This window comes from Lissotriton vulgaris, chromosome 3_1 (assembly GCF_964263255.1).
Source record: "Lissotriton vulgaris chromosome 3_1, aLisVul1.2, whole genome shotgun sequence".
Classification (NCBI taxonomy): domain Eukaryota; kingdom Metazoa; phylum Chordata; class Amphibia; order Caudata; family Salamandridae; genus Lissotriton; species Lissotriton vulgaris.
This window is the reverse complement of record NC_141689.1, coordinates 1,701,533,709-1,701,605,797: the sequence shown is the minus strand read 5'-3', so window position 1 is coordinate 1,701,605,797 and position 72,089 is coordinate 1,701,533,709. Positions and strand designations below refer to the sequence as shown.

The following is a 72,089-nucleotide window of genomic DNA, read 5'->3' as shown; positions in this document are numbered from 1 at the left end:
AGGAGCATAGGGAGGCAAACTGCCCCAACTTTGCTATTCGGGAGCCGGATTAATGGAGAGATTTGCACCCTCTACTAACCTGTTGTGCTCTCTGGATGATAGAAAGTCAGGAAGAAGTTCACTCACCTCTTTCACCCCATCATCTGTGACCAGGAGCATGGTTACCTCAGATCTCTCAAAGTGTGTCTTAAGGACATTTATATGAACACCCTTATAGAGTTTCTAGGGGTTTTAAGGTCCACCATGTAGGAGTCCTTCCCCTTCTGCTTCTTCACCATGTAGGCCCTGACCAATGGTCTTCAAGGGCCATGGCCATCATTGGTTCCATTACCCGCACTTTCTGACCGGTCTGAATCTCTATCAGAGTGCCTTTCTGGTTTTACTGCAGCTTCATCATTTCCTGGCTGACCTTCAAGTTCCTCAAAGCCTCAGCCATAATTTTGGGGTTTGGTTTCGGAAGGCTAGCATGTATCTAACTTCATTCTGCAGGGGGGGCTATTGGGAGCTTGCTCCCGCCCCTCCTTGACTAGACCGAGAGGTCCCCTCACAGAGTGAGCACACAGGAGTATAGAGGGGCTAACCCCAACTTCTTTCTATGGTAATCCCCTGTAGACAAACAGTAGGCATGGCAAGAAGTAACCCTGCGCGGAAGACTCCGCTACGCCCACGGAGTGGGCGTAGTGCTGCCTACTCCGCCCTTTGCGAAGTAGGCGTAGCCGGCAGCACTACGCCCACTCCGTGGGCTTAGCGGAGTTGGCCGCCACCCGCCTCCCTCCCGCCTTCCCCTACTACTTTATTTTTGTCACCAGAGCCATAATAAAGTATATAAAACACACTTACCTTGTCCGCAGGTCCGGGGCTCCCTCTTCTAATCGCGGCCACCCGTGCATGCGCATTGAGATCCAAGACGGCGGTGCGCTATTAGGAGAGGGAGCCCCAGACCCGCGGACAAGGTAAGTGCGTTTTATTTACTTTATTATGGCTCTGTAACAAAAATAAAGTAGTAGGGGAAGGCGGGAGGGAGGCACGTAGTGGGGCTACGCGTAGTGCGGAGGTGGGCATAGTTTCTCGCCCACTTCGCGTAGCTCCGCGAAGCCCCACTACGCCTGCTACGCCCAGGCTTAGCAAGAAGATGTCCCACTTCTTCCTCATGGGCTCAGGTAGGCCCACAATCGTGCATTTAAATGTCTTGTTGAATCTTGCAAAAAGTCTGTGGGCCCGATTCACAGAATGAACTTAAGACTCAATCCTAAACTTACTACTGTTTTGGTATTCACAGATTGCACTTACTACTTTTGGTATTCACAGAATGAACTTACTACTTTTGGCATTCACAGAATGCACTGAAAACTTTTGGTATTCACAGAATGAACTTACTCATTTCTGTATTCACAGAAGTTAGGACTCCTAACTTTAGGACTCCTAAATGCCTTCTGTGAATACCGAAAGTCCTAAAATTACGATTTTTCTCAATTTAGTAGTAGTAAAGTTAGGACTACTAACTTTAGGACTCCTAAATGCCTCCTATGATTACCGAAAGACTTAAAATTAGGATTTTTCTCAATTTAGTAGTAGTAAAGTTAGGACTCCTAACTTTAGGACTCCTAAATGCCTTCTGTGAATACCGAAAGTCTTAAAATTACGATTTTTCTCAATTTAGTAGTAGTAAAGTTAGGACTCCTAACTTTACTATTACTAAATTGAGAAAATCCTAATTTTAATACTTTCGTTATTCACAGAAGGCATTTAGGCGTCCTAAAGTTAGTAGTCCTAAGTAGACTTTCGGTATTCACAGAAGGCTTTTAGGAGTCCTAAAGGTAGGAGTCCTAACTTCTGTGAATACCGAAATGAGTAAGTTCATTCTGTTAATACCAAAAGTAGTAAGTGCATTCTGTGAATGCCAAAAGTAGTAAGTTCATTCTCTGAATACCAAAAGTAGTAAGTGCAATCTGTGAATATCAAAACAGTAGTAAGTTTAGGATTGAGTCTTAAGTTCATTCTGTGAATCGGGCCCTATTAGTCTGGGGTGATATGGTGTTGGGAACTTATATGCAGGGCCATTGGAATTATATGAATGTGCGGCTGCAAAGTTTTTCCATAATTATAGATTTACTGCATTTGCCTCATAATCTATCATCTGCTGTATAATCTGCAGATTTGAACAAAAAAAAATATTTCTATCTCAAACAGTTCAAAAGTTACCAAAAATGTAGCAATACTGGTTGTCGTGCAGTGGAAGGCCCTTTGCAAAGCTTGACTTCCCACCCTTCTGTTGCTTATTGTTATATTTTGGTGTTATATTGGTACTAATGAGGTGCAACCAATGCCCAGACAGTGGTAACAAGCGTACAAGAGAAAAAATAATTTAGTAATATTATCACAAAATATGCTGCATTACACTAGATAATTTGCCTTTTCTTGCTGCATAATTTACTCAAACCTGTTGCATAATTTGACCCTCCACTGCACTGCAGTTGTCCTGCTTATAGGTTACCCCACATTCATGCCACATGGACTTCATGTATGCTGACATGAATTTGGTGCCCCTGTCAGATACCACTTCTTTGGGGAGCCCCACTCAGGTAAAAATCCCTATCAGGGCCTGGCCCCTGCAGGTGCAGTCTCTGACCTCAAAGGAAGGCCTCTGAGTACCTAGTGGCATGGCATACTAAAATCAGTTTAAACTAGTTGCCCAGGGCAGTTTTGGAGTCCAGGGGTACAAAAAAATGTGATCCTCACCCGTTCAAATGGGATGCGAAAGATGGGTAAGAGAACCAAGGGCACTTTAGCATTATCCCCATTTCCCTGCTGACCTGGTAGTTGGGACAAGACTTAAAGGATGTATCTAAGGTTGTCTTCATCTGGGGGCAAAAGAAGTAGAGAACAAGCCTGGAAAAGGTCTTGTCCTGCTCCAGATGCTCTGCCAAGGGTATGTCCTTAGTCAGTCCCAGTAGGAATGACCTGTAACACTGGGGGACAACCAACATTCAGGTTGCCCCAGGTCCAGGAACCTTACGCTCACTATACAGGAGGTTAATATATAAGGTGACCTCAAGAGATGTCACCTGATGATTCAGCCTCAGATTGCTGCCTCAAGCCCTCTAGGTTCTGGCACTCCTTTCGTGTCTTACAGAATTCCTCCCTCATGGGCCCACCTTCAACTTGCCATCCAACAAGCTCAGGTCTGTCTTCTGGGGCTGCAAGTTCCTCCATGGCAGGCTCCAATGTGACCTCCTTGGGGGCTCCATCAACGATTACTGTGGGAGTTTCAGGAACAGGCTTCCCATATCCCCTCTTCTTCCCCATCTTGGCAGCTGCCTGGACCATTATTCAAGGTGGTTGGCTCCCTCTTGGTCAGCCATGGAGAGGCTGGTCATACAGACCAACTTAGGCAATTCTAACATCTCAAGTTGTAAACTGAGCTCCACTTCCTTTAAGAAAGTGTGCTTTAAATCGTTGCCCAACATACTAAAATGGAAACTTTAATCTGCATTGATTTTTATACATAAAGAGACTGCTCCCTTTTCCACCCATTGTTTAAGAGCAACCGCAGGGCACATATCCCTTAACCTGTTGAGAGGTATGCACTGGAGTGGATATCCCTTAGTGCCCTTACACACTTATGTAAGGGCACTGAGGGGTATGCACTGCACTACAGTGCACTGCATACCCCTTGGTGCCCTTCCATATGTATGTAAGGGCACCGAGGGGTATACAGAGGAATGGATATCCCTCTGTGCTGTTACATACTTATGTAAGGGTACCGAGGGCTATATGCACTACAAATTACAATGCCCACCCTGCCCCTTGGTGGAATTCTGCTGAATTGTAATGTAGTTCTGTGGTATTGCACCAAATGAAACTCTGCCACTTCTGCCCACTCCAACCTACAATCTACAGACATAGCAGGACTCACACCTACTTTTAGAGAACCTGAGACCCCCTGACTCAGATGGAACCAGAACCATTGAGCTCTCAAAGTTGTCCATGACTATGAACTAGTGTAATGTATTTGCAATGACCCGCTTTGAGGACACCAGCATAAGGCACCCCGCCGAAGTCAAACTGGCGCCTATGTCTCCCAGACCCTGAACCCTTTGCCCATTGATGGTTACCCACTACCTATTCTTGGAAGTATTTATTGGGATGTGGGCTTTTGCCACCATATCTCTATCCACCAAAGACACAAGGATATAACTCTGCTCTTTCCCCAAGCTAACTGGAATCACCTCCTTTCAAAGTGTTACACTGGCCAACCCTGGTGTCGGCTCACCAGTGGTGGGCTGTGCCCACTTGAGGTATTTGGTGTCTCCATTGTAGTACCCATATGTGTAACACTCAGTACACTAGAGGATAAACCTACCTGTTTGTTTGTCATAGAAGCCCTTCTTATTTGGCTCAGATTGGGGCTGGTTACCTTGGGGACCTTTGGAGAACTTCTTAGTTTTAATCTTTTCTACTCCCGCTTTCTTCTGGAGGGACCCCTGACCACCTCCTATTGGTAGACCCCCTATATGCATTTTTGCAGAGCCTGGTGCTGAGCCAGCGGTCCGTTTCCTTTGCAAGTTCCCTGTGGTAAGAGAACTTACTATCAACTAGGTGTGGTTCACCTCTGGAAAATAATTGCTGAACATGTGCTCTCTTGCAAACAAATTGCACAGACACTTGCAATCATTACATCACTGCTCTTTACCCAACCATCCAGTGCCTTGAAAAAGTCATCCACAAAAGCCCTCCCAATACTCCTGGGGCAACTTCTGGCTGCCCCTAAACTTCTGCCAATACTTCTCTGTGGTTCGCCCATATTTTCTGATAACTGTCTCTTTCATGAGAGATATCCTTCTCTTGTCTCCATCTCCTAGGGTCAGCAGGACATTGCTCCCTTCACTAGGTATGTGCCTCCAGAGACTCTTCAGGGACTTTGTGCATCTACAGGATGCTAGAGAGTGAATTGATTTACCAAGCAGGAATCAAAATTGATTGTGTTATCTGAAACTACAAGATACATTCTGAAAAGCAGGAACAAAGTCAAGAGTGGCACTTTATTGAAACAAGTACGTAACCAAAGAGACATGGCAAGGTGACTGTGTGTAAGAGAAAGGGGGACTGGGTGGACAGGAGTGTGACACCCACAGGTCAATCAAACCCAAGACCCAGATAACACACTGTGGCAAAGCACAGAAGAAAATATAAAGCTCTTTGACACACCCGTTTGTGTCTGGTGGCTCAGGCAGGAAGAGACTGCAAGTAGGCGAAAAGAGGACAAATGCATATTTCTCCTAGTTTTTTTGCTATTTGTATGTGTGCTGCACACATGGAAAAAGCGAAATGCCTTAGATTGTTTGTGTTCAGGAAGGTCCCCCATCCGGGACATAAATAATCGTTTAATATTTGTTTGACTTTCATGTGTGTTTCATTGAGCAGTACTCATAGAAGTGACACATTTGCATTGAAAGATTGTTTATGTACAGGAAGGTGCCTGTGTTGGCGCTACACTGCTAAGTGTAGCACCCGTGCAGAGGGAAATGCAAGGCTATACCATATCCTTGTAAATATGGTGCAGCCTTGCGTTTCTGAAGTGGAGGAGTGAGGCATTAAGCCATGATGGCTAACACCTCACTCCGCCACTTCCTCGTACATGTGCCCCTAGATGCAAAGGTGTGGTTAGCTCCCACCTCTACTCTTAGCCCATCTTGTTCTTCCTGGTGGCAGATGCATTCTGTTTACCTCTTCATGGTCTAAATTTACAGTCAGATGTGAGCACAGAGGGCTGGGGCTCAGGGACCTGTTTTTCAGTATGGCAGTGGCCTGGGGTTATTGACCTTCACAGGAGAGATTCATCTGAGGTTACAAAAGAGCAGACACTTAGGGCTGTGTGAACAATGTTAGCATAAACCTGACTTTGGCTTGGCGGGGGTATTCAGGACTTTCAGGCATCAGGTGTGGACAGATTGGGTCCGGGGTACTATATGGTAAAACTAGACCCTGCTTAAAGGGCAACCTCATACGTTCCAAAGCATTTATCTATGTCATCCCCCACAGCAGTTAGGCACCAGATCCTTGACTATGTGGCCTCTCTTATCTCCAGTCAGCACTGTAGGTATGCTGCCGCCATTGTAGCTGGACTCTGCCTGTTTAGATTTGATGTCCAGCTCTCTCAGACTTAGCTCATGGGCCATTTTTCTCATCCGTGACCAATTTCCTTTCCTCCTGAGCCCTCTTGGCTGCTGCCTCTCTCTCCTTTTTTAGTAGTTTGGTCATCTGCACCTAAAATCCCTTCCAGCCTTCCTGTCTGCCAGTTCCTCTGGGAATAGACAATGGGAAGATACCCTGCTCTCTATTCTGACAATGGGCTCCACTCCTGGGGTTCAGTGGCCTCCTCTTCCAAGTGCTGCAGCTCGTGATCTGTGCCCAGGTGCTCCTCTTGCCCTCCCATATCCTCCTCCTCTTCCTCCTAGTCCTTTGTTGTTGCGAGGAACTGCAGGTACCTCCATCTAGCTCCTCAACACCTTCTGGAGCTCCAGAATCTTGATGCACTTCATGTCTGAAAGCCCCTTCCTTATTTAACTCAGCAACAGTGTAGGTCTCCAGATTGATGAGCACTAATCCCATTCTTTCTTTAAAGTATAGTCACAAGCACAGACAGTCAGGTAGAATGGAAGACCAAATTATTAAATTAAGGAGAATTTATAAATAGTTCATATATGTATCCAATTAATTATCCTAGGATGTTTCTGTGTTATACAAATCATTCAATGGTTCACCCAAACACAAGCACTAAATCTGACCACTGAACATAAATGCGAGATATTGGGTTGTTGGTTGGGGGGGGGGGGGGTTAAACCCTGCTCAAGCAATTACCACAATCCTTGTCTGTGTGAGCCACACAAGAAGAGGATATAGCCTAACAGCTAAAGCTGTTGATCACAAAGCTGGGTAACCAGGTTTGAGTCTCAGCAGGGACACTCACCAGCCTGTGATTCTGGGAAAATCAGTTCATCTCCCTCTGCCTAACTAAATGAATGTGTCCATATGTAACACAACTAGTGCTCATATAAAGCACTCTGATACCTTTGGGTCGAGTTTGCGCTATATAAAACTCCCCCCTCCAATAAAAGTCACTACATTAACCTGTGCTTAACCCTCTGGTAGCCTGGCAGAAAAGCAGTCAGTCTTACCTTAGAGGCAATGTGTAAAGTATTTATACAGCTCATGAATAGTAATGTAGTGGAATCAGAACACAATAGATATCCCACAAAAATTTAGAAAAATAGAGTAAAATGTATTAGGTTTTTTGACACCAAAATGACAAACATCCAATCAGTAGAACAGAAATATGGAAGTTGAAAGAATTAGGTAAAACTAATTCCTAAATGCACACCAACTATGGTTATTTGGCGATGGTGGACTGGGTCCAAGTCACAAAGTCAGGCTGACTGCGATGGAGTGTCGGCCGTACACAGGACTGAGTTCAGTCCACTGTTAAAAGCACCTTGTGCCCCTATCAAGTCAGTCAGAGATGGCCCATTCTGTCAATACCCAGACTATCCTTTGAGATACTGACTAGGAGGGATACACAAAGGCCGATTGCGTATGAACCTAGTCATGTGACCCAGGAATTGGCTGCAGGCACCAAATGGCAAAAAAAAAAAAAACTTCTTAAAAGTGCCATTTACAGAATTGTGACTTGAAATCTGACTTTATCATTAATGAGGGTTTTAAATTACAATTCCTCATGAGAAATATTGTGCAAATTCTTTACACACTGCCTCTAAGTTAAGCCTGACTGCTCCTGCCAAGCTACCGAAGGGGTGAGCAGGGTTTTTTCCAGTTGTGTATCCCCCTTATACTGAATAGAAGGAAGGGACCCTTTTTGAACAAAGGTACAGACCATTGGCAACTAGAGACCCCCATTTATAACACTTAGGGGCCGATTCCGATACTGTAAAAAAAACATCTGTACGATTTTCATCAGAAGCCATCGCCGTACGAATCGTATCCGCTTGTCCGAGTCGCGTAGTACGATCCGTATTCCGTCAATCCGTCCGAATCGTCGCGATCCGTACGTATTGCAAGGCTGAAACAGTGAACCGTACGAATCGTACACATGCAGTACGACCCGATGAGTACGATCCGGACCGGGGTATGAGGACGCAATTCGTACGGTCCACGTCAGGTAAAGGCGATTCATACGGTAAAGCACACAATCACTTATACACCGTACGGTGCGTACACCCCATGATCGCAGTGGTACGCACCGTACCCCTGTGATCATGGGGTGCACGCACCGTACCCCGCGATCGCAGGGTGTACGCACCGTACACCCAGCGAACATGGGGTACGTTGCGTACACCCCAAGATCGCGGGGTACTGTGCGTACACCCCATGATCGCAATGGTACGGTGCATACCCCTGCGATCATGGGGTGTTCGCACCGTACCCGGGGGGCCGTTCCGTACCTGTTTTGGAGCAAACTCTGCTTTTACGGCTGTTTTCAGCTCCCGTAGAAAAAGGGTCGTATGGTGCGTACCCAACACAAATCGTACTTGCTGAGTCGGAAAAAGCAGCCTCGAACCGTGCAGATGTCGCGTACAGCGGGTTCCGAGGGAGATTTGTGCGGTCTCTGTACGATTCGTACGGAGTCCAGCTCCTGGTACGAATCGCACTTCGTCGTAAGTACGGGGGACACTGCAGGGTACGATTCGTACGGGAAAAACGCTCCGAACGCCTAATCAAAGCGGTTTTTCCCGAATCGGAATCAACCCCTTTGTAAATGTAATAAGGTATCCCAATGTTATCCTATAGGCAAAATAGGCCTTGAAATAGTGAAAAATTTATTTAAGAATTTTATTACTACCCGGACAAAATCTAAAAGTACATGTTCAACCTTGTAAATACAAAGCACCCTGCTCTATGGGCTATTTAGAGCACACCCTAGGGTTGACTTATATGTTTTCTTTTACCTGGCTGAAATAGAAGTTTAAAGCTGCATACAGGCTGTTGAGTTGTTCCTGAACCCAGACAAACCATGCAAACTCTCAGAGGCCCCGACCACACTGAATGGGTGTTGCAGGTGCATAGCTTGCAAGTACATCACGCAGGCAAGCCTGCATTGCCTTGAGAAGTTAAGCTCTTTTTGACAGATGTGTCCCATTGGAGTGTCTGTCATTACAAAAAGGATGCGGCCCTCAGGCTAGTCCAACAATACACACAAAGAAAAATGTGGTACACACTAAATATTAACACCCTTTTTGTGAGGACTGTGCGCAAGCACCAACCCCAGAGGCAGCCGTATTCAACTTTTCTAACTACTGATTGGGTTAGTCCCCGTTATCCTGAGGCAGGATACATGCTAGGCCCTGCATGAAATTAGGATTCTTAAAAGTCCCACAATGACTAGCTAGTTAACGTTTCCTAGCATCCTTGGCAGTGCTGTCAGAGTAGTTGCACCCACACCCACAGGCTCTATGAGGCAAGGTTCAGTCTCATCCACTCCAGCAGGAGACAAGACAGAAATTCTGTGGTGTTCAGCAATTAGGGCTTGGGGTCCATGGTGGCGAGAGTCGGCGAGGAGCAGCAGTCATCATCATCATAAAATCTTTATTCGGATAACCACAACACCATAAAAGAGCAAACTAAATATAACGTAATAACATACTTATACAACGCCTATACAATAAATACAGAATAAAGAGTCTGGGTTGCAATAAAACAGGTTGAAAGAGTCACCTAGTACAACAGTACAAAAATCAGTCCGGCTCCGAATGCCTAGATATCAATTAATCAATCAGGTTTGTGTAGCTTGGCCACTCACCCATGAGGGTCTCAAGGTGCTGGGCTGATGATCCATCTGGGGGTGGAGGTCCTTCATAAACTGTGTCACTGATGTGGATTGCCTGAGGTGGAGGGGCAGGGTGTTCCGGGTATTGACGGCAAGGTAGGAGAAGGATCTTCCTCCATTTCTGGTCTTGTGGGGATCCGTGGGATGGAGGCCAGGGTGGGTTAAGTGGAGTAGAGTTGTCTGGGGGGTATGTGGATGGTGAGGTGGTGGGTCAGAAATTCTGGTCCTGCGTCGTGGAGAGCTTTGTAGGTATGTATGAGGAGCTTCAAGGTGATTCTCTTGTTGATAAGGTGCCAGTGGAGGTGGCATGTGGCTGAGGCGGGGATGGTGAGGAAAAGTCTGGCTGCAGCATTTTGGATGTTGTATAGTTTCCAGAGCTGCTTCTGGTTGAAGCCAGTGTAGAGTGAATTGCTGCATTCCAGCCTACTGTTGAAGAGTGCATGGGTGACTGTCGTTCTGGATTTACTGGAGAGCCATCTGAAAGTATTTCAAAGCAGACTGAGCATGTGGAAACAGAATGAGACATCAAGGCGGCTCATTAAAAAAACTAACCTCAGCAAATAAAACATGTTCATTAGAGAGTATCTGCAGGTACACAAGGGCAGGGCTTACTTGGATAAAATTCAGGGTTTTCAACAGTGGGACTGTGAGCTGCTTTCTGGGCCTACTGTAATAATTACAAAACATGACAAAAAGCAGAGTGACCTGTGGAGACCTATTTTTGCAGCTGCAGGAAAACCTACATTCAAAATGAACCAAACCACTGGGTGAGGCCAGGAGATCGTGCAATAAATTAACTTGAAACCAAGCCTGTAAAAATCTGTCTTGCCTATTGGATACCTGGACTAAGTAATGCTCCATGCCCTGACCAGTCTTTAAAAGCATATGTCCCCTCACTGAGGGCTTCAACAGTTCAGCCTGTTCTCTGGTTACCAGGGCCCACTCAAGAATAAAACTTATACTCTGTTTGATTCTGTAGACGGCAGTAAGTGGGGATTTGAATATATATGTGCGCGCCATAAGGAGGCGAAAGCTGCGTTTGCATAGGCTAACCGGGGATACTGGGCATAGCATCAAGGGACAAACGATCCAAGAGAATCAATCTGTTAAGCTTTAGGTCCTCACTGATCCAGATCTTTATCAGCACAGCAGAGGATTAAGAGTGACTATATCAGCTAGATAACAAATCCCTAGTTCTGCATGACCTGAGAAAGCTGGGGTCAAGTGTAAAACTGAACAAGTCACAGCAGAAATTGATTTTCCGCTGCCTGGATTATGTCAGTCTTCACATACCCCCAAATCTCACAGCTGTATCGAATCTGAGACACACTTTTGGCTTGATAGATCACCACCAAATCTAACCTACTTATAAGGGCAACACATTTGTCCAAGAGAAGCTTAGGCGAGGCCCCCTGGCTGTACGGGGACCACATCATTGTCATATAGCAATACCAGAAGCTATTTCTCACCTACCCTTGGGCAGTCTGCCTGGACCAAAAGAAGGGCTTGCTCAAGTCCATTATTATGTTAGGTTTGAAACTCCCCTTCCCGTTGTGCAATTACACATGCTATGTTAGGTTAGCATTATGTGGTTAAATAGACGCTATTTGTATTCACATTATGCTACTCACTGAGTTATCCTTGCTGCAAATAAGCTTAGTTAGCTTGTGGGACTCCATTTTGTATTTCGCAATCACTAGAAGACTGCTTGAGTCGTGCTCTTACTAGGCCTCACTTCTCTTTTTGGTTGCCTTAGCAAAACACTGTACTCCGTTACTTTTCTCTCTCCTGTTCAAGGTTGTAACCCAACTTGCTAATGAACTAATATTTTTTCTCTGCATTCCAAGCTCGATGTGTAGCTGTGCTCCCATGTTAGTAGACGCTGAGATTTGGCACAGTGGCCTTGGAGTACTGATAGTGCACCCATCTGGCAGGTGTTAACTCATCTCTCTGTACCTCCTTTGTTCATGCCCGGCTCAAGCCAATAACTTTCCATTGGAAGCATGGACGAAGTCTCCAGAAGGGTTTATTATGTATAAGAGTACCCTGGGGCATCAGTCCCCCTCAGTAGACATCTTAGTGTGAATAAAGTAAGTTTGTATTCTATACTGCCTGACTGACTCTTCATTCTTGGGAAGGCATAGCTGGTGGTTGTAAATAACCTGCGTGGACCTAGAGGGCCCCTTACTTCATTTTGCGCTTGAACAGGGACGCCGCAAAAGGATCTCTTCACGTGTAATCAGGTTGTAGGGGCCGGGGTGGTGTCTGGTCAGTCGGGCAGATCGGGCACCATATGCAGAAGACTGAGCTTGGCTGTTGCAGCTGCCCTGCCCTTCTGATCAGGCGGATCCTCGGCTAGTGATCACCGGCTGGGGTCCTGAGAAGGCAAAACCTTCGAGCTGACCGTTTGGCCTGAAGAATCAGCAGTGGAGAATAACTTGATTTAACCTGAGTGCAGCAGGTGAGTGATTTGGTTCTCGAGAAATGGCTCCATTCTTGGTTGGCACGAGCCTTTGAGCTGTGTTGATGCTTTCCTTGGACTTTCTTGTTTACAGTTTTTGAATAGCTTTGCTTGAATGACATGAGTTGACGGGCTGTGTCTTTGTACGGTTTAATGCCGTCTTGGTTTATACTTGGTGGGTTTGTGGACCCTTGTAAAGGACACAGAGTGTTTGCAAGCAGTCTGATGGACCAATCGGTAATTCGGCTTGTGTTTTGAAAAACGGTCTGGTGATCAAGCCTGTCCTCCTGAACTTGGTTTGGTCTTTAGACTGTTGTCTTGAACGTGATGCTGCCTCTGAGCTGATGTGTGATTTGTTTGCATGTTTGGATGGAAGCAGACACAAACTATTATGCAAAAGGCGGTAGCTTATGAACGAGAAGAGAAAGAGAAAGTCATAGAGTACGCAGATAGGAAATTCTGACTTCAGACTGATAAGTGTTATGTTACTAAGGAGGAGGATGAGATAGTTGAGGAACTTTTGGATTCTTGCCCCGACAACCCTGTGCTCCACGGTGGCTATACCCCACAGTCCCCACGTCCCAGCCCTCGAACCTTGGGGTTGCCCCCTTGATGTGGCCGTTCCTAGTACTACTGCCTCAGCTTCAGCCCCAGCCCCACTTGACTCCCTTGTATTTCCACTAGTTACAGGAGCGGACATGGTTACTTCCCCTGTTCTGTCTCTTCACTCTCCTGCCCTGTCTTGTGGCTCTGTCTCGTCCACTACGCCCCCTTACACCACAACAACTCTGTCTCCTTATATGATGGTACCTGTCTCTGCAACAGTTGGAGATCGCATGGAAAAAGTGTGCTCTGCTGTCGGTACTGAGGAGAAACAGATGGTGGCGAATCAGGTAGCTCAATGGGCTCAGCACCCAAGTCGACGCTCAGTTTCAAGCGCAATTGATCTACACTCCTTGGAAAAGGAGTAAGGTCCTTTCCTAAAAGAGCCAGTTGCCAGATTCAAGAAAAAAAACCGCTGCATATTACAAGGAGTTGACAGAGGTGGCCTCCTCCACAGTGATGACGCTAGTTGATATAGAGCTGTTTTTCGGTTTGTTGGTAACGGTGGCTATGTGGAGACAGGTCCGCATGCAGGACCATGCGTTGGAGCTGGGTGGCACTTGGCACGAGATCAAAGCATGGGATAAGGAGCGCAAGCCCGGTGAAAAGCCAAAGGCAAAGCTATTGGCTTAACCAGGTGTATTACCTACGTGCACTCCCTTATCCCACCGAAGAGAGTGGATTGGGATAAATTGACTGCGTGTCATCAGAAGAAGCACAAGAGTGTGTCAGATTTCTTTACCAGATTTTAAGGGGCGTTTCTAGATTTTAGTGGTCAGGATTCGTCACAAGAGGGTGGTGTCCTTTTGTTTGTGAACAGATTTGTCACCAATTTACTCCCTGAGGTTGCAACTAGGTTGCAGGCCTCGGAAAGTACCTGGACAAAATCCTCCCTGTCAGTCATATTGAGTATGGTGCACTATTAGGAGCAGAGAGAGAATGAGAATAAGGAAAAGGTAGAGAAGAAGTCAAAAGATTTGAAGACGAGGGTGTGGATGCAGCAAGTTGCAAGAGGAGGGGGAAGAGCACATGGTTCGGGTACAGGTCAACGGCCACTTCCATTTAACAGAGGTGGTGCTTCAGGTCCACCTGTGGGACCCAACCAATGTGTGTACTGTAGGAAAGAGGGACATTGGTGGAATGAGTGCCTGGAATTGTTGCACAGAGGTGGGGCTCAGAGGGGTGGGGGTTTCGGAGGATGAGGACGTGGGGAAGGAGGTAGAGGGGGAATGCAGTCAGAGGACACGTCTTCCAATAGATAGAGCGGGAACTATTTTGATGATCCTCAGGGAAAACAATACTATCAGGATGATTATGATATGGATGACGTGACAGGGTTGTCTCACAGTTAGGACAGCCAGGGGCAGGGCAAGGGACCAGTTCCGGTGCCTGTAGATCAATGTGGATCCTACGTTACTGCAGATTTACAAGGTACTACAGAATTTTTTTTAGTTGATACAGTGGCTATGAATAGCTATGTTTCCCATTCACTGTTCCCGGGGAAGCTCTGTCTGGGAAAAACAATGTTTCAGTGGGTTTCTCAGGCGTACTGGTTGTTATCCCTATTTCCAAGCCTCTTGCCTTGACTAATGGCCCTTTCTCGGTTGATTGTAAGACATTGTTCTGCATTCTGTCCATCAACTGTGTTTTTTGCAATTTTCACCCCGAGTGGGCTGGGTATGCTCAGATGTGAGTCCCAGGCACTCCACATCACTGGAGTCAAGCTATCCAGGCTAAAGAAGGCTGATAGCCAGAAACCGGTCCTTGGATGCTCGATTCCGGTCTAGGAAAGACATGGCTTGGTAGTTCGGGCTGGACTGTTCCCATGAGGCACAGGGTCAAGGCTGATTTGCATATAGCCGTTGTCTGACCTAGGGTGGTGTGGAGTGCAAAAAAACGATGGATTTAGGCCCAGATCTTTGTACTGGGGTGAATGTAAGACATTGTTCTGCATTCTGTCCATCAACTGTGTTTTTTGCAATTTTCACCCCGAGTGGGCTGGGTATTCTCAGACGTGAGTCCCAGGCACTCCACCAAAGAAGGACAAGGGGAACCCATTAAATGGCTCGGGACCATGGGTATCAAGTATTTATCAAAACAACAAGCGGTCCTGAGCATACAAGCATAAGGGAGAGCACAAATAATGTATATAGATCACAGTGGACTTCTATATAGTTCAGAGTTCCTTGACCAGCCGGTCAGGGAATATTTAATAGTTTGATAGATTATTTAATCTCAAAATGCAACACATAACCCGAAACAATCGGGTTATAGTAGGGCACAGTCCTGTGCCATACAAAAGGGGGGAAGTGAGAAAGTAAAGGTGAGTGAAAGGAAATATCAGGCAAACAGAGTGAGCTTGCAGGTCACTGATACTCATTTACATTGACAGTGTATCCTGGAGTTACTCATACAAACAATAGTATAGTGGAGTTACATGTATGAATTACTCTAAAAGGAGTCGACGTTTCGATCCCAAGCTCGGTTATAAGGGGATCATCTTCAGGACAAGAGAATAATTTTGCCTGAACAAAGTTTTTAACAACACCGGGTTGGTAAATTGAAGTAGAGTTCTCTTCAAGTGGGATGGTCCGATTGGTGTCAATAATGCATGTCGCTCTTCATTGAGAAATCGTTCCTTTTGGGTGAGGATGGTTGAAAATTCTGTACAGGCGCCGGGATTGGTATACAGTCACGGCTGGTCGTCTGAGTTGCGTGGAGTTTATATCTGATATATCGGAGTCAAAGCCTTGCATGCGCTCAGCCAGGGTTTCTTATACGCATATATTGCGTAGCATGCCTTGTGGGTATGCTTCCTCGGGGGAGGGGTGGGTGGTATTGTGAATCAGCACTTTACCGGGAGGTTGTAGTATCTATGTGCACCGGAAGGTTTCGATCTGCCTGATTGGCGAACAGGTATATGGCCAACCTCGGTTAGTTCTAGGCGGGATAGCCGTCCTCCGGCGATTTGAATAAAGCCGAATTGGCGGGGCGGCCAGAAAGATGACTGGTCCGCGGGTGGAGTGGTCGATGCTCTACAGGCGCCGGTCACAGGAGCTATCTCTCGATGGATAGGGTGGTGTGGAGTGCAAAAAAACGATGGATTTAGGCCCAGATCTTTGTACTGAGGTGAATGTAAGACATTGTTCTGCATTCTGTCCATCAACTCTGTTTTTTGCAATTTTCACCCCGAGAGGGCTGGGTATGCTCAGACGTGAGTCCCAAGCACTCCACATCACTGGAGTCAAGCTATCCAGGCTGAAGAAGGCTGATAGCCTGAAACCGATCCTTGGATGCTCGATTCCGGTCTAGGAAAGACATGGCTTGGTAGTTCGGGCTGGACTGTTCCCATGAGGCACAGGGTCAAGGCTGATTTGCATATAGCCATTGTCTGACCTAGGGTGATGTGGAGTGCAAAAAAACGATGGATTTAGGCCCAGATTTTTGTACTTGGGTGAATGTAAGACATTGTTCTGCATTCTGTCCATCAACTGTGTTTTTTGCAAATTTCACCCCGAGTGGGCTGGGTATGCTCAGACGTAAGTCCCAGGCACTCCACATCACTGGAGTCAAGCTATCCAGGCTGAAGAAGGCTGATATCCAGAAACCGGTCCTTGGATGCTTGATTCCAGTCTAGGAAAGACATGGCTTGATAGTTCGGGCTGGACTGCTCCCATGAGGCACAGGGTCAAGGCTGATTTGCATATAGCCATTGTCTGACCTAGGGTGGTGTGGAGTGCAAAAAAACGATGGATTTAGGCCCAGATCTTTGTACTGGGGTGAATGTAAGACATTGTTCTACATTCTGTCCATCAACTGTGTTTTTTGCGCCTTTCTCGGTTGACTCACCATTCCTATTGACAGCAAATTGTGGAGAGAACTTACTAGGAATGGATTTGTTAAAACGGTTGCATGCAACAATGTATTGTTCCCCAGACGGTGTTTACATGACTCTTTGCCCACACGTGGCCTGTGCTAAAAAATGTCTGGCCAAAGATGTTCCCCTTCCTCCTGAGTTTCGAGATGTGCCACATACACTCTGGACTAAGTGTGATACTGACATATGGGTTTCTTCAGATCTCGTCAGTCTCTATACAGGTGAGGGATAATGCCAGATTGCTTCGAATTCCCCAATACAAGACATCCCAGGCAGGAGAGAGGGCCTTGTTGCAAATAATACAGGAATTGATTAAATCTGGTGTGGTTGAAGAGACTGCAGCAGATGTCTGCAATTGCCCTATTCTCCCTATCCTAAAGAAGGCACCCTTGGACTCTTCTGATGCCCACCCTGGCATTTATCATTTCATTATTGACCTTAGAGAGGTTGATAAAATTGTGGTTCCCCAGTATCTTTGGTCCTGACATTACCACAATCCTGACCATGATTCCCTTGTCAGCCAAATTCTTCTCAGTGATCGATTTGAAAAATGCTTTCTTTGGCATTCCATTCCATCTAGATAGCAGATATCTGTTTGGATTTGCAATAGCCGGTCGGAGATTTAGATTCTGTCGTGCTCCAGAAGGCTCTACAGAAAGCCCAAGCATTTACAGCCAGGCTTTGAAAATGCAATTGGGTTTTTGGCTCTTCCCCCTGGTTTCCGATCTTCTTGTGGCCTCAGACACTGAAGAAGGATGTAAAGAGGCCACAGTTAATCTACTGCTAAATTTGGCACATCATGGACACAATGTTTCCTTATCTAAATTCCAATATTGTCGACAGGAGGTCACCTACTTAGGTCACCTACTGTCAAAGGAGGGTCGCAAACTAACACCTAAGCGCATAGCTGCTATTACTAATATGCCTGTTCTTAAAACCCAACGCAAGGTAGGCGCGTTCCTGAGAATAACTTCGTATTGTCGGCACTGATCCCGAACTTCTCCTTACTAACAAAATCTCTCCTTTACCTCATTACTTAGGATGTGCATGAACCCCTACCTTGGACATCTGCATGCCAGTAAGCTTTTGCACAATTAAAGGTTGCGCTTTGTTCTGCTCCTGTGCTTGGTATTCCTGACTACCAGAAGCCTTTTGTTCTTTATGTACATGAGGCAAATGGTTGCGCCCTTTCTGTCCTAACACATGGTTTCGGTGGTAAGCAGAGACCCTGCACTTACTTCCCCACTATGCCCCTGAGAGGGGCCGCGGTGGCGGCAGTATCTATCAGGCAATCGGCAGGCCTCGTCCTTGATACTGACCTCACATTTATGGTACCCAATGCTGTGGACACGCTTTTGAACAAGACAAAAACGCAGCACCTCACCAGTGTGCATCTCACTGGATATGAGCTACATTATTTGTTCCACACATTACATCAAAAGATGTGCTAATTTGAACCCAGCAATGTTACTACTCCACCCTTAAGAAGAATAGGACAATGATGGTTTATTTTGGACCTAGGAGGAAACGAAGGGATGGGTAGACCTGACTGATGTTTCTTTATCTGACCCAGAAGGGGAACTATATGTCGATGGCTCTTGTTTCAAATTGCGGATGGCACTACTACTGCAGCCTATGCAATCAGCATGTTACATACTGTAGTTGAGACATCTCACATTCCATACCAGTTGGCCCAAGCAGCAGAGCTAGTTGCCCTCCGAAGGGCCTTTGAATTGAGTCTGGCTGTTAATGTCTACACTGACAGCCAGTAGGCATTTGAGGTGGCCCATAATTGTGGGCGCCTTTGGGCAGAGAGAGGGTTCCTGACCTCGCATGAGCAGAGGATACAGCATAGTCCACTCATACTTAGACTGTTAGCATTGACACTTCATGATAAGCTGTAAGCTGGCTATCATAAAATGCAGTGCCCCAAAGTTTATCACGGATGATGTTGGGAAGGGTAATGTGTTTGCGGGCCAAACAGCCAAGGAGACAGCTAGATCAAAGATGAACAAGATGTTTGTGGCAGGTCCTTCTAGATGGGTCCCAGATAATGGGATGTTCGTGGATACAGTGGAGAGTGTGAAGAAAATACAGAGGGAGGTGACCCTGGATGAACTAGAATTGTGTGAGGAGAGGACAGGATGTTTGTACGAGGATGGGTGTTGGACTGACTTGTCAGGAAAGCAGGGATGGTTGTTGCATAATGCTTTTGTTTTCCCTGTGGTTACCATGGCCCCATGTCCAGTGCACATTAGTGCCAAAGGCATATGCAAACTACTAGACCCAGTATGGTAGAATGATAATATCCCTAAGGTGGGCATGCATTTGGTGAAATACTGTATTATCTGTCTAAAGCACAATCCTGGGAAGGGCACCACCCATACCCGCTGGTAATTTTGCACCCCCTTCCTTCCCTTTTGAGGTTCTCCAAAGGTATTTTACTGAAATGGAATGAATAAATAATTTGAAATATGTACTAGTGGTGGTTTGTGCATTCAGTAAATGGATTGAGGTGTACCCTACTAAGGAGAATACAGCCATGGCAATGGCAAAGGCACGTTTAAAGGAGTCCTTCCTACTCTACGGATTGCCACGCATGATCTGGAATGACAATTGGAGCCATTTCAAAGTCATTGATTTGGTGTGCAAGGGCTTACAGATCACACGAAATTCCATGCAGCAAACCACCCCAAATCAGCAGGCCTTGTTGAGAAGTACAACGGTACTCTCAAGCTGATGCTTGCAGAGATTCATGGAAGTACACAATTGTAATGGCCTGATGCGTTACCCTCAGCATTGTTGTCCAGGAGAGTGACAGCACATTCTAGGACAGGGCTTTCACCCTATGAAGTTGTCTTCGGGTGCCCTTCTAATGTCTGAGGCGTCCCGAGACCCAAACATTTCTCTGAGACAGAGTACCCTCTTTTGATAGACTACTTGTACCAATTGTCTAAAGACCTTTCTTTTGTTTACCAACAGATACACACCACTCTGCAACCAGTCCCAGAGGGGCCCAGGAATCGATTACCGCCCGGGTACTATGTGATGGTTCGACATTTCCAGAGCAAGACCTGTCTGGAACCAAGGTGGAAGGGACCTGCCAAGGTGTTGCTGGCCACCTGCACAGGTGTCAAGCTAGAAGGCACGCCTCACATGTTAAAAAGGTGCCCCTAAAGCTACCATACAACGTCTGGGTTCGAGACGGGATTGCCGACCAGGAAGGTGAGCTGATACCTGTATTCGTCCCTTTCTCTGATGCACGGTTGAGAGGGGTGCAGATGGATGAGGAGAGTGACAAGGCCTTATTTGAGGCTATTCCCCCTGAGATAAGGGCCGCACCGGATGCTCCAGCTCCTGGTGCACCAACATCTGAGTCCCAAGGCCCAACTGAAAGTGAATTTGTGCCTCTATTTGTGGATGAGGAAATGTATGGGCATACTAGCATACTAGGTACAAGCTGCGGTCCCAACGGAAGGACAGTGCGCCAGCAGGGCAATCCAGGAGTTAGAGTAGGACTTTAGCTTAGGGTATAGGTGCTGTATCTCTGGTGCTTATTTTAGATTAGAGTGAAGAACAATGGTGCACTGCCCTGGACACTGGACAGGATTGTTGAGGGGATTTGCCCAGGAGGGAGGTTGCCCTATCCTGAAACAAGAAGGATTTGTTACTTAGTAAGGGCCACAGATTGCTTTCTAGCAAGGGCTGCAATTGTGCAGTTCCTCCGTGGGAGTGCTTGATGAACAATAGGAGCCTGCCTCTGAGGCTCATAACCGACACAGGAAAGAAGAACACCCCTCTGGTTGGTTGTATTTGTGGTTCCAATTTTTAAAAGTATTCTCTATGTACCTGTTTGGTCGTGCAAATATATGAGAGTGGAGCAGCCTCTAGTGACTTCTCTGATTCAGCAGAATGGTCCTGGGTGATCTAGCTGGTCTATTGGAAGTAGGGTGGTGGTATTAATTCTCCTGGTGATGTTAACTTTATTTGGAGCAGACTGGAATTTAGAGTTACAACACCCTGTGCATACTTAGATAGGGACTACCCGGGTTCCAGTTGAGCACTTGTTTATTACATTGGCCCCGCATAAAGAAAGACATAGACAAACTTAAACTCAGAATGCATTCATCCAAATGCTTCATCAAGTACATAGTACCACTAATGCCACAAAGTGTTGGGTATATGGAAATCTCCCCTCAGTTATGCCTAAAAATGAACCTACTGATATTGGTGCCCTTGTCCTATTTAGGTAGCTGTGAAGCCTGGTTTCAACTACTATCCATGGTTTCTATGCATTACTATGCGGATGCAATGAAAATGACACAGGGTGACTAAAGGCAGCTTTAGATTATATAGTAGTACATCAAGGATATACACCTGGGCAGATGGAAAGAAGGGTACCCTACACCCTGATTCCTGTATGAATGTCTTCACAGTCCACAAAAATATCACCTGGTCACAAAATTAAATACTAGACTTCCAAGGATTCAATGTCACTGAATATTTCAAATGTTTCCAAGGGCACAAAATCACTGAAGATAAAGCTATGCCTGTTTCTGTGATAATGCAACAGCTAGTTTCTGCGTTCAAGGGTGGGCGAATGTTTCAGTAGGACAAGGTAATTGTAACTATACCTACCAATTGAATACAACCAGTAGCCTACCCTTGCTGAAACCCCTGAATGTAAATTTCATCTTTGGGGAATAAGCGTGTACTTGGCTCCCTAGGGGGTGGTCTGGCCGGTGTTATCACTCCTTCCTTCTGCCTCGTGTTTACCTTCCGCCGCCCACTTACCACAAAGATCATAGGTTGCATTGTAGGAATATTTCTGTGCAATGGGTTAAAAGAGATGCTAATACGGACAATATTGATCAAACGGATACCTCTCTCCAGCAATTCACTGATATAATGAAGGGGATTGTGCCGTTCTGAGGTCCCATGTTTAATAGTCGCAACATACTCTGCGTTGCCAGAGTAGTTGAGGGAGTCAATATACTGACTAATATTGCAGTCGAGCTCCAAGCTACAAGACTTGTTTCACTCCAAAATCGGATGGTTATAGATAATATTCTAGCTGACAGGGGTGGAGCATGTTGTGTCATTGGCAGCAGCTGCTGCGTTTACATACCCGACAGTGCCGCAACTGTATATTCTGCCATTAAAAATTACACAGACTTGCCTCTGAAATCCTTCAGGACAATGGTTCATGGTCCCTCACAGGGTGGCTCCGGGGCCTGATGGCTTCATGGGGTGGGAAGATATTTTTTGTCCTGATAGTCATCGCAAGGGTCATCTGTTGTTTGTGTAACAATTGCCTCCCAGCCTGCTGTATGTATTGTGTGAGTAAACTCACCCCCAGCATTACGCTGCCCAAACAGGATAATAAGTACTCCCCCATGATGATGCAAGAAATTCAGTCAATTATGTTGATAGATGAGGGAATATTTGAGTACTGAATGACATTTCTTTCATGTTTCCATTTGCTCTGAATTTGTTTTGCAACTTGAATGATTATGTAATTTTCCTCTTCCCACTTAGAATTGTAAAGACCCTGCCGGATAGCAAAAAAACTTTTAGCCACATATGCTAAAAGGAGGATCTGTTAGGTTTGAAACTCCCCTTCCAGTTGTGCACTTACACATGCTATTTTAGGTTAGCATTATGTGGCTAAATAGACACAATTTGTATTCACATTATGCTACCCACTGAGTTATCCTTGCAGCATGTAAGCTTAGTTAGATTGCGTAACTCCATTTTGTATTTCGGAATCACCAGAGCACTGCTTGGGTCTTGCTCATACTAGGCCTCATATATCTTTTCACTTGCCTTAGCAAAACACTGTACTCCGTTATTATTTTGTCTCCTGTTCAAGGTTGCAACCCGACTTGCTAATGGACTAATATTCTTTTGCTGCATTCCAATCTCGATGTGTAGCTCTGCTCCCACGTTAGGAGACGCTGAGACTCAGCACAGTGGCCTTGGAGTCCTGCTAGTGCACCCATCTTTCAGGTGTTAGCTCTTTTGTTCATGCCCGGCTCACACCGGTAACTTTCCATTAGAGGTGTGACCGAAGTCTCCAGAAGGTTTTTATTATGTATAAAGTAAGTTTGTATTCTCTACTGTCTTGCCGACTCTTTATTCTTGTGAAGGCATAGAAGGTGGTTGTAAGTAACCTGCGTGGCCCTAGAGGGCCCCGTCCATCAAATATATATGGTGAACAAAAATGGTGTAAGAATGCATCTTTGCTGGATGCACCCGCTCATCGGAAAAGACGGGGTGCGAGCAGCACCTTGTGAAAAGCACAATGAGGCAGATGTATCAAAGTGTAGGCCCGCTTAGAAAACCACTATGTATGCATCAACCACTAGGTCAAGAAGCAGAGCCCACAGTTTGCACAGTTAACCATATCACATGTGAATGTAAGGTCCAAGAATGCCAGGTGGAGGGTTTCAGGCCAGGCTACATTGTATTTATTAATTATTAAGTAAAGATTTAGGCATTGGTCAGATGTAGACTTGCCTGGTCTGATGCCATATTGGATGTAAGATAGGAGGTACGCAGAATCCGACCATGCCATCAGCCTGTTGAATATAATCCTCCAAAGGACTTTCTCTACCATATCAATCAATGAGATGGGGCGGTAGCAGTGGGGATTATCCTTATCACCGTTTTTTAGCACAGTCACACTCACCACCATTGACCACAAGGTCAGCACTCCAACCCACACTGCTGCATTCAGGACCTTGGTCAGAAGGGGGCCCATAACTCAACATCTACCCTGAACAGGTCTGGAGGGATCCCATCATGTCACGGGCCTTGTTGCATGCTAGTGTGAAAGTACCCTTGGTTGCCTCATCCTGTGTAAAAACCATGGGAACCCTCCCCTTCTCTAGGTCTAGCATGACCTTGTTCTCCGCCACCTTTCTAAAATTATAGACCGTTTCACAGTGGTCAACCCGCTGGTGCTCAGAAATATGGGCACATATTGCTGGTCCTGTCCCATCCACCCCATTTACTTCCCTTCAAAACAGAGAGCAATTTCTGCACTCACTTGCCTGAATTAGATCCTCCCAGAATAATTCCTGCAAGGCGTGATTGCTCATGACTGATACCTGCTTATAAGCCTGCCTGCAGACTACAACAAGGCTCCTGTCTGTTGGGGGCCTGCCTAAAGGCCACCTTCACCTGGCGAAGGCTCCTGGAGCAGTCTCTATCAGACCACTTTGGTTCTTGGCCACCCAAGTGTTTTAGTGGTATTGACATTAAATCCACAACTTTGCAGACAGTACCCTGAAACGCTTGCAGAACAGCCTTCTCTGGGACATCTGCATCTAGACAAGTAAAGATCTCCTCAACACTACTGGAAAAAAAGGGAAGCTTTAAAATACATCAGCTCCACCTGTGGCCATTTAAGTCTCCAGCCTTTATCATCAAGGGAAAGCCCTCTAAGAACCCCTGCCCGTGAACTAACCAATCCATAACCCCCTCAAGCTCTAAAGGCAAGGGGTTATAATCACTAAATGGACTGTGACTAATGTTGAAGTTGGCAATATACAAAAATAGGGGCGCAGAAACAATGAATAAATCAGTAATTGCGGTACACCCACCCTGTTAATGTGGGAAAGATATGAGGATTAGGTGAGTTAACCAGTTTAACCAAGCCAAGCACGAGGTTATAGAATTCTCAAATCGCACTAACCTCCGATCTGTCCATAGAAGAACAAAATGAAGCCCTTCATACAACATACACTTCGATTTAGAAACTTCCAGGGCTAAAGAGCTCTCAAATAAGTCAAATAAAAAAATCCCTGCTTTCATTAACCTCTTCGCTGCTGATGACGAGCTCAGCTCGTCATCAGCCACGGTAGTCGTGTGCGGATGACGAGCTGAGCTCGTCATGTAACGCGGCTTTTTGTAAATTGCCGCACACAGCGGGAAAAGCCGCCGCAGCGATGCGGCTAACATCTCCCTCCCCATTTACCCCAGGGTTCATCCTGGAATTTAAAGCCATGTTTAAACATAGGAAGCTTGAAACCCCCATCAAGGCAACTCTGGCATTATAAAAATTAACCAGTATGATAGGGGTACGGCCGGATGCTGACAAATTTAGCCCCTGCAAATCTGCGCCTTCCAATGCAAATCAGCAACATACCCAATCAATTTCACTGCCACAAAAGAAATTAATCCCCTACTAGTCCTCTCTGTGACCTAGGGCACTGTGGGTGAGAATTAAGTCTTGTAGCCTTCCATAGAAAAGATGTTCTTCACCTCCCACATTTCCTAAAGACAGATAATCTGAGAGGATTTACGAAACTCCACCCAATTGGGATTGGCGAACTTGGCTGACAGCCCAGCAACATTCCATGACAATAGGTTCAAACCCTTTGGTTTCTTGGCCAACGTGGCTACTGGGGGAAAAGCGGGATGGGTGAGTGAAGGAGGGTGCTCAGTGGTGGCCACTAATGGGGTAATGGACAAAGGGGGTTGGGAAGGGTCAGTAGTTCCCAGTCAGTCACACAGCTCAAGATTGCTCAGTGGGGTAAATCGATTTAAGAGGTTCACAGACGGGGGCTGTTGACTGCCAGATGATAGATGCCTTGGGATCCCTGTGTATGCCACCCTTGGAGCCTGAGGGCATGGTAGATTTTCTCAGGAATTTTAAAATAAACAAAAGGGGAGAGCTACTATCCACTGCAGACCGAAATGCCCGGTTGAAGATAAGTCAGCCAGGATGTTTGTGTAATTTACCACCACATAATTCCCAGCCCATCTCTTGCTATCCATGCTCCCTCAGATAACTCTATGGACCATAATGATTGACTCAGAAATCCCCACACCTGCATATGTGTGCAGGTTAAACCAGTGCACCACCTTGTTTTTTAACTCCTGCAATGATTTGGGTGCAGTATGTCATAGAGGAGAGACATTCTCCAGAACCACAGTATTTGAGGTCGCCCATAGGGGCATATTGAGCACATCCCGGGTGATCACTGATGGGGGAGGAACAGGGGCCAGGGGTCTGTACGCCTTCAATGAAGCAACTTGGATCCGGGGATCCAGAGAAACCTCCTTGGGGCCCCAGGGGGGCTTAATAGCAATTGAGTCAGCATCAGGTACAGCACAGGTTGGACTGGTGCTATCCACTGAGACAGGGAGGTCTGAATTACCTGACTCAGGAGAAATATTCAGCTCTGACAATAAACTAAGCATGGGCGAATTTTGCGAATCTCGCGTTCGCGAATTTTGCGGATTTGCGAATTCGCAATCCGCAAAATCCGCGAATTCCCGCGAATTTGCGGATTTTTTTTTTTGTGTTCGCCCGTGTTTCTGCCAGTTCGCGAGGGTTTTTACAATTTCGCAATTTGCGAACTTACCTGTCGGGTCGCAAGTTTTGCGAACTTGTTGTTTCTACGTGTCCAGCCTGTTTGAGACACTCTTCTTCATCACTGCCACTCTCTGTCACCACTGCCACTCTCTGACTACTCATGCCACCCTCTGGCCCACCCATGCCACCCTCTGTTTCATCACCACACCCTCTGGTTGTCCAGTGTACATTATTTTCGGCAAAGCAAAGCACCCCTTCCCTGCCTCAAGTGACCTGAATTAATTTGGGGCTGATTAATGTGTCACAGAATATTTTTTTAGCTGGCACCTGCTTCCTTAGTGCGCCCTGATTAGTGATCTTTTGCACTTGCTAAGTGCTTTCATTGTTGCAAAATTAGTTACAACACCTGCCCTGCCCCAACTGACAATAATGAATTAGGGGCTGATTAATGGATTTTAACTTCCAGCCTGGCTCCTGCTTGTCTCCCTTAGCTGTAATTCAGGACCTTTGTGGCATATGTGTAACTATTCTGAGGTTCAGAGCAGGGTCACATAATAGTTGCAACTGGCAACTGAACTCTGGAGGGGCCCCTCAGGAAGCACTACAGGAAATGGCTACTAATGATGAGCCTGAACTTTTGAACCTGGTAAGTAGTTTCAGTTTTGCTAAGATCGTATTTCTGCAATTTAGCACTTATTCGCGGGGCGCAAAGTTGTACTGGGAAGCCGCAAACTCACGCGAACAGTGCGAGCAGTGCGAGCAAAATCCGCTGCTCGCGGATTTGCGGATTTTGCGGGAGATTCGCGAATCTCGCGGATTGCGAATTTCCCCAAAATCCGCAAAATCCGCGAGCGAAACGGATTTTCCGCCCATGCTTACAATAAACCCTCACAGAGTTAATATGAGCTAGGATATCTGAGACTCAGGACTCAATGATATTTAACCTGGACATAATTGGGTCAAGTTTGGCATTTAAAACCTCCTTAAACTAAGAAAGTAAGACTATACTAGGGTGATCACTCCCTGTGGGGCAAGGTACATTAGGTTCAATCTGGGCATCCACGTTGACACTGGGGCTCTTCAGACTCACATTAACCCCCCATCTCCTCCACTTACTGCTGGGCTGATGGGGCTCAGGGAGGTTTGATCCTAATCAGAGACCCCATGTCCTCCCCTGGAGCCAAGCCTCTGTCCTCAGAAAACCTCCCCTGCCCCCCCACTCTTTCAAATCTCCCAGATCACTCAGCCCCTCCATCCTCCTAGGATACTCAGTAGGGAAGAGACGGCAATAAGAATATGGGGGAAGGCTACCCCTGGGCAGTGACAAACTTCTTTCTACCAGCTCAATTTCTTTTGATACTCCAGTCACTGCCCAGGTTATGAAACCCTCAATGATGGCAACGGGGGGAGCAGTGGTCGGAGAAGGTACCTTAACAGCAGGTGCAGTTCTATTCCCATGTTTTCACCTCTCAAGCTACACAGCACACAATAGTGCCAGAAGAGCTAATAATACCCAAGGAAATCAAGAATTTACAGACGAGTGCCAACCAGCTACTCAATCACCCGACCCTCATGCACCATGTCAGTGAGTCTGCCCTATTTAGGCCCAGAATAAAGTCACAACAGGGCGCTGCCATATGCCATCCAGTCCTGGCCACAAAATAATTGCAACCTCATGCTGAACCAAAACCAGTAGGGAATTCAACTTGCCTCAAGAACCCAGGGGTGCTCCAGAATGAAACCAGCATTTGCCACTTAAAGTCAAGTCCAGGAAAAAATGTCACTCCAACATCCATCTAGAAAAATAGTCTAAGGGGGTGGCCCCGCCTACCTCTTCCTGGTGCTGACGGGGGCAGACGGGCTGCCCACTTAGCTTAGGCTTCACCTGGGTGTGGCTCACTCACGTTCCGGCTGCAGGATTGTCAAAGCATTTTTGAGCCGGCAAGGTGAGGTCTAGCCCTCTGGACCAGGGGATTGCACCCTCGCCTCCTGGCACTTTGGAAGATGAGGAAATGAGTCCCTAAGTGCCTTGAGTTCCAGCAGGGTTACACCCACCCCAAAACAGCTTGCAAAATGTCCAGCACTGCTGGATTGTTTAAGAGATGTGAGATGAGGCCCCACCCCAGGAGCAGGTGTTTGCACCCTTGCCACCTGCTGCGGTGGAAGATGGGGTAATGAGAACCCTAGTGCCTTAAGGGTCCAATAGGGCTACACTTCCCAAAACATTGCAAAACATCCCCAGCAGTCTTTTCATGGCCCACGCGGGCTCTAGGCGTTTGTGATGCTCCTCCCTTGTTGCGGTAAGTACTCCAGTGTTCTGATGGCAGACTTGCTTATCTACCTATGTTCTGTTCATGATGTAGCAGCTCCAAGTTCATAGTTTGCACTTGGTTCATGGGTCGTGGCTCACTCCTTCTTTACTGGTCCCCACCTGGTGTACAGGGGTTACTTCCCATGCCCTCAGGGTGACGACCCTCTGTGGGTCACAGCTCTGTTTATGACAATGGCTCTCTCATTAACACAGTGCTGCACAAGAGTGGCAGCCCTCAAGATTCACTGGTGCTCCTATCTGGCACATGGAGGTCACAAAGACAGCCTAGGCTGCATACCACTGCAGGTAACAATGTTGCACAGGGCAACAGCCCTCTTCACCATAATGCTACTCCAGGGAAATGGCCTTTCTCTTCACCCCCCCACCTGGCATATGGGGGTCAGGACCAATGCACGCTTGCAGAGGGACCGATCAGAGCAGAGGTTAGGCAGAAGCTGGTGCTCAACACTTCAGGGTATGTAGTCCTAATTTTCCTGGGTGATGAGGTCCCCACACCCAGCAGGAAGACTGGCAGACCCTTAATCCCCAGTCTAATTAGGCAGAACTAGTACTGAGCTTATCCACACTTTTGTACAGCTTCAGTTTGACAATTTGGGAGTCTCAAGCTCCCCCTTTTATGCACAAAACAGCAGTGGAATAGATACATAGCTGTTAGTTTCCAGACAAGTTAGTGTAGTGCTGTGTACGTGACACTATTAGCCGCATGGACCCGTTTGTTATTTTTAAATTGCGAATAAGAAAGATACAATAATTAACTCTGGAAATTCTGCAGCTCAGATATCCTGTTACCACTGACACTGAGCCTTTGTCCTTGTTTTACTCGACCTAACTGTACATCACTCCTAGATCAAACGCTTTTTGTTTAAATGCTTAAATACTTTTTTCAAATTGCAGGATCTCATGTCAGTCATTTATTCTGTAAGTAAAATTGTAGAGAATAAGAAAGAGATAACCACCAGAGTTAAAAATCAAATTAAACCAAACGTAATAAAGTCAAAAATAAACAAGAAATCAACACATGTACACCACTTACACATGCACAGTAATCCTCCATGCATTCATATCAGTAGTAAGAAGGGATACCTTCCATCAAAAAATCCTGGTCGCAAAAGTGACAGCTCTGGTCGCAAACTGCTGGTCGCAATTTTGACAGCTTTTGACATGTCTGGTTTTAAACTTCTGGCCTTATTTTTGACAGTTTAAAGCCAGGACTGTTTAAGACCAGGGTTTGATCAGCCCTGACCTTAAGCAGTCTGGTCTTAAACATCTAGTCTTAAATTTGACAGCTTTGCTCTGCTGCAAAACATGAGGTAATTGTGTATATGTTAAAAGTGCATAGAAAAAAAATACATGGTTGTAGGCTGGAAATGTCTGTGCATTTTTAGAACTGGGGTTTGCAGCCAGCTGATGTTTGAACAGCTGGTGGGGGCAGTCCTGCGTTCCCAGCCCAGGGCCTGGGAAGAAGAATGCCCCATCAGCTGTTTGAACAGCTGATGGGGCAGTCCTGAGTTCCCCAGCCCAGGGCCTGGGAAGAAGAATGTGTCATGTAGGTGTCAAAGTGGCAAAGGGGCCTCACAAACCTACCAATGGTAATTCTCTCTAAAAAAATAAGTTACTACAAACCCACTATAAAATAATAAACCCCAGCCATCCCTGAGATTTGAGATAAGAAAAAAAGAGAGATGGCCTGTAGAGCAAAGCTTCCCATTGTCTAACCCCACTCTTCCCAGGATAGGCCCACACATCACAAAGCCACTGGTCCCAAGTTTGACAGGCTAGTTCCAACTTGACATGGGTGGCAGGAAATTCATGTGAGTCCCAAGGTAGATCCTGTTCCCGGGCTCCCTACTGCCCTGGAGAATGTGTCACGTAGGTGTGAAGAGTTTTGCGCCGGCCCCCATTGTCTAACCCCACTCTTCCCAGGATAGGCCCACACATCACAAAGCCCCTGGTCCCAAATTTGACAGGTTAGTTCCAACTTGACATGGCTGGCAGGAAATTTAATATGTGAGTCCCAAGGTAGATCCTGTTCCCAGGCTCCCTACTTCCCAGGAGAATGTGTCACGTAGGTGTGAAGAGTTTTGCGCCGGCCCCCATTGTCTAACCCCACTCTTCCCAGGATAGGCCTTGAGTTTGAGTAACAAGGATAGAAAAAAAAAGGCTCCCAACCAAAGGCCAGCAGGGCATTGTTCTAACCCCCTAAAGTCATAAAGGGTGTGGGGGGCTTCTAATTAGCATGCTTGGACAGGTATAAAAGGCCCCTCAAGGAACACTGCCAAACACCCATTCAAAAACCCCCCTTTGAGGAGTGACTGGCGTGGATTGTTCTGCTGTACCTGGAGGACTCCTGCACCAGCAACCAAGTCAAAAACCTTTGTGGATTTCTACACCATCAAGCCCTACAAAACCTTGGGGAGTGACTGGCCTGGATTGTTTTGAAGGCACAGAGCCAACCCTTGGATCCTAAGGCAAGAATGGACCAGAGCAACTTCTCCCAGATTGACGCAGCCTGCCAACATGTAAAGAAGGTAAATAATGGATGGTGCAATGTTGTATTAGGGTGTACATGTAGTTTAAAAAAATAAAAAAGTTGTACTTTTAAAAAAATAGTACTATGTAGTGTGGCTTGTAAACTGTTACTCTTTAAGTCTATGTGCTGTGTTTAATGTGAATAATGGTGACAAAGAAGTTTTTTTTACAAGATGTGAATTGTAATGTAAATGTGCTTAAAGTGAATAAAGGCTTTGCTGATGCATTGAGTTTAAAGCTGTGTGTGTGTGTGTGTATTTAATGTTAATAAGGGTGGTGGCATAAGTTAGAGTTTGCAGGGTTTGTATTTAAGGGGTCATAATGTTATAGGCCTTAGGAGGGTACATGTAGAGGGGAAGCGTATATTTTACAGAGAATAGAAACATTTTTACCAGGCTGCTGTACATTTAATATCAATAAAATGTTAGAGGCTACTACTGTTTCAGGGGTGCCAGAGGTTCTTTAAATAAAATACATGGCATACATATAAAAATAAATAAAATGCATTATTGTACTCACCAAGTTGCTGTTTTGGGGGCTTTTCGAGGATCAGAAGTATGGGGCTGTATCTGTCTAGGAGAGCCTGTAAGGGGTGAGCTGGAGGGGTCCAGGATGTTCAGGGTCCTTGAGTGCATCGTTTTAAAAAATCCTCTGGAGATGCACTGGGGTTCTGGGTGGGGAGGTCTCTGGGCGTCCCTGGGGGGCTCCGGTGCCCTTGTGCCGCTTTTTAAAATAAAAATAAGCCCCCATGAGCCCTCTTGAGGCTGGCGCTGCTCGGGGGGGTGCCACGGGAGGTCTGTGAGGGGTCTTCAGGGCTCTGGGGCCCCGCTTGCCGCTTTTTTTTTTGTTTAAAAATCGCCCCGAGCCCGCTTCTCCGGGGCGCTGTCGGGGGTGAGGGTCAGGGTGTCCCTGGGGGCTCAGTGCCCCGATTGCCGCTTTTTTTGTGTTTAAAATTAATCCCCCGAGCCCGCTTGATGATGGCGCTGCTCGGGGGTGTTGTGGGACCGTGTTCTGGGTGTCTGGTGGGGGCTCCGGGGTCCCGAATGCTGCCTCGATCCCGCTATGTTGTTTTGTAAATGCCCCCGAGCCCGCTTTCACAAGGCGCGGCTCGAGGGTGCGGGGGTGTAGGGTTCCGGTGTCCTTGGGGGGCTGCCTCGGTCCCTCGTTTGTTTTTAAAATTAATCCCCCGAGCCCGCTTGAGGCTGGCGCTGCTCGGGGGGCTCTGAGGGCGGGCTCCGGGTGTCTCTGCAGGGGCTCCGGAGCCCGAGTGCCGAGTTGTCCCGCTACGTTGTTTTGTAAATGCCCCCGAGCCCGCTTTCACAAGGCGCGGCTCGAGGGTGCGGGGGTGTAGGGTTCCGGTGTCCTTGGGGGGCTGCCTCGGTCCCTCGTTTGTTTTTAAAATTAATCCCCCTGAGCCCGCTTGAGGCTGGCGCTGCTCGGGGGCTCTGAGGGCGGGCTCCGGGTGTCTCTGCAGGGGCGCCGGAGCCCGAGTGCCGAGTTGTCCCGCTTTTTTTTGTAAATGCCCCCGAGTCCGCTTTCACAAGGCGCGGCTCGAGGGTGCGGGGGTGTAGGGCTCCGGTGTCCTTGGGTGGCTGTGAGGGTCCTGGGAGGGCATTTTCCCACGGTCCCCACGTGGATACGGCATCATGGCGGATGGACGCTTCATCGGTCCTGCAGGGGCAAGGTCCGCCCCCTCAATGATGTCACCAGTGCATCACTGAAGGGGCGGACCAAGCCCCTGCATGCCCAGTGTGTGTGTTTTTTTTTTTATTTATTGAGATAGCGCGAACCACAGCGCTTTACACAAGAACCATTTGCAGAACATAAGAATTACAGGTATTACATAAAAAAAGCTCCAAGTAGAAAAAATGTAGCGCGAATTTCACCCTTAGGTGTCACAGCGCTTTACATAAGCACCAGTTGCAAAAGATAGGTATTTAGGATTACATGTGTTACATAAAAGATGCAAACAGAAAAAATGTAAATGTAGCGCAAATTACAAGAGCAGGCTTTAAGTTACATGGGCAAAAATTTCAATTGTGAGCAAACAAAATACATGTGCTAGCAAGCAGGGCATTACAGGAGGAAAAAAGTGACATGTGTGCCGGTTACAAAAGCAAGCGTAAAGCTACATGAGTAATAAATAAAGTGATAAGTGTGTAGGTTACCTAGATAAAACAAAGTACAATTAGAGGTATAATACTGTAATATATGGTAGACACTCAAGCACAAGAATAAGCGTCATGTAGGCAATTCTGGCACTGGCGCAACTATCAAAAGCACGCAAAATGTAAGAGGGCGCAAACAAGGTGTTACAAGAGAAAAGTGGCATGTACGTGTTACAAAAGAGTACCATGAACCTAGGGGCAGTGGTTGTAGGTCAGAAGGACTATGTGTACCTACAGTTATTTACCCCATAAGCAAAGGATATGGCGCAGGTTGTTTTTAACATATGTTTTAGCGCCGCACATACAACGCTTTTTTAAAAAATGTCTGTTGTTGCACCCCTCTTAACAGTTTTTTAAAATGTATACATGAATTGTTTGAAGTTGTGATACTTTTATTTATGAAAGGTGCTTTAAATCCTGTTCTTTTATTTAATATTTAATACAGATGCAAGACCCTGCAAAGGCAACCGTCACCAATGTACCCCCTGCGCTGGACACAGCTGTAATAACTAGCAGCGATGGTCACTTGTCAGCCCCGCAGCCAGGTATATATATTTAGAGTTGTGTAGTTCTACGTAGTTTTGTACACCAGCAACGCACAAGTTCTCTTTTTTTCTAATGTGGGTCTCATGTCTGTATGCTTTTACAGCTAATGACCCCGACCTACAAGAAGCTTATGACGATCTTATGTTGTACCTCGAGGCTCAAGACGCTATGAACAATGTGCAAAACACTACAGTTCCTACAGGTAATTAAAAATGCCGTTGTTATTTAAACTGTCTAAGGCGCTAGGGAGTTGGCGGAGTAGGACAGCGTCCTGACCCTGAGGGTGTATAGAGGTAATCCTCAGAAAGATGACTAATGTTGGGTATTATTTTTTTCTTTACAGGTGTCCCTATGTTATGCCAGGACGGTGCTGAGGTCCATGAGGCGGCGCAATGTTCAAAAGAAATTCCTTTGAAGAGGAAAGCTTCAACTTCTAAAGTGGGACCTCTGTCAAAGAAAAGAGCTGCAAAAAGACCTCTTTCAGGTGTGTTTTTTATAAAAGGGTGTGAGAAGTACTAGAGGCGTTACAGACTCTCAAGCAGAAGGGTACAGCTGGTTGTAGGAAGGCCTATATAAAAAAGGTGACTGTGTAGAACTTAGGATGGTGTTGATTGTACGTGTTGTTTTTATGCTTACTCTAATATATATATATATATATATTTTTCTGTTTATATTTTAGAAGCGGCTCAGAAACATGCTGCTGAAGAGAGGTCGGCGCCGCCCTTAACGGACATAACATCCGTCCAGAACAACAGAAGCGGCGCAAAAGTCGTGAGTAGGCGTGTACGCCAGGAAAAACTATCTACGTACTACACACCAAGCAACACGCTCAACAACCATCTACAACAATCTATTCTGCACAGGGGCGGGGCCAACACTGGCGGTATGCTTACAAGCCCTGCCTCCCTTAAGAAGAATCAGGGGGACTCAGAGAACCTCCCCAGCCCTTTAAAAAGGGTGAAGGTCTGTAAGGTGTTCACAGACACCCAAACAGAACCCTTAAACCAAAAGAAGACAACGGCGGTGCTCCACGAGGGCCTTGCAAAGCTCTTAAGCCCTGAGAAGAAAAGCCCTAGCACCCCTGAGCCCCAAGCTAACCCCTTAGATTTATCTATAAAAAAGGATGCTAAGCCCTTGAATGAGGCCTATACAACCTTGAGCCCCAAGGAGGTGGTAGTTGTACCGGTGGTTGTAGAAGAGGCGGCGCCGCCACAACCCCCTAAAACATCGCGCCTCTCAAGAAAACATCTGAAGCTAAAACCGGGGGTCCCTAAGTTCCCGTTACCAGAGTCCCTCAGCAACCCTAATACAAGCCAGGATCCACCAAGCGTCCTGAAACCCCAGACAGTGGCTAATAAAATAACTGTGCATGTAGAGGTGCACGCCCCTGAGCAACCCCCAAAGCCTGTTGTAAGTGTTCAGGCCCAGCCTAGGGTATCAACAGGTGGTAATGCGCAACCCCTAGAAAGTCCTTCTAGCATGAATAGCCACGCTCTTGAGGAGTTGAGGGGGATGGTATACAACATTGGTAGAACCCCAGAAGCGGTGTACCAGGGGTCTTTGAGCACAGATGGCTTACAGAACACAGGTAACCATGCACCACACCCTAACACATAAATTTCAGCTAGGCCCCAGGATTACAATGACAACTCCTCACAATCCTCAGACCCTTTGTCCCCGAGGACCCCTCCAGGAGCATACGACCCTACCAGCCCCACGGTCATCCACATGTACAGCCCCGTGTCCAGCCCCGATGCCAGCCCCGCGTACAGGCCCTTGGACAGTCCAGCTGACAATCCCATGTACAGTCCCGTGTCCAGTCCAGTGGCCAGTCCCGTGGCCATCCCCGCTGCCAATCTCGTGTACAGTCCCGTGTCCAGTCCCGTGGCCAGCCCCTCTGCCAACCCCGTGTACAGTCCCGTGTCCAACCCTGAGGCCAACACCGCTGCCAACCCCTTGTACAGTACAGTGTCCAACCCTGAGGCCAACACCGCTGCCAACCCCTTGTACAGTACAGTGTCCAACCCTGAGGCCAACACCGCTGCCAACCCTTTGTACAGTACAGTGTCCAACCCTGAGGCCAGTACCGCTGCCATCCCTGTGTACAGGGCCATGTCCATCCCCTGGGACATGCCCGTGTACAGACCTGTGTCCAGTACCGCCATAGCTGGTGGCAGTATAGATGTGCCTGAGGGGTTGTCACCATTTATAAGACCTCGCAAGGTGTGCCCCCCTAAGCAGGAACAAGATGGGTCTGTAAACACTGAAGAGGTATTGAAGACACATGTAAAAGAGATCCAGATGGCTGTTCGCAAATTAAAACGACAGGCGAACCGTGCAATCATAAGAATGGATATGGGGTTTTCCAATCTCAGGAACAAGAGGGAGGCCCAACATCTGGTCGTGGCAAGGGTTGGGGTGTGTAAAAAAGAGATCATACAGATGTGTCAGGCGGCTGTGGCCAATATACACGGTACACACTCATGACTATGTCAGTACCAGCCCCTAAAGACCCCCACAGCCATTGTTGCTCCTAAGAGGACCCCAAAATATAACCGTAAGGTCCAGAGGTTAGTGACAAAGGCTGTACGGTTCTTAAAACTACTCAAGCAACGACCATCGGGGGCCCCACAAACCCTCAAACAAGACACCCCTGTTTCCATAGACCCCTTCAAACAAGATACACCTGTTTCCCTAGACCCCTTCAAGCATGGTACCACAGCTTCAAGATCAACGCCTGAAGCATATAATCCAACACTTCACCGCCGACAATACATAGGGGCAGGGTCTAACATACCTAGGGTCGGTCATTTGAAGGGGGTCCGTACAGCCTTTGTCACTAACCTCTGGACCTTACGGTTATATTTTGGGGTCCTCTTAGGAGCAACAATGGCTGTGGGGGTCTTTAGGGGCTGGTACTGACATAGTCATGAGTGTGTACCGTGTATATCGGCCACAGCCGCCTGACATATCTGTATGATCTCTTTTTTACACACCCCAACCCTTGCCACGACCAGATGTTGGGCCTCCCTCTTGTTCCTGAGATTGGAAAACCCCATATCCATTCTTATGATTGCACGGTTCGCCTGTCGTTTTAATTTGCGAACAGCCATCTGGATCTCTTTTACATGTGTCTTCAATACCTCTTCAGTGTTTACAGACCCATCTTGTTCCTGCTTAGGGGGGCACACCTTGCGAGGTCTTATAAATGGTGACAACCCCTCAGGCACATCTATACTGCCACCAGCTATGGCGGTACTGGACACAGGTCTGTACACGGGCATGTCCCAGGGGATGGACATGGCCCTGTACACAGGGATGGCAGCGGTACTGGCCTCAGGGTTGGACACTGTACTGTACAAAGGGTTGGCAGCGGTGTTGGCCTCAGGGTTGGACACTGTACTGTACAAGGGGTTGGCAGCGGTGTTGGCCTCAGGGTTGGACACTGTACTGTACAAGGGGTTGGCAGCGGTGTTGGCCTCAGGGTTGGACACAGGACTGTACACGGGGTTGGCAGAGGGGCTGGCCACGGGACTGGACACGGGACTGTACACGGGATTGGCAGCGGGGATGGCCACGGGACTGGCCACTGGACTGGACACGGGACTGTACATGGGATTGTCAGCTGGACTGTCCAAGGGCCTCTACGCGGGGCTGGCATCGGGGCTGGACACGGGGCTGTACATGTGGATGACCGTGGGGCTGGTAGGGTCGTATGCTCCTGGAGGGGTCCTCGGGGACAAAGGGTCTGAGGATTGTGAGGAGTTGTCATTGTAATCCTGGGGCCTAGCTGAAATGTATGTGTTAGGGTGTGGTGCATGGTTACCTGTGTTCTGTAAGCCATCTGTGCTCAAAGACCCCTGGTACACCGCTTCTGGGGTTCTACCAATGTTGTATACCATCCCCCTCAACTCCTCAAGAGCGTGGCTATTCATGCTAGAAGGACTTTCTAGGGGTTGCGCATTACCACCTGTTGATACCCTAGGCTGGGCCTGAACACTTACAACAGGCTTTGGGGGTTGCTCAGGGGCGTGCACCTCTACATGCACAGTTATTTTATTAGCCACTGTCTGGGGTTTCAGGACGCTTGGTGGATCCTGGCTTGTATTAGGGTTGCTGAGGGACTCTGGTAACGGGAACTTAGGGACCCCCGGTTTTAGCTTCAGATGTTTTCTTGAGAGGCGCGATGTTTTAGGGGGTTGTGGCGGCGCCGCCTCTTCTACAACCACCGGTACAACTACCACCTCCTTGGGGCTCAAGGTTGTATAGGCCTCATTCAAGGGCTTAGCATCCTTTTTTATAGATAAATCTAAGGGGTTAGCTTGGGTCTCAGGGGTGCTAGGGCTTTTCTTCTCAGGGCTTAAGAGCTTTGCAAGGCCCTCGTGGAGCACCGCCGTTGTCTTCTTTTGGTTTAAGGGTTCTGTTTGGGTGTCTGTGAACACCTTACAGACCTTCACCCTTTTTAAAGGGCTGGGGAGATTCTCTGAGTCCCCCTGATTCTTCTTAAGGGAGGCAGGGCTTGTAAGCATACCGCCAGTGTTGGCCCCGCCCCTGTGCAGAATAGATTGTTGTAGATGGTTGTTGAGCGTGTTGCTTGGTGTGTAGTACGTAGATAGTTTTTCCTGGCGTACACGCCTACTCACGACTTTTGCGCCGCTTCTGTTGTTCTGGACGGATGTTATGTCCGTTAAGGGCGGCGCCGACCTCTCTTCAGCAGCATGTTTCTGAGCCGCTTCTAAAATATAAACAGAAAAAAATATATATATATATATTAGAGTAAGCATAAAAACAACACGTACAATCAACACCATCCTAAGTTCTACACAGTCACCTTTTTTATATAGGCCTTCCTACAACCAGCTGTACCCTTCTGCTTGAGAGTCTGTAACGCCTCTAGTACTTCTCACACCCTTTTATAAAAAACACACCTGAAAGAGGTCTTTTTGCAGCTCTTTTCTTTGACAGAGGTCCCACTTTAGAAGTTGAAGCTTTCCTCTTCAAAGGAATTTCTTTTGAACATTGCGCCGCCTCATGGACCTCAGCACCGTCCTGGCATAACATAGGGACACCTGTAAAGAAAAAAATAATACCCAACATTAGTCATCTTTCTGAGGATTACCTCTATACACCCTCAGGGTCAGGACGCTGTCCTACTCCGCCAACTCCCTAGCGCCTTAGACAGTTTAAATAACAACGGCATTTTTAATTACCTGTAGGAACTGTAGTGTTTTGCACATTGTTCATAGCGTCTTGAGCCTCGAGGTACAACATAAGATCGTCATAAGCTTCTTGTAGGTCGGGGTCATTAGCTGTAAAAGCATACAGACATGAGACCCACATTAGAAAAAAAGAGAACTTGTGCGTTGCTGGTGTACAAAACTACGTAGAACTACACAACTCTAAATATATATACCTGGCTGCGGGGCTGACAAGTGACCATCGCTGCTAGTTATTACAGCTGTGTCCAGCGCAGGGGGTACATTCGTGACGGTTGCCTTTGCAGGGTCTTGCATCTGTATTAAATATTAAATAAAAGAACAGGATTTAAAGCACCTTTCATAAATAAAAGTATCACAACTTCAAACAATTCATGTATACATTTTAAAAAACTGTTAAGAGGGGTGCAACAACAGACATTTTTTAAAAAAGCGTTGTATGTGCGGCGCTAAAACATATGTTAAAAACAACCTGCGCCATATCCTTTGCTTATGGGGTAAATAACTGTAGGTACACATAGTCCTTCTGACCTACAACAACTGCCCCTAGGTTCATGGTACTCTTTTGTAACACGTACATGCCACTTTTCTCTTGTAACACCTTGTTTGCGCCCTCTTACATTTTGCGTGCTTTTGATAGTTGCGCCAGTGCCAGAATTGCCTACATGACGCTTATTCTTGTGCTTGAGTGTCTACCATATATTACAGTATTATACCTCTAATTGTACTTTGTTTTCTCTTGTAACCTACACACTTATCACTTTATTTATTACTCATGTAGCTTTACGCTTGCTTTTGTAACCGGCACACATGTCACTTTTTTCCTCCTGTAATGCCCCGCTTGCTAGCACGTGTATTTTGTTTGCTCACAATTGAAATTTTTGCCCATGTAACTTAAAGCCTGCTCTTGTAATTTGCGCTACATTTACATTTTTTCTGTTTGCATCTTTTATGTAACACATGTAATCCTAAATACCTATCTTTTGCAAATGGTGCTTATGTAAAGCGCTGTGATACCTAAGGGTGAAATTCGCGCTACATTTTTTCTACTTGGAGCTTTTTTTATGTAATACCTGTAATTCTTATGTTCTGCAAATGGTTCTTGTGTAAAGCGCTGTGGTTCGCGCTATCTCAATAAATAAAAAAAAAACACACACACTGGGCATGCAGGGGCTTGGTCCGCCCCTTCAGTGATGCACTGGTGACATCATTGAGGGGGCGGACCTTGCCCCTACAGGACCGATGAAGCGTCCATCCGCCATGATGCCGTATCCACGTGGGGACCGTGGGAAAATGCCCTCCCAGGACCCTCACAGCCACCCAAGGACACCGGAGCCCTACACCCCCGCACCCTCGAGCCGCGCCTTGTGAAAGCGGACTCGGGGGCATTTACAAAAAAAAGCGGGACAACTCGGCACTCGGGCTCCGGCGCCCCTGCAGAGACACCCGGAGCCCGCCCTCAGAGCCCCCCGAGCAGCGCCAGCCTCAAGCGGGCTCGGGGGATTAATTTTAAAAACAAACGAGGGACCGAGGCAGCCCCCCAAGGACACCGGAACCCTACACCCCCGCACCCTCGAGCCGCGCCTTGTGAAAGCGGGCTCGGGGGCATTTACAAAACAACATAGCGGGACAACTCGGCACTCGGGCTCCGGAGCCCCTGCAGAGACACCCGGAGCCCGCCCTCAGAGCCCCCCGAGCAGCGCCAGCCTCAAGCGGGCTCGGGGGATTAATTTTAAAAACAAACGAGGGACCGAGGCAGCCCCCCAAGGACACCGGAACCCTACACCCCCGCACCCTCGAGCCGCGCCTTGTGAAAGCGGGCTCGGGGGCATTTACAAAACAACATAGCGGGATCGAGGCAGCATTCGGGACCCCGGAGCCCCCACCAGACACCCAGAACACGGTCCCACAACACCCCCGAGCAGCGCCATCATCAAGCGGGCTCGGGGGATTAATTTTAAACACAAAAAAAGCGGCAATCGGGGCACTGAGCCCCCAGGGACACCCTGACCCTCACCCCCGACAGCGCCCCGGAGAAGCGGGCTCGGGGCGATTTTTAAACAAAAAAAAAAGCGGCAAGCGGGGCCCCAGAGCCCTGAAGACCCCTCACAGACCTCCCGTGGCACCCCCCCGAGCAGCGCCAGCCTCAAGAGGGCTCATGGGGGCTTATTTTTATTTTAAAAAGCGGCACAAGGGCACCGGAGCCCCCCAGGGACGCCCAGAGACCTCCCCACCCAGAACCCCAGTGCATCTCCAGAGGATTTTTTAAAACGATACACTCAAGGACCCTGAACATCCTGGACCCCTCCAGCTCACCCCTTACAGGCTCTCCTAGACAGATACAGCCCCATACTTCTGATCCTCGAAAAGCCCCCAAAACAGCAACTTGGTGAGTACAATAATGCATTTTATTTATTTTTATATGTATGCCATGTATTTTATTTAAAGAACCTCTGGCACCCCTGAAACAGTAGTAGCCTCTAACATTTTATTGATATTAAATGTACAGCAGCCTGGTAAAAATGTTTCTATTCTCTGTAAAATATACGCTTCCTCTCTACATGTACCCTCCTAAGGCCTATAACATTATGACCCCTTAAATACAAACCCTGCAAACTCTAACTTATGCCACCACCCTTATTAACATTAAATACACACACACACACACAGCTTTAAACTCAATGCATCAGCAAAGCCTTTATTCACTTTAAGCACATTTACATTACAATTCACATCTTGTAAAAAAAACTTCTTTGTCACCATTATTCACATTAAACACAGCACATAGACTTAAAGAGTAACAGTTTACAAGCCACACTACATAGTACTATTTTTTTAAAAGTACAACTTTTTTATTTTTTTAAACTACATGTACACCCTAATACAACAGTGCACCATCCATTATTTACCTTCTTTACATGTTGGCAGGCTGCGTCAATCTGGGAGAAGTTGCTCTGGTCCATTCTTGCCTTAGGATCCAAGGGTTGGCTCTGTGCCTTCAAAACAATCCAGGCCAGTCACTCCCCAAGGTTTTGTAGGGCTTGATGGTGTAGAAATCCACAAAGGTTTTTGACTTGGTTGCTGGTGCAGGAGTCCTCCAGGTACAGCAGAACAATCCACGCCAGTCGCTCCTCAAAGGGGGGTTTTTGAATGGGTGTTTGGCAGTGTTCCTTGAGGGGCCTTTTATACCTGTCCAAGCATGCTAATTAGAAGCCCCCCACACCCTTTATGACTTTAGGGGGTTAGAACAATGCCCTGCTGGCCTTTGGTTGGGAGCCTTTTTTTTCTATCCTTGTTACTCAAACTCAAGGCCTCTCCTGGGAAGAGTGGGGTTAGACAATGGGGGCCGGCGCAAAACTCTTCACACCTACGTGACACATTCTCCTGGGAAGTAGGGAGCCTGGGAACAGGATCTACCTTGGGACTCACATATTAAATTTCCTGCCAGCCATGTCAAGTTGGAACTAACCTGTCAAATTTGGGACCAGGGGCTTTGTGATGTGTGGGCCTATCCTGGGAAGAGTGGGGTTAGACAATGGGAGCCGGCGCAAAACTCTTCACACCTACGTGACACATTCTCCAGGGCAGTAGGGAGCCCGGGAACAGGATCTACCTTGGGACTCACATGAATTTCCTGCCACCCATGTCAAGTTGGAACTAGCCTGTCAAACTTGGGACCAGTGGCTTTGTGATGTGTGGGCCTATCCTGGGAAGAGTGGGGTTAGACAATGGGAAGCTTTGCTCTACAGGCCATCTCTCTTTTTTTCTTATCTCAAATCTCAGGGATGGCTGGGGTTTATTATTTTATAAGGGGTTTGTAGTAACTTATTTTTTTAGAGAGAATTACCATTGGTAGGTTTGTGAGGCCCCTTTGCCACTTTGACACCTACATGACACATTCTTCTTCCCAGGCCCTGGGCTGGGGAACTCAGGACTGCCCCATCAGCTGTTCAAACAGCTGATGGGGCATTCTTCTTCCCAGGCCCTGGGCTGGGAACGCAGGACTGCCCCCACCAGCTGTTCAAACATCAGCTGGCTGCAAACCCCAGTTCTAAAAATGCACAGACATTTCCAGCCTACAACCATGTAGTTTTTTTCTATGCACTTTTAACATATACACAATTACCTCATGTTTTGCAGCAGAGCAAAGCTGTCAAATTTAAGACTAGAAGTTTAAGACCAGACTGCTTAAGGTCAGGGCTGATCAAACCCTGGTCTTAAACAGTCCTGGCTTTAAACTGTCAAAAATAAGGCCAGAAGTTTAAAACCAGACATGTCAAAAGCTGTCAAAATTGCGACCAGCAGTTTGCGACCAGAGCTGTCACTTTTGCGACCAGGATTTTTTGATGGAAGGTATCCCTTCTTACTACTCATATCAACTGTTCTTACAGGCATCAGTTACACAGACCATTAAAACATACACAGATACACTAGCGCACCACACACACCCCAAGCATGCATACTCCAACCCAACTACACATATGTGCATAAATCACATACGTATTAATTGACACACTTATGCACAGACTCCACTTCTAGATGTCTTTCTTTACTAATCTCAAAGCATTGAATGCTCTCAGTTGGGTACAATGTTTTGTTTATCTAGACTAACTTTTTTTCATAAAAAAAGAGGGATCAGGATGGAGGGTGTGTGATGGCTAGAGGTATTCAAAATTGTCATATCCTCAGTACACAACTGCCGAATCCATTATTAGCTCTTTCATTTTTCCTATGATCCTCTGGCCAGGCTACAGGAGGTGCTGATCAGGCGGTGCTCACTCAGCCTTGGTATCAAGACCTATTGTCTTTGCCAGTGCTTGTTTTTCTGGTGGGGGGGGGTCATACACGGCTCACGTGTTACCACTGTACAGTGCAACTCGTAATCAGCCACTAAATCCTTTAAGGTTATGCTCATGGAATGAGTGACATTTCATCTCAATATTCATTGAAATAAAGGCAATCTTCAACCAGCCTAAAATAGTCACGAATTATAATGTTTAACTTTTAACATATTACGAGATACATTTCAAAACTGATCTTCTTATTTTCCCTGAATCTTTTCTCAAGATATCGACTAGCTAAAAGTATGAGTTACAGTAAATCAGGAAGTACTGTATTACATTCAAAATGTGCATCAGTTTTTCAAGACCTCGTGAAAATATTGGGGCAGTTTACAACTTCTGGCACATCTCTGCTAATCAGCAGGGATGCGCCAGAAGAGTTGTGACGCATCTGCCCACCCGTGAGCCACCACTGATGCTTCGAGCAGGCGCAGGGTTTTGACGCAGCATGGCCGTAAAAGTGACTGAGGGAATTCTTGTAGATTTCACTCAGCCACTTTTCCGAGGCGTTCCTGCGCCGGAACGCCCACATGTGGTGCAGGGCTTTACAACGTGACGCATCTCCCTAGATGCGTCACGTTGTAAATACCCCTCCGCATGGAGCTGGCTTTGTGCCGCCCTGCGTCACAAAAGTGACACAATGGCGGCGCAAACGTGGTGTAGGGGGCTTGTAAATCTGCCCCATGGAATGTTTCTTAGCATATCTATTAGACCAAGATCCGTTCATTATGACTGGCTGCCAGAGTAGCGTCAGGATTTCTAGCAGTCTAAAATATGAATTAGCCTGAAAAAGTTACTAGCCCTGTAAAAAACTTATGGTTTTTAAAACTTTGAGGAACAACAGGACAAATGAATTCTCTGTTGGGAATAGTTATTATCTTTGCTAACCTAGGGAGCTGGTTTATGTTTTAAGGGGCCATAATGTTCATGCCAGGTGAGCGTTGTAGGGGAAGGGAAATCCTTTAAAGAGAGTCTTTTTTTTTCTCTGGATTTCCCTTCTCCTTTTGAAACTCATGAGCAGCAACATTATCGTGGTGTCACCAGTGCTTTAACCCCTTCCGTGCTTGTGACGGAACCACTCCGTCACGAGCCATGGATGCGCTGTGCTGGTAACGGAGTGGTTCCGTCACGGCGAGGTCGCCCCGGCCTAGCTGCAGGAATTCCGTGCCTGCGCAGCCGTTCTAATGAGTAGGCGGGGCAGTGAAGGAACCACTCTGTCACAAGCACAGCGCGCCCGTGGCTCGTGACAGAGTGGCATAGCGGCGCCGCACGGCTCCCCCTCCCCCCAGGTGCCGTGGCGGCATTACTGCCCCGGCCAAGGGGTTAAGTGGAAGCTTTTTCCACATTATATAGTTGTTGCTTATTTATCTTATGCAACTAACAACCATTGACAAAGACAATGGGGCATATTATCAAGGGGGTTTATCTCCGCTTTTTTGGATTTAAAAGCCAAGAAAGCAGAGATAAAATTATCTCCCTATTACCTAGCTGTCGCTAACACCAGTTAGTGACAGCTAGTAGGAGATAGCGACCATCTTGGGCCCCGCTTTGCATGTCAGTGATATTTATCACTAATGACATGCAAAGTGGGCGTGCCAAGATGTTAGCGACTGAAAACAGTCGCTAACATCGCTATCTCCTATTACCAACTTTTGGAGATATTCGCTCTAAGCGCGAATATCTCCAAAAGCTAACACCTGCCCTGAGCAGTTCTTAGCCATGTTATCCAATGGGAGGTGGATAACATGGCTAAGAGCATTAGCGCGGTAATGCATGAATATCGCTGACTTTTCAGCGATATTCATGCTTTGCGGCGATTTTTATTGCATTTGCGTTAAACCTTGGTAATACCAAGGTTTATTTGCGGTACAAAATCGCCGCAGCTCAGCGGTAAATTTTTGTCTCTAACCAAGCAATAGCGATAATTATCGCTATTGCTTGGTAATATGCCCCAATATTCTTGACTTGTTGTAAGTATGATGTTACTTCTTGTTTCATATATCTGAATGCAATGACAGAAACCGCAAAATACAAGTCGGGCAGCACTCTATGCTAAGCACAAATTTGTAGCCTATGTGTTTTAAGCCACGCCCTTAATTACATCTGCCACGCCTCTTTGAGAGACCCCCCAGTCTTTTCATCCCACTTAGAGCCCTGGTAATGTGTTAATTGAACAGCATGTATGACATGCATTAATTACTCTTTTTATTGAGGCCTCGAAAAATTGAGTTCGCGATTAACTTCAAATCACGACAAGAAAGGACACTGTAGGCGCTACAATTACCCTTTCATGCTCCGTGTACTGTTCCAGGAGCATTCAATCGAGTGAGAGTTGAGTTTTTCTTTAAAGGTAAATGTTTCAGACTAAATCGCCCCACGGGTCGCGGTGCTGCGAGCTCACGTTGCAGGCGGTTAAACAGCTTCCTCGAACTTCCTGGGACCTCAGAAATGCAAATCAGCAGTTCTAGTCTGCCACACATTTATTACACCCTGACATGCTGCAGACAGCCGGTTACAAATAGAACTGCCTGCTGGAAAAATGCAGCTCCGGTGTTTAATAATAAAGTGCACCAATTAGGTGCATTCATTAGGACAAACTGCTTGTCTTTCCCCCGTGTTGGAGCTTTTAAAAGGCATGATGCATTTCATAGCTCGGCTGCGATGTATTATTATTAATTGAACAACACACATTACAAACTTGTAATCCAATAACTGTAAACACATAATGAATAATATTCCCTGGGAGGCTCTCAGGGTTGCTCCTGATCTCCTCCACATCATGCTCAGCGTGTGATATACTCCAGTGCACTCGTGAAGGCCTCCAGTTCTCAGAGCTGCAGTATTTTAGAGATACAGTAAAATCAGACAAGTCCAGAAGCAGACCGTGGAGGGACCATTTTGGAGATCTAATCAATGCAAACATTTGTATCCCTCGCAAAGTTGTATGTTTGGGGGTACAGGTTAGCCTCACTGTGGTCAAATTGTGGCTCTTTATTTTTTCGCTATTTATTATACTTTTCTTCTTCTTCTTCTAGTAGTAGTCGTAGTATTAGTAGTACGAGCGGAAGCAGTAGAAGCAATATGGTTGCCGCATTACTATCATCATTATAGCGCTTATTGTTAAATTAAACACAGAAAACGATTAAATGTATCTCTGCTATAATTCATTAATTCTGCAGTATCCATTTTAATACTTTAACAACTGATTTTATTACAATCTAGTTAAAACATCACTTATTACCTGTAATGAGAAACTTACATAACTACTATAATAATGTGCTATAGTTAAGTTGCGCTGTCATAGTCAGGCCTGGACCAGGATCCCAATGCACTCCTGTAGATGTATTTTTTAGTAGCACCAATTTGCTCCCAGTGAGCAAGCCTCTATCCGGCCCCTTTATATTTGGTCTTGAGAAAGTTCTGGCCTGAACAAGTTTCTAGGATCTTGACACTAACCAGTGTTTTGAATGAATTTCTATATTTTAAAGGTGCAAGCTAAAACTAAAAAGATTTATCTAATATTAACATACCTAAAATTCAGTAGCGGCTGCTACCGGGCTCTGGTGGTAGGGCAGGAGCAAGGGTGAATAAATAAAAAAAACAACACTTACCTGTGACGGTCAGCGGCTGCAACCTCTCGTCTGTCTTTCTGACTCCGGTTCCAGTAGGATACAGAAACCAGCAGGAAACACCTGGCTCCCAGGCTCCTGATACCCAATCACAACGCTGCAAGGCAGCAATGTGACTAGTCAGACCGGCGCGGATCGGCGCTCAGCCAGGGAAAGGAGCCTGCACATGTTCTCCATATAGGCTGCAATGCAGCCTGCATGGAGAATATGGAAAGTGTGCATGACAGTTTTGGGCAGCCCGATAGGGTTGAAGAAACAGTCATGTGCATTTAGGAGTGGACAAACCACTCCTCCCATGCTCCTCTGTCCCCCCCACGCCCAGAAAGCTGCCACAACAGAAAGAAACTTAAAATGATAATAGCGCAAGTTATTATCATTTTATGTTTCCTGCTGCAGAGCAGTGGGGTGGTGCTCCTCCGCCTTAGGAGCCACCACTGATAAAATTAAGGAACAAAATATATCACCATACATAGAATTGTAGATGAGGCACTTGCAATAGTTGGTTTGTTGCCCATGAAAGGCTCCCTATGATTGTCAGTTAATCTTTGATAACCATATGTTGTGTTTGCCTGCATGATAATGCCCCTGTAGACTGATCAGATATATTAGATCCCTATGCACAAGGAGAGATGTCACGAGGGATACGGGCACAAAATGTGCCTCCTAACCCAATACCAAGTCTAGCAACCGGTCTCCCCTTCAACACATATTGCCTCCATCATACATAGCATCCGACCCCACTCCCCGACCTTGGTAGGAATTCTCGCTCTTGAAAAATTCAATACACACTACTGTCATCACCAAAATTAAATCCACCATCCACATACACAAACCAATACATGGACCCTCATTATAAATAGGGAGCACTGTCCCTGTTTGACCTACAGAGAACCTTCATATGGGTGCACTGAGCGCAAACAGGAACAGTGAGCTCTATTACTGATAATGCACTGTCAAGGTCAATGCACTCTCAGTGTAGACACAAACAAGCATCTGTCCTGGGGGCAGCACATTAATGAAAGATGAAGCAACTGTTTGAAGCAGCTTAAAGGAGAAATAGAAATCCCTCTTCAGGCAGCTGTAGTGAGTGACTGCACCTGCCTGCAGAGGAATGTGCCAGAGCGCCTATGTCTCCTTTACCAATTCAGAGGGATGTCCTATGGGGTCACACAGACTGTGTGGCACCTGTTTGCGGAACACAGTAAGTGTGCCCCCTGGTGGCCTCTTAGCCTTTGCGCACCCACACCATTTGCTTCATTTGTATGGCGTCACAACCCCATGCAAATGAGGGGATACCCTTTTGGGATAACACCGGTACTACATGTCCACCGGTGCTAACTGTGCTACAGAAGGGTCCATGCAAGAGTTTGTGGCACCCTCTGCAATGCAGATGGGATTTGGGAGTCCTCCTAGGGGAGACTGTAGTTGTTAGATCAATAGGATCCACGTTCCATCACCTCCTTCAAGTCTGCAGAGAATCAAGAGAGGTGAGACAATGTGCAGAAGATCGCGAATCATCAATGACCATCCCACCACCTCCCTTGGGTCTTGTGAAACCTGATGGACAGGTCAGACTACATACCACCCTTTCACAAGCCTTTCAGAATTTTTAGAGAGGTTGGCAAAGGAGCGTAGGATCAGCCAATAGAAGGCCCCCCAAAAGTATTCTCCCAGTAGTGAAAATAACAGCTTTGGTGTAGCAGAAGAGGATAACGGAATTATGTAGCTTGATGTAACACTAACTACAAAGACAAGATTTTCAATGTCTCTTACTGGGGGCTGTGTATACTTTGATTTTGGGAGTACTGTTTGTTTTTTTTGGCTCGAGCAAACATTTTACGAACTGTAGTCTCATTTGTGTATCTGCTGATCACAGCCGGATCTGTGCATCTTTTTGACTCCAAGACTTGCCTCCCTCTTAGCCCATCCTCCTTTTCAATTGTAGGCTGCATGTGAAGTCATGATGTCACCTTAACCCTGCACAATGGGACTTTCAAATCAAGCCCTCCATGCCTTCGTTAACCAATTTCTAATTTCATCCAGTCCTAGATTCAAGAAAAATGGCAGAAAGTTACAAGTATTTTACTGTGTCATCTTCTCTGTTTGGGCCTTGAGCCAACGCCCCTGTTGTGTCTCTTAGCCATCCGTGAAACCCTTCCCACTTGCTTGTGAGTAGAACCTGTATAGTACTCCTTAGAATATTGACAGTGTCTGCCACAGCAGAATAAAACAGAACAATTTTCCATGTCATTGCAAAATCAATGTAAAATCATATGATCATTAATTTGTGTCAAGGTGTGTGTTTGTGACTTTGCATATATAAGGGATGGGAAATAATACCTTTTTATTTTTTAGTATACAAAAAACTAGTTATTGATCAGCAGAAGGAGACCATAAAATCCAGAAACAACCATTATCACCTGGAAACTGTGCCAAAGCATATTTCCTTAGATATGGAATTATATATATTGTATTTAAGGTTGTGTCTTCAACAACATTAATCTAATACCAGCAGTTTGAACAAAGGTAACTGTTCAGAATTGTTGCCACTTCAAGACCGATCCAGAGCAATTTTAATAGTTCGTGAAAGTACTTACCCTATGATAAATTAATCAAGTTCACGTAAAAGCCACAACATGTCGTATTGTTACCTGTGTAAATATTATTCTAAAGTTGATAGCTATTGCCATGTTTTTGAATGTGAGGCTTATGGGTTGCATGCATCGAAACAAGCTGCTGTGTGGGAGGATAGAGATGACATTAGGCAACAATGCTGTCTGGTGAGATGTTGGTGATAATTGTATGGTTACACGCCATCAGTGCTCAGAAACAGTCGCTGCATGAAGTAATAGGGGTAACACAAATAATAAAAAAATATTTTTACAGGTTCACAGGATTGTCGAACAAGATATTACATGGAAGAATCGCATGGCAAACAGTGGCTTGGGAAAAACATTTACAAGTATAAGCTGAATGAAGCTGATTGTTACTACTAATCTTTATTGCAGGTCTTCCTCATAACAGCTCTTACTCTTTAATGTGAATTACCTTCTCAAAGACTTGGACAACATTTGCAGCCTATATAAAAACCCTCCCTTCCCCAAAATATATGGTTTGTTTCTTTGTTTTAAAGTTGGTATCTTAACTCTCTTTAGTGGTAGTTCGTATGAATAGGCCACATGCTGGGTAAGTGGATTGGAGGGAATTGTAGGACTGTTGAGGGTGACAGCCACATCTATATTTGAGAGGCAAGCTGACACACTGTGGGACCTTCGGAGGAACCCTTTGCACTGACTTAGCTGCAACCCACAGTGTTAGCTGCTTATGTTACATGTTTTTTTTGTCAATAGTGCTTTTGTCACCATGACAGCAGCGATTTTGGTTACATCAAGCAATGGTAGACAGCCCAACATCATCCCATGATGGCATGCTAGAGAAGCTGTTCCCCCACCTCCACAGGAGGTGGTGGAATTGAAAGCTTGGTGGATGAGGCTTGCATACATTTTTGCAGATTCTCCTTAACGCCTAAACTCTCAGGGGCAGATTTACGAGCCCCTTGGGACATGTTTATGACACTGTTGTGTCACTTCTGTGATGCAGCAGCATCGTAAACAATGCACCACCATGCGACAGATTTACAACGTGACACATTTAGTGAAATGTATCACGTTGCAAAGCCCTGCGCTACACTTTACCTGCATCAGGTATAATGAATGCAGGATGGGCGTCCCGTCACAAGGATGCCACGTAAAAGCGACACAGTGAAATCTACAAGATTTCACTTAGTCACTTTTACATTCATGCTGCGTCAAAACCCTGCGCTTGCCTGAAGCAGGTGTAAGGAGTGACACAGCATGTTAGGCATAGGGCGCCCCTGAGCATTGCTGGAGTTGTGTCACGCTTGCGACATGACTCTAGCAATGCAATGCCCTTACACTAGAAGATGCAACACTCATCTGGCTATTCTTTCGCCATGGTGCGTCTCATTCTAAATGCGACACATCTGTGGTGGCGCAAGGGTATTCCTGTGTGTCGCATCTTTACGGGCACATCCCGACGATATGCAGGAATGCGTCAGTCATTGTAAATCTGCCCCTTGATGTCCCCCTATGTATTGAACTGGGTGTGATTATGATAGCATTCAGTCAAATGGATTCTTATTACTTTGCCCTAATCATATTCCTTTAATTTTTCAAAAGGTACAAAATATTTGTTTTGCGAAAAGAACATTCCATATTAAGGCAAAACAACATCAAAACAACAAATGCATTTAATCATGAATGTTGTAAAGTAACTTCAAAAACACCTCTCACGTATTTTCTTTAAATAATATACTGAAACCAAAGGTCTTTATATTTTGAGAAAGCACAAACAGTACGGGTAGAAGACATGTCCAAATAACGACACAACATCCACATCCCTCAATCAGCTACATTTCAATCTTTACACAAGACTTAGGGGCTTATTTATGAGTCCTTGCGTCACTTTTATGCCACTGGTGCGTCACTTTTTGTGACGCACCACCACAGTAAAAAAATGTGCCTTGTTGCACCATATTTACAAAGTGACGCATCTAGGTAGATGCGTCACTTTGTAAACCCCTGCGCCACATTATACCTGCGCGAGGTATAATGTATGCAAGGGGGGCGTTTTGACGCAAGGACGAGTCATAGAAGTGACGCAGTGAAATCTATGAGATTGCACTGCGCCATTTCTTGGACCCTAATGTGTCAAAATCTTATGCCTGCCTCATGGCAGGCATAAGACTGACGCAGGCCCTAACATCATGGGACTTGCCCATGTGAAAGTACACATTGCTGGTGTAGCGTCACTTTTGTGACACACTCCAGCAATGCATCACTTTGCGCCTACAGATACGTCAGAAATGCTGACCTATCTGTAACTCCTTGCGACATGATGCGTCATACTGTAAATGTGACGCATCGTTAGTGTCGCAGGGAGAGCGCAGTAAAAAGTTACGCATTGCTGTTTTCAGGCAGCTATGCGTCACTTTTCATAAATGAGGCCCATAGTGCCTCTACTCTCTCCACACATGAACCAAAAGTGTTGAATTGAGTTAACATCACCCCCAATTTCTAGTGAGATGCAAGTGTGTGTGAATATCCTACGTGGCTTATTTCATATATCGTTCAGGCCGTTTCCCTGAAACCCTAAACAGGAAATGTGCAGGCATACATTCAATAAAGTAGTAACATGGAATATCAATAAGGTTGCGAATTTGGTGTATAATTGACGTAACATCTTTTGTGCCTGGGTAATCATCATTAAAATGTCTTAGAAGGGGAAATATCACTCCCTTCTTATTAGCCCAGTATGGGGGAATGGACAAAAGGGGCTTAGCAGTGGGGAAATGGACAAAAGGGGCTTGGCAGTGGTGACAATGTAAGAATTGTAAGGGGTACTTAAGGTGTTTGACTCAAATCACCACTAGCCGTTAGATCTGAATGTTACTGAGCAACCAATGGCGAACCCACCAGTCACCTTCCCCATTGACAGTGTAAAACATGTCTAGGACTTCTCTCAATACTTACAGCAAAGAGAGGAAAAGGAGACTGGGATATAAGAGAAGGCTCACAAGAGGCATCATTGATTTGTAGTCAGGCAGCTTGTCTTGTCAGAAAGAGCTTCTTGCAGATTTTCTGCAGTTCCTCAAAAGTGACAGCTTTTTAAAACTAAACGGAAAACAAAACTACTGTTATTCTCTACTCTTTATCACCTTAAAATACAGGCAGCTTTTTCTATTTTATTTTCATGGATTTCTCATGGATGGTAGCATTCTACAGGAAAGGAGAAGTGCATGAGATTTACTCTAGTAACTAATACACTATGGTAAATATTGAACATATCAGGGGGGGGGGGAGTAAATTTTTCTTGTTAGAGCCAAAATAATTATTTTAAGACTAGCCATGTTCTAATGTCTGATGGCATGATGGCATTTGAAAATGCTATATAACTTAAGACAGCAATCAAAAACAGAGGTTCTCACAGGATCTTCATATAACACCTTTTTAGGCCCAAGAGACAGAATCCACGTAGGTAGTTGCAGCTGACAATACAAGTGCTGAAAAGGAATCCTACACTCCAAACAAGTAACATTTAGCTTTCCCCTTTAGCCACAGACCTCTGAAAACAGTTTTGAGAGACATTCAATAATTCCAAGGATGCAAGGAATTTCTTTGAGGTGGCTCTGCAGAAGGATTTTCAAGAAGTTGCAAACATTTTGGGAAGATGTTCTCGACGCCAAATAATCTGGCCAGTCAGGAATACGGGTGAAGAGATGAGTCCAAACAGTGGAACACAGCCGAATGAGCGGAGTCCAAGTAGAGGCTTTGTCTCATCAACATGGAGGAAATTCAAGTTCCTTCTAATGCCCTGGTTGTGGCTTTTATAGCTTGCAGGATCCTTCAATCCTGCAGAAGATCTTCGAATCCCATTGCAGCCTATCTCTCATATTGAGCATGGGGTCACTGCTTTTGAGTTGCTCGCAAGCAGACAGAATTGATTGTGTTGTTGACTAGCGCGGAGGGATAACAACTGTGCAGCACAAGTGGCACATTCAGATTCAAATTCAAATCAAATTTAAATGTCACAGTCATAATCCTGGTTGGCATGACTCATAATATAGCACAGATGACTTCTTTAGTATCATGGTACCATGGGCGGCCAATAATGTCTAAGATGAGAGGTCGATGCAAGTGAGAACTTGTGGCAATCCATGGCCCATGGTAGTTCTTGGTGCTCATATGCATATAATATGAACCTGCAATATCCTATGACCTTTTGAGTGAGGAACAGGAAATGTTGGCATTAGGCCACTGTAATAAAGCAGGGAAAGTTTTGGACTTGACTGTGACAACTCTGGAAAGGTGCAGGTAAGTATCTGTCAGGCAGAACACCTAAATGATTGCACAAAACAAAATAAGATACTGTTGTTGAATGTTACAGAATTGTATAACCGTCAAAACTATGTTTTGATTTGGAATATTTTAATGATTTTGAGGTTGTTGTCTACTAAAAACACATCTTATTTTGCCTATTGTTGACAGGATTTCAAAAGTTTTCAGCCCTAATGAAATGTTTTAGAATTCACGTTTGCCCATCTGGTGGGCTATATGTTTATATGATCACATCTTTAAAGGCCTAGGCCATGCATAGCCCATATTCACTGCCTTTACAGCATACATGAGGTTTCCATTGAATATGTATTGGTGCACTTTCCAGAACAAGATTTATAGTGCATGAATTATTTCTGTGCTGAATGCAACACTATTGATTTATTGTCACTGGATCACTATTATCAGCGGGAATTTTAAGTGACACTTAATGGGGATCAGTGCAGAGGAGAGACATTTAGACTGGATCAATCTGCAGAGGAATATCAGTATTTCAAACACCAGATATAGAGGGAGTTAGATTCTGGACCTCGTACATGGGTATAACAAAAGGACCCTGATGGTTAAATGGTCTCAGAAACACCTTGTAATTGCACACGTACTGAGCTGGCAGAGGTTTAAAGTATACCTTTGCCACTGTATGCCTGTTTAGCGTTATTAGCAATTTTGCTACAGATTCAAGGTTGGAAGGTGTTCACTTGCCATATGCCACTTATACTAGTGATAAGTGTGATCTAACAGGTGTGACCGAAATGGAAAGAATAAAATGAATTCAATTAGTAAAGACACATTTAGGAAATGGGAGGGTCTACACATAGACTTATTCATGACCTTTGGTGTTGCCAGTTGCACGCATGTGGTCAAGCAGAACGAGGTAATTGAATCCCTACAGTCATACGTGTGTCATGTTGGGTTTGTCATGGCATAAGGGCCACATAAAGAAATCAATCTATGGTATGAAAGGGACTTTTCAAACAAATGTAAAGCTCTGTATGCCTAAGTAAAATAGCTGACAAATGCTCCTTTTGCACAATAGTCTAGCTTAAAGGGCAAAACAATCTACTGTGAACAGGTATGAGATTCTCAAACCCATTATAAGCAAGGTAAGAATGATAGGTTATACATGAATATGCAATAGTAAGCAACAATGGTGTTCCTGGATGATTGTAAATGACCTACATAAGGTGTCGTTAATAGGTTGCATGACAATGTTGACTCTGGTACGTTCATTACACATATTAATCAGCTGTATGTCGACACAAAAAGCTAAGAAAAGCTATATTCCACCAACTAATGAATTTGGTTGTGGATTTAGTCAGTTTTTACTCATATGAACAAAGTAGAAAAGGTCATGAAATGCATAAGAGCACGCAGTGAAACTGGCCTCTAAGGACATCCAATAGCAGCATTAAAACAAGACAACAGGTGGTAGGCCAGCACTTTCCAGTATGAGGTAGTCCAGACTCCAAAAGGGGCACAAGAGAATACTAGTTAACGAGACAAAATAGAGCCACCAGTGTTTTATGTATGCCTTTGTGTGCAAGTGGATCCCAGAGGAACTTTTCGTTTGGTACCAAGTTTCTTAGCTTCCCCCCGCCAGCAGAATTCCCAATCCGTCTGTAAACAATAAAATCCATCTGGGTAAAAATGTGCCCTTTCATTCTCTGCGCTAAAGGCATGATGTAAAAGGAAACATTATAGTTCTGTAATAGCACAGCTCAAGAACTGAAGTTATGGTGCAGATACCCTCAACACAACATCACTATGGAGGTATGTTGTTGTATTGCCTTTCAGAACCAACATTTAAAATACTATTGATGTTTGCAACATTTGGCTTTTTAGATGATATTTTATGATAAAGAAAAAGATTGCATTTGACAAGACAGAATACAATAGTGTTAGCTGATTTCAGTCCTCAAGATATTAAAAACAATAAAACAGCAAGCCTATTTAGCAAACACACCTCCCTCCCAATATCCAACATACAGTCCAGAGCACAAAAATATATAAAGAACCATCAAGTGGACATTCACTACTCCTGCTGTTTCTAGAGAGCAATCCATAGACAAAATAATTCAATACATAAGTGTGAAGTGCACCAGCAGAGAGAATTTCGACTGTGAGTAATTCCATTTCATCCATATTCAATCCATGATAGTCTTTTTATTTCTCACAGAAATGACATAAAACAGCCAACGCATTTCGTCCACTGCCAGTGGACTTCAACAGGGCTGTAAAACATACATAAAAATATAGTGTAAAATACAACGTGTATATAAATACACAATACAGAGCATCTAAAAATCCACAATTAAAAAAAACATACACAAAAACGCTGATTACTGAACCAATACAAAACAGGGCAGTACAAATAGATAGAGGTGAGGGAAGAGTGTTGGAATGTGAGAGTAGAGTGTAGAAAACCACTAACCAAGCCCAGCTGACTCCAAAGTCAAAGCCTATTATTTAAGTTAATCCATGAATAACCAGGTGACCAACAAGAAGAGATCTTATTGCAACAGATAGTTTGCCCCCATGTTTCCAGGGCAGAGCAAAATTCCTCATGGAATTATTTGAGTCGATAGAAGGATGACACCTAACAGAGATTACAGGTATAGATTTTAAACCAGTGTTTGTTACCCCTAATAAGATTTTATATTGCATAATTTTATAAACTGGAAACGAAGATAACAAGCCACTTCAGCACTCCTATTCGTATTCGATTAATATATGCCATTAAAGATAATCTGGCTATATTTAAAGTCCAAACCATTCATCCATAATCATAGTTTGTATAGTATCCGTGTTTATGCAACTCCAAATTCTGAGATCCAAGTCAGGTTGTATTCCTCCAAAGATTCCTTTATTAAACACCAATAATTTATAACAACTTAACAGCTCACACCGTCTGTTCTAGGGGAACACTACCACCACTTTCTTTTCTTTACTTTTATAAACTCATTAGGTGTAAAAAAATACCAACCAAGTATAATCTGAAGAACATTTATTCCATCAACCCATTTGGGATAAGAGTGTCATATTTACTTACAAAAGGACGAAAAGAAAAGGGGGAGAGGGGTGGGGAGAATGGGGAGGAAGTTTGCCTAATGCATGTATATTGTGCGATACATCTTGCATTTACTTAATTCGTAACAACATACCCATATCTCATATAATGTTACATTCATTTTGGAAATTATATATATTCCCCACTATCCATATATCCCAGTTTGCATTCAAAAATGTCCAAGTATTTATTGCCCAGATCTGAGACGCATACACAACATCTCCTTACGTTGCATAATCAACATCAAATGGAGAGCTACTGCGGTATGGTAAATGACAATGCATATCACAACGTCCAAATATTTATTACCCAAAACTGAGACACAAACGTGACAACTCCTTACGTCACATAATCAGAAGAATAAATAAACAAGCCATTGAACACTCACCCGACTCATTCCGTGTTTTTATCAGTAGCCATATATTGTTAATCTTGTGTGGGCAGTCAAAAACAAAACCTTCTCGTTAAACTGGCAACCGTCCCAGTCGGCAAGCAGCACTCGCCCTCCCCACAGGCCTTACCTTGATAAGCACCATCTCCCACTTCACAAGTCGGCGTCTCTCTGTGAGGGAGCTGTTCGTGTCCTCTGCTTCCTGTATGTATGTAAGTGATGTACATCTACTTCAAGCGCATCTCATGAGTTAAAGGCATATTACACATGAAATTGACGTTTCCTAATTCGGGAAATTGGGAGGGAGGTGTGTTTGCTACATACGCTCGCTGTTTCGTTTTATTGTTGTATCTATTTGAGTCCTATTTGCACTCCTTACACCCAGGAATAATTCTCAAAATAACCCTGTTTTAGAGAATGGCCAGAGAGAGTAACTTGAATGGTCATGTCATTGAGGAGAGATTCAAGGCTAAATTTCAGAAACTAGAATGCTCGACGAAGCAAGAACTTGCTAGGTGGTAGGATGGCATCAATTTCCAACAGTATTTAGAATAATGACAGGATACCCAGAGGGTTAGGGATATTAATATTCCCTATGTGTGAGGATCTAGAAGAAGGCTTTTTAAAGGAAAGGAAAGAAAGCATTTTGGGGTCATCAACTACAATGATGAACATTTTGATTAAACATGCTGAAATAAAAGCAATCAAATTACAAACTGAGATAGACACAATAGAGAAAGAAATTGAGATAATCACTCTAAAGGATGTAGTGAAAAAGAATTATGATATCCTAGAAGAAGTGATAGGGGAATACCAAATATACAAGGGTGATAAGAAAGCCAAAAAGATCAGGTGTGATATGAAGGATTATAGGGAAGGAAGGATCTACACCTTTGCAAAAAGTATGATAACATCAAGGTCACAGAAAGTGGTAAGAGGGGGAGAGACAACACTTTAGACTCCAAATCAATAAGTAGCAGCTCTTTCACATCTATGGAGAGTCTTCCTACAGGGGACAGAAACAGTAATACCTCCAAGCCGCAGGCTCAGAATTTTTTTTTATTGGAAATGGAGAGATTACGGCTCAGCAACAAACAGTCAAGAAAATATCCAAAACACGGAGGGAGGCAGGAGGAGGAGCAAAATGCAGGATTGTGCCAGAGCTAATGGAAAGGGGCGACCATTCGGTCCCCCCGAACGTATGGTGGAGTACCCCGATCCCCCCGGGAAGCCATCTTGGGCGGGAGGCGAGTCTCGGCTGGTATGCCCGAAGCGGCGTAGCCGGGGCGCGCCTTTTCCCGCCCTGGAGTGGGTTGTCCTAGACACTGACGCGGCCGGCCACGCCCCCGGAGGCAGGCGGAGGCGGGTTTACGCCCGCCCAAAGACGGATAAAAGGAGCAACAAGCCAAGAAAGCATCCTCTTGTTCCTGTGCTCTGAAGCTGCACCTCCCCGCTGCACGTGAGCTCGAGACGGAACGAAGAGCCAATTTTGACCCACCCACCAGCCCCTGAGGACAGCCAGTTGTTTTTAAATAAAGTTTTGATGTGGTAACTCTATTTCTTGCAGGTTGTGATGATTGTCGTGATATTTTGAGTATGCAATAAAGAATGGTCATTTACAGTATGTTTTTTCAAATAAAGTAATTCTGCACTAGTGTTAATCAGTAATCATACTTGTAATAGTTATGGTTGTTTTGTAATTTAGTGCTTTTAGTTAAATTGTCGTATTTATTTTGGTCGGGCGGTAAGGTCATGATCGGTGAGCAGTAATTGGAAGATCCCTATGGGGGGGCGTCACCCATTACGGATGGGAGCGCTCGGGGGAGGTGGCCATTGGCCCCTCAACGGGGAGGCGGTCCCTTCTAAGGATGGGCCGCCGAAAGGAAAGGAAAGGCGGTCAAGGCCCCTTCCTGGATAGGAGGTGCTACGGGCCCCTCCTGGGGAATTTCCCGGGGCCAGGACACCTGCGACGGCAGATGTGGTAAGTTGTGTGGGGTGGGGAGGGGGTTTACGCTACCTTCTAGACACCTCACACGAGTCCTCGGACGACCTTTAAATGGCGACGAGTTCATTGGGGCCCCCGTCAAGTCAAGGGAAATTGGTAGATGCACTTGAGGTACGCCTCTGTGCGGTCGCCCCTCCCAAGTGGGGGGGGTATTTCTGGTTAGGGATCTGACACCGGTTACGACCTTGCCATTGGCCCTTAAAAGTTAGGATGTACAATTTCAAGTTAAATGTTTTGTAGGATGTTAGTTCGGCTAGGAGAACCTTTGTATTAGAAATATGTTAAGGTTAGCCAAACATCGTAATGTGGAAATGAAATTGTACATAATATGAAACTGTTATTTTAATGTTTTGATTTTGTTTCATATTTTAATAAATACGGCCGGGAGGGTCACTCCCTCCCGCCTTCCAAAAGTTCAGAACCGTTTCCGGTTTCCCATCCTTGGGGATTGTGTTGAGAGGGGGTGGCGGGTTTCTCAGCCATACTGTGCAGCTACGATCCCAGAAAGTCTAGCTGATAATGGCAATATATGTACCAGTAATGTAGAGAATAGAAATGTAAATCCAGAGTCTATGCATGTAAATAATACACAAGGTGATCCGGTAATTGTCAATCTTTCCAACTAAGTACCAAATATAAATGAATATTCAGTTCTTAAAAAGGGATTGGGTTTCTGCCCGACTCAGATAGGAAATAGTTTTGATGTTACTGTTGACTTACATACATTTTTCCGATTGCTTAAATTAAAGGATCACTTTCATCCAATTCCAAAGAAAAAGGATCCATCTGTTAAAAATGTTCAAACTTCTGAGTTCACGATATCTGACCTACAGAACATACAATTACTTATGTTAATCTCGGAGTATGACACTTGTACTTAAAACAATTGATAGATGAATTGGAGATTATGGCCAGGCCAGATATAGATAGTGGTTTAAACCAAAATCCAAATTGATGCCTCATATGACTCATCAGAATATTGATTTGTTTAAATATTTGGTGTCGGAGGATTTACATAAACTGTTCCATGGATGAAGGAGGGGTGAAAATGGGTCTCTCAATGTGACCAAAGAGGAAAGGTTGGCTTTGAACACACTACAGGATAATGACACCCTTGTGATACGGGGAGCAGATAAGGGCAGGCACATTGTCCTGATGAACAAGGATGACTATATAGGAGAAACAGACAGACAACTTATGGATACTGAATGTTATGAACATGTTTCTTCCAACCCTGGAGGGAGAAAGGGTCTAATATTGGATGATGAATGTCATTATCTAACTGTGAAAGACCCTCGCTTTGCATTTATATATATTCTTCATAAGGAACACAATTTCTTTCCATTTTTTTTAGAGTTTTATATAGCGCAAAATAGATTCGAAGACATCGGGTATCAGAATGCTTTACATAGCACCAGTTTCTTTACATGAGTACACATTCATTTTTGTTAGGCACGGGAAGATTATGGGCCATATGTATCAAGCCTTTTGAGATTCTTTAAGGCCGAAATTCGCAGAATTTCGGCCTTAGCGAATCGCAAACGGCCTTTTTACCGATTTTGAAATGTATGAAAAATTAGCAAAATAAGGAATCGCAAAAAATTGTGATTCCTTATTTTGCTTAAGCATTTAAGGAATCGCAATTTTGCAATTCCTTAAATGCTATGTATGAAGCTTTTTAAAGTTGCGATTTCAGGTTTAGGAATCGCAAATTACCACTAACTTGTAGTTGGTGGTAATTTGCGATTTCTTGTAAATATGCACAATTGTGCATTTGTGAGGGTGGCATATGACGCACATACATGCCCATTGGGCATGTATGTGCACCATATGCACACACATGTAATTTACAGGGGTGCAGCAGGGTGTCCTTGAGACACCCCTGCACCCTTGAAAAAATTCTCAAATTGCGATTAGCAAATTGCGAATTCGCAAATTGAGAATTATTTCACAGTCATTTCTATGGGCCTCCTGGCCCATAGAAATGAAAGGGAAATTATTCCTTATTTCCGAATTCGCAAATTGCGAATTCGCAAATAAGGAATAATTGGAAATCGCTAAAAAATACCGATTTTGTTCATACATACCATTTAGCGATTTCTAATTAGAGATTCCTTAAAATTCGCTATTTAGAAATCGTAGATGGTGATGCTGATACATATGGCCCTAAGTGATCTGCCCAGAAACACATGATGTTGAGTGTTGTTGCGGAGACTCAAACCCGCTTCCCCAGCTTCGACATCGACTGTTCTAGCGGTAAGGCTACATCCTCTTCAATGGGGGGGCCTTTCCCCCAGGGAGGCGATCATCTCTGGGGTGGACTCCCCCAATGACCGTCTGTCGAAATATGTGGATACATTTCTCCAACTACTTTTATGTAATCTCCCAGTATTCATTCAGGACAGCAAAGACATCCTAAACAAATTTGAAGATGTCCAATGGTCGGAGGGTCTCCTATTTGTCACACTAGAGGTCACCAGTCTTCACACTAGCATAAAAAAAATGTTTGTATTGTGGGCTGTAGGAAGTTTTCTCAAAAGCCAGATAGCAGACTGGCTTGAACAGAATGAGATGCTGATGGGCATGATTGACTTGGTACTGTCTAAGAACTATTTCTTATTTGGGGGATGTTAGTATCATCAAAAGCAGGGGAACACAATGGGTTCAAAATGTGCCTCCTCGTATGCTGGACTCTTCAAGGGCTGGTTGGAAAAAGAACATCTTGAGAAAAACAGTTAAAGAGTTGTAAGATGCACACCAGTGTACTCGCTGTTTAGACCACATTTCACCAAAAACTGACATCGTTCAGAGTTATGAAGGCGTGCAAGCCTGTAAAGCCTCCGTCCAATTGCGCTGCAATTATGACTAAACACGGAACAGGAACCAAGTTTCTGATCCCATGCGGGCTGCACAGCCAAGTAACTGAATGAATCCAATTAATCAATGCTTTCTTCTTTTTTCTTATCTTATCCCTTTTGTCCTCAATTTCCTTTTAACCATTTTTCGTTCGCTTCAAATCATTTTATTCATTCAACTTCCAAGCCAAAACGTTCACAGAAACACAGGAGAGGTGGTTGCCACATGTCATGTTTTTTTATTATTAAAAAGCCCAATGCCTTTCGGGAAACTACCCTTTGTCAGGGGAATCTAAAAAGCAAACAAATTCATGTGCATTACCAACATCATTCTTTACACACATGTCTTTTGAAGGTAAACTTTCTAGTTTACACACAAACAAAAATATGTCCATGAAACGTACTACAAAAATTGCCATCCACATATTAATAGCCACCAAGTTTCACTAGCCGTTAATCGTATAACCCTCAATATCCATCCCACATATTGAACAAAAGAATACTTTGTGATACGATGCCGCATCTCTGTGGCGCTCCCTTACGCCATCTCAACACCCCACGTTTCTGCCTTCCCTTTAATCCACTGAAATGATACTTGGCTTACCGTGACATGTGCTATTCTAAAACAATTGTCGCACCATCCCACTTACCAAGCTGATCAGCGGATAGAGATTCCCACTAACTACACTTCTAAAGTGGCCAGGTTAAGGAAGACATCCTGCTTTACAGAAGTACAACATTTAGCAACTTGAGGTGCAAGTATTCGCTTTACCAGTTTTAAAAGTAATTTCATTTCAATTTTGATATAAATCTAATAGGGTGTTCTCTTTCCAACTGTATATAGTTGTCTATTATGAGTTTTCATGATAGGAGCCATGATTTGGGGTCATTTCTACTGCTCCAATAAACTTAAATGGTCCGGGTATGTGTGTTAGTAGAACACTACCTCAAGCCAAGATAAAATGCAATATCAATTTTAAGATGTAAAAACAAACAATATGTGCCACCACATACAGCTGAGAGTATCTTATGGCGAGAATAGGAAGTCAAAGAGCAAGTGTGTCAAAGAAGGACATGCTTTGGAGTGTGCCCATTTACACAGTTGTGGCATACTGTGTGACCTATATATGGGGAATTCGGGCAGTGCAGCGGATCAAGTCATCTTGCTGCGCTGTACTGCAAGGCAGGGAAAGGGCAGAAATGCACAGTATTTAAGGTAATAAGGTGCATTTCTCTCCTTTTTCCACAGCTGATGCCCTTTTGGCTGCCTAGCGCCAAAACAGGCACTCTTGCACCATGGCGCAAAGGGGCCTGCATCATATAAAGGACTGTTTTTCTGCAGGAAGGAAACATTCCTGTACAAAAATAATCTTGAAGGCATATTCCTCTTTCTAGTGTGCTGCATACAGAAAGAGGAAGAAACGCAGAGAAATAGAGATATTTCTCCTTGGTACGCCTCCCCTGGAATGGTATACGATTTTGGCACATTCCCAAGTTTACAAGTTCCCTGTAAATCTGAGAATGCATCAAAAACCATGAGAGTTGCTAGCGAACACTCATGCCTTCCCAGAGCACAGTAATGCAACACAGTGATCGGCACTGCGTTGAGTTACTTCAGATTTTAAAGCCACTCAGAACCAAACAAAGTGACGTTGCATGGCTTCAAAAATGTTTGCATCACTCTTGCACCATGTTGTGTGGTGTAAAAGCAGCGCAAATTACCTCCTAAATAAGCCCCTGTGTTTTCTGGGTTGTCTTTCCTCTCTGGTTCATAAAATGTGTAGTAAACGTTTCAATAAGGAAGAAAACACCAACAGAGTTAAGCAATATTTGTACGAAAGGCACACTGCTCTGCTAATGCCTCTCAACCTTGGTCTATTGTACTTCTAAGTGTTTTATACTAAGTCAGACAGAGCTATGACACTGCACCTCATCCTTGACCTTCGGTATCTCTGATTATTCTGATACTATGGACCACTCACTACTCGTGTGGTGCGGATGTATGACGTTACAACGCATGCTTTTACAACGCATGCCTTTACAACGCGTTTTTACAACGCATGCCTTTACAACGCATAGTGCTTTGGGGCGCTGGATAGTGAATAGTTTAATTTACTATTCCAACTCCAGTCCCCGTGGATAGTAGAGAAGGTGTTGGATAGTACATTAAACCTAGTCCCTATCCTAGAGCGCCCACCAGCGCAATGCGTTGTAATGGTTTGCGTTGTAAAAGTTGTGTCGTAATGGTAGTGCGTTGTAAAGGTTTTGTTGTAAAGGTTGTTTACCGTGTGGTGCATCTAAACTCTGATTTTCCTGATGAGAACACTGACAAGTTTTGCAGTATCCATATAAGCAGTAGGAAGTGGGCTGCACCAGTGGTGAAAGTAAACATCGCCCCCCTAAATAAAAATGTGGACAACTGCGCTTATGTATGTACAAATTAAAAAAGTAGCTCCCTCTTACCCTTTAATCAAACACGGCAGAGAACTCATAGTTGCACAACCGACAGCATCCTAGTATTATCATTGCAGATAAAACATGTAATCCACAAACTTACTTCTTTGTTTGTTTTGTTGATCATAGGAGTCTACATTGATACTGTGGATCGTGAGCTGATCTTGACCTAGTATCCTCGGGTACCATGTCTACTCTGTTAAACAATGTTAAAAGCAATGCAATTGTTTGATATAGGGACATAAATGCAGGGCAAGTTTGCCCAGAAATGGCACATTTCCAAATGTATTCCTACAAGAAGGGTTGAAGCAGGGTTACTTTTCCGATTCTACATGGGAGATCTTTGTGTAGAGCTGCAATCCTTACAGACCTGGGCCCGAACTGCATGCAGGTGTTTCAGTACTTGAGTGGCCTCACAATGTTTTTCCAGACCCGCGTTGGCTTAGCATGAACCCCGTAGCAGCTGAATATGTATAATGAAGAGAACTATTTGACTTCCAACCTCGGCAAAGCTAAGTTCATGATTGTTCGCAAAGATCAAAAATGTCGGGGCAAACGCTGCATTGGCAGGCTATGTGCTAGCCAGCTACTCTACATACAGGTATTTGGAACATGGCAATTTGGGTACCATTCCCATTCTCTTTAATGAAATGAAAAAAAGTGTTGCAACTTGATTTTTGCTTTCATTGTTTGTGAAAACATATGGATAGTCTCTCTGCTGGACCTATTCAAGAGGCGATAAAGAGTAAGATAATATTTTTGGGCACTTCATCTCCTTCGATGGGATCAGGACGTGCTTGGACCTGATAAAATGTAAAAATTGTGATGACTGTTTTTATCAGTGGCGGGTCCTCCACTAAGGCGGTGGAGCGTCGCCCCACTGCTTTTATCAGTGTAAACTAAGGAAAAATAAAATAATAACTTGTTGTGTTCATCATGTATTCGTTTCTGCTCCAGCATCTTTGCAGGGCCAGGCTCCTCTGCTCTCAGAGCAGGAAGAAGTTGTGGTGGGCACTTTGTAAGTGTGCAATGACTGTTTGGCCGGCCCTCTTGTCCCGGCCAAACAGTCATGCACACTTTGCATGTTCTCCTCCCAAGCTGCCTTGCTGCCTGGGTAGAGAACATGCCCAGGCTCCCAATCCCTGGCTAAGCACTGAAGCTCGGTGCGGCTGATCAATCACAATGCTGCAGCTTGTAGTTGATCAGGAGAGCCTGAGTGCTCCCTGTTCCCGCCCAGCGGAGGGATGACGCGGAGAGACGATGAAGGAGAGACAAGACGCATTGAGGAGGTAAGTTTTCTTTTTTTTTGTTTACCCCCTTCCCTTCACCCCACACCAACCTCCACCCTGCCACCCCCAATCAATGCCAGCTGCCACTGTTGTTTTTTCAATGGCGCCCAAGCGCGTGTTTGATAAGAATTTACAAATTCTGCCAACAGCTGAGAATTGCTCTTGATGGGTCACTGAAAAACTCAATTTGCAAAATGGTCACCCACAAAGTAAACGGACAGCATGAGAGAAGAAGAACTTAGGGGCCAATTCAGTGCACTATAAGTCTTACAGGTACATGTACGCTAGGAATTAGGAATAAAATATAGAACATTCAAGGTAGAAATAAATTAATCAACTGAAACAGTGAACAATACCATGGGCTTTTCTGAATTTGAGGTAAATAAGTATTCTGACTAAGTCATTGGCTCTTCTTTTGTTTCTCCCAATCATGGCAGTGTTCACTGCACTAATCAAAAACTGATTGTAGGTTGTAGCATTACAGAATGGATTAATTCAACACTTCTTATGCGCCTGCTCGGATTCAGCCGTCAGGCTGCCACACGTTCTGATATATTCTCTACTGCTCTAGTTATAGGCCATCAAACAATGGTTGGCACATTCCCTGGCATTGTATTTTCGCTGCCACAGATCGAAGGATGCAAGAATTCCACATTATTTTGTACAGTAATGGTGAAGAAAAGAAAGAACCTCCACTTTCACCTTCCGGGTCAGCTGTAGCTCAAGACCTGTCCCTCTGGGCATCACAACAAATCATATGTACTGCATCAATATCATGTCACATCCTCTAGATTTGTCAGCGAAGTTTCCAGATCGTGTTTATATTTGGTACACAACTGTCCCCCTGCTTGCAAAAATGTGATCATGTGCTTATATTTTTACTCACACCACTGCAGATTGTGCTTATATTACAAGATGACGTGCGTTCTAGTGCTTTCAGTGTACACATATATTTGCATGTTTGAAGACCCTTCAATGCACTGAACATTGTTTGAAAAGCAGTGGGAGATTTTCGCCTTTGGTAATCTCAGAACAGCGCCTCTATATTTCCATCACTCACTGACACCGTCTGTTTGTAGCGTTCCTGTTGATCAAGTATGTTACCCCGAGGGTGTCTGAAATTGCGAAGCTTGCTGCAAATACAGCGACACAACAACTCCGGATTCTCTGGAATATTGACTTTTCAATGCAGTGATTTCAGATACTACATCAGGAGTATGCATATGTAATATCACACACAAAACCTCAATCACAACTTTATAGAAAACCAGTATTATGGTTTTTTTTTCACTGGATACTCTCATAAAAAATGTTGAAATAAAGCTGTGTTTTAAATGTAGAAATTATTGGGGTGGGGAGAGGAGAGGAGGGAGCTATAGGTGGAATTACTTATAAACATTAAGAGCAAAAGGTAAGAATCATCCATTTTTGTAGGGAGCAGGGTGGGAGGACATTACATGCAAGGATGTCAATGGCTGCATAGCAAGATGAATTGAGCTGTTTCTCCTTCTGGCAAGATCATTATTTTCCTCTGTTCTCCATACAGATGAACACAATAAAAACCTGCCACTTCCCTGTTTCTCATTGTAATGCACGTAGCATATATCATGGCGCTGGCAAATATGATAAACAACAAGCCACCTACGGTGTGTGGTTGTATTCAGAAGAAGGGTCCTAATTATTGTTTGCACAGACACACATTTCTCAGCCTATTGTTCATTCTGAAATGCAGTGCAATGCCAATGAATGTGTTCGTGATGAAATGAACTAGAAACAAATAGAACAATTGTTATCTTACTTCCTATATTTTGAAGAGTGGGTTCATCTGATTCGTAAAAATAGCAGAATGTGGGAACAAAGCTATTACATGCAATTGTATTTTTAGTCACATCTCTCTAGCAGTTGGTAAAGGATTTTCTCTAGTAATGCAGTTTCCTTTATATTTATTGGTAGGCCGTAACGTCTCCCAGTTTTTGCACATGGTTAGCCTCAATTTCACCTCAGGTAATTTATCATAAATTTAAAAAACTTCCTTCAATGCTTGGGCGTGCCATTGCACTCTGACTACTTCTAGTCGTCTCCAATCGACACCTTAAGGAGTGAACGAGATTTACAACTCACTTAATTAACAATTTCATATATGATGTAGATATACAAATGAAACATTCATTTTGGCTATGCCTCCACTCTCACATGATGTTTGTTTTAAGACCTATTTCACTCTCAAATCTTGGTTTAGACTAAAAACTTCAAATTCATCAAGCTAGAAATGGATTTATTTGCTGGCTTTTGCAAATGCAAAATCTAAATTTATATCTTGATTTGAATGGTGACTTGCCATGCAGATATTATGGGCTATATTTTCTAAGCTCTTGCATTTCCCTTGCATCACACAAGGCAACATAAAAGACATTGACTAAACCGTGCAAAGCCACCCTGCATAGGGATGCATGACTTAGTAAATTCAGAGTAACTCAACATAGTGAAAATTGGTGTCTTGCTTTACTTTGCATTGGAACAGCATTCTTTGAGTGGAACCTGGGAGCACAAGATACGTCACCATACCTTCGAAAAGTGCCTGACACATGGTGTTGGTTCAGGGTGTTTCATACTATATAATAAGATGCATGATGGTCACAACAATTTTGACAAAACCCACGCCTTAATAAGTTTATTCAAGTACCTGATCTCTCCATCCTATACAGGATCATAGACCTCTATAAGGATATAGAGGCACATTATGTGTTATACAATAACATAAATGCATTCAAGTAAACTGTGATTCTAAACCGAAAAGATGTGGGAATATACCTTATAATATGATAACTTATCAGGATGTGGATTGCATTTTCTCACTGAGGAGAAATGTTGGATAATGTGCTTTGTAACTTATCAATTGGACACTTGAGTGGAATCTTGCATGAAAGGGGCCACAAAAACTGTGTAATGTTGGGCTAATATTATAATTTATGGCCAAGAAGTTTACATGAAAATGGCAACATATCTTTTGTTTTGTTTTGTTTATTTTGAACTTCTACAGCCTTGAAAAAGTCGTTGGGTTACACTCAGAATCAGGACGAAACACGTGTCGGCTGTGTGGAGAACTTCCAGCAATCAAGAATAAATATAATACGTGTATTAACCAATAACTACGTACTGTGAGTGTGTCAAAAGGGTGGCAACGCCTATACATAACTGTATTCTGATATACGTGTGCTAAGGAGTTTTTGAATCTGTCAGAAGCGTATGCTAATGTTTGGAAGGATTAAGTGGTTCCTTCTACCTTATAGCACCGTAAGAAATAACCTCTGCACCGAAATAAATTGTGAGACTTTCTAAGTGGCGCTGGATAACCTATACCAAACCACTGCATGTGCTTGAACCTGGGAGTTCCAGGCTTCCACCCATGTATTTTGATTCATTCCCAGATTTACTAATTGTGGTAAACCTGGAACTGCGTCAAAATGGTATGCCTTCCCAAAGAAAATGTAATGAGGAGAAATATCTTTATTTCTTCTCATTATTTCCTCTTTTTATGTGTGCAGAACACATAGAAAGAAGAACATGTCTAAGGAGTTCTTTTGTTCAGGTAGGCATTCCTTCTGGCACAAAAACAACCCGGCCTGTAACGTAGGCACCTTTGCTCTATGGCGCAAGTTGCCTGCGTTGGCGCTACGGAGCACTCAGTGTGCCAGTGCAGGGAGAGAACGGAAATGCATTATATGTTAGTAGACAGGCATTCCCTCTCTTCCCATGTCACACAGCACAGCACGTTGTCTTGCTGTGTTGCGTTGTCTGATTTTGGGATAAATCTGACCCTGGAAGTCCATGCTAATCAAAAGGGAGAGGAGGAGGCAAAGGACTATTTTCTTTCATGTGAAAATGAAGATAACAATGCTCTGCAGTTTCTCCTGCTGCTGCAAAGCATTGATTGGCTACTGACTACAGGAAGGTAAACAGCAATATTTATCAAAGTAGAAACTTTCCATAATGGACAGCTTTGAAGGTGCCGAATCATTAGCATCATGAACTGCAGCCTACTCCATCTTATGCTGCTTTAGGAATGTACCACTGGTTTGAGCTTATAACCTCTCCCCATTTGTCATTTGCTATTTAATGCAAATAGGAAATTGGGTAGAGAGTATTTTGTCCCTTACAGCCCTCCTTCCTTGCACTCACTACTTTACACAATTAGGGGCAACCCATTTTTCTGCCTCATACAGGTTAATGAAACAGTCGATCTGTGACTCATTGTACAAGGACACTTTGCTTTGTATCTGAGTAGTTCACCTGTTATCCAAATATTTAACAAAGTGTTGTTGGACCTCCCAACAATCATGGGCTCTATTTGAGATGACTGAAATTCATGCACGACCAGATGAATACTTTACATTGCCGTGGTTGACTAATTGGCATGTAGTTCTAATTTAGGAGTGCACTATGCAACTACATGTTTGTATTATCAAAATACCCCTCATAGTCATCACATTATTTCAGTTCCAAAATGATTGAGTGGTGGAGCACATAAATGAATAAAACAAATTCACACATACATGTCAAAATGGAACATGGATACAATGAACAGAGTGCAACGTAAATCAAAGACAGCTAGTACGTATGGAATAAATTAAAAAATTAGCCATGCCCTCCAAGAGCTGGTGAATTCCAAAACCTCAGTATTTGAAGGTGGTTTATTAGTAAGTGCAGGTAGGTACCTACAGCTAGTAATAACAACACAATCATAAATAAGGTCCAGTCATTTCTCAATGAATGAATCCTGGCTTAACTCTTTATAGCTTGGCTGACGGCAGTCAGGCTTAACTTAGGAGACAGGAGTATATAGCATTTAATATCATAAAAACAATAAATAAGTAAATGACACAACACAATAAAAATCCAACACCAATTCATAAAAATAGAGAATATATTTATATTTAAAATTACCCCAAAATGACAAAACTCCATTGTAGTGAACCGTAGATCTGAATTTTAAAGGTTTATGTTAGAAAAATGTGCTTTCTAGCGCCAAATATTGTAAAGGGCCAACCACAGCTATCTGATCATGCTGGACTAGGATAAAGTCAAAGTTTTAGGCCAACCGCGATGGTGTGCGGTTTGGATAAAATGAGCAGTTAGGCCTGGTCAAGTATTTAGTTTTTGACATAGTTAATTTTCGGAGCTTTTTCACTCGAAGTCGAGGGATCAGGTCCTGAGTTCTAGATTTTGAGTAGACAACAACAGTCTTCTGCAGTGTGATGCCTCAGTGAGCCCTGAAGGTGTTTGTCTTTGTCGTCGATGATGAGAAGCTCTGGAGTTTTCAGTAGGAGAAACTAGTTTGGTTAGGCCGAGTTGCAGTTTGAAGTCTCCGGCTGGATTCTCATCATCGATGCTGGTCTCCTTCTGGAGCTTTTTCACAAAACATGTTAAAAAGTTCCCAAACTCTCATATCAGCTCCCCTGAACTCCATTGCTGGGAGTTCTGACCTGCCAAGAGATGCTTGTTCCTGTTTTGGGCCTCTGGATGTTGTTCCTGCTGCTGTGTGCTAAGAAAGCTTGAAGCAACTAAAGAAGCGTGACGCATCCTAACCTGCTTCTGATGTAACATAGCTGTGCAGGAAGTATTCCCACGCATCACCATCATGCCGCTGAAGAAACTGACACAGCACCTGCCAGCAGCTGGGAAACACTGCACGACGAGTCTTGTGCGCCAATATCCAAAGTCCGAGATCACCGCACCGACTCTAATG

At 44.8% G+C, this 72,089-nt stretch overlaps 1 pseudogene; it reads right to left on the bottom strand.

Moving 5' to 3' along the window:
- Positions 1–36,609: 36,609 nt before the first annotated feature.
- LOC147728353 (uncharacterized) lies at positions 36,610–41,861 on the bottom strand (annotated as a pseudogene).
- Positions 41,862–72,089: the final 30,228 nt, after the last annotated feature.